The sequence below is a fragment of the Gymnoscopelus braueri genome (assembly GCF_963280865.1).
Source record: "Gymnoscopelus braueri genome assembly, chromosome: 11".
Lineage (NCBI taxonomy): Eukaryota > Metazoa > Chordata > Actinopteri > Myctophiformes > Myctophidae > Gymnoscopelus > Gymnoscopelus braueri.
In genome coordinates this window covers 48,078,405-48,150,493 of record NC_137613.1, presented here as the reverse complement: position 1 = coordinate 48,150,493, position 72,089 = coordinate 48,078,405, and the positions used below count along the sequence as shown (strand labels likewise).

The window sequence follows — 72,089 nt, the reverse complement described above, 5'->3', positions numbered from 1 at the left end:
AAAGTACAACAACCCATAAAAAAACAACACTGAACAATGACGTCAATATCTAATGTGTGTCTAAGGACATTGAGGGACCAATCAAAGATGAGTTAAACATGTTGGTGCAGTTTGGTCGAGGCCGGTGACGGTCGCTTCAGCCTGGGACAAGATCCAAGGGACACTTCCAAAAAAAAGAAACTTCTTGTGGTGAACTAGAATGAAAGATGAGAAACAAACTGATCAGGGCCTGTATTTATCAAACATATCAGAATCATGCTTAAAGTTACGCTAGGACTGAACATACAATATGGGGCTATATTTATATATAATATATGCAGGGCCAAAAACTATACTGACACACTGACAATAGCATGTGTGTATAGAACCAAGTAGCCTAGACCAGTGGTTTCAAACACTTTGTGTCCAAGTCACACCAAAGGACTGAGTCAAAATAGGCAAACATTCAGCTAAAAGACATTCTGCAAGTGCACAGCGCATTGTAATGCAATGTGTTGTGAGCTTTTATATACATAGGCTATTTGCAGTGAAGAGATGTGGTGTAGACATACAAAAGGAGGGGCCCATTATAGACCCCTGGGGAACCCTGGTCAACAAAGTATACAAGTAGGGTTTATGTGGCCAATATATCATTTAGATGTGATTTTTTATAAGCCAATTTGATCATTCCAGCATTGTGTGGTAGAGAAAAAATTTATTGATCCAATGTAGTTATTATGTAGCCCTTGTTAATACTTTTCATTGGTTAAACATTCATAAAATCCACACACTCAAGCTGGCCCCCCTATTTTGGGTCATTATAGCCGAAGAATTTCAAGAAATGTCAAATAGCAGATCTACAAGCTCACATCACATTATGCACTTGTAGATCTTCCTACAAATTATAATATAAGGCATCAATTTACAAAAGTGAAAAAGATGAAAAATGTAGAAGGTTTCTGCCCAACCATGACCATATAAAATTATAAATGAGGCTTGGCATTCCTACCTTAAAGTCATGTGTGTGTGTTTCACTCCTGGGTCTCCATGCTCTCGTCTTCTCCATCACCTCCTTCCTCCTGCACCTCCTCATCCTCCTCCTTCCTCTCCGGGGGCTTCTCGTACGCCTTCTCTGACGGCGTGACGATCACTCCGTCCCACGTGGACATCTCGGATGCCAGGTCTGACACACACAGGCCAAAAAATCATCCATTAATAAACACATACAATACATTTTCAGATTGTAAATGTTGCAAATAAATAGGGGAGGATTTGCCCACAAATGACTCATTACTGTTATTTTTTTCTATTTTTATTTGCTCGTTATCAAGCTGAGAGAAGACGTGTATTGTTCATTGTGTATTGTGTAGTAGTGCTGGGCGATGAGACTTCTAATCAAGATGATTTATAGCCGACCTACAAGCTCACAAGGCGTTGCAATGCCATGAATTGTGAGCTTGTAGGTAGTCAATTCTTGCACCCTCTGTTTTTACTTTTTTGAATTTGATTCTGGGGTGAGCTCTCAATACAATGAGGGTACAGGAAATAGGCCCGTTTGGTCTGCCCTCAGCCCTCCTCTTCCCGTGGGGGCGCATATGTTTTCATTCCCACTAACAACATTTCTCCACGGAAAACTAACAACATTTCTCCCATGGAACATGGATCGTTTTGGTTATAAGACCACTGGTTTCTGTAATGGAATAACAAGTAAAAATGTTACTAACTTTCCGTGGTTTTGTCGGCTACGAGGACGCTATTGTTAAATGAGTTTGGGTTTATTTCCAGTGGGAAGCGAACACACAGATGTAAATCCTGCCCACTACATTTGATTGGGTAAAGTGCGGCCTGCTTCCTGGTCTACTAGGCACGCACACCTGTAGGCAAATGTTGACACGTTCTGAACTACCCTGCCGACAGATGCAGTTAGCGCAGCTCTGAATCTGTTCTTGAGATTAATTCTCGCATGACAATGCGTTTAGTAGAGAGGAAAGCAACTTACAGCTGGCGTCTCCCTCCAGGCCCAGGATCTTCCTGTAGCCTCCATGAGATAGAACCCTCACCAGAGTCTGGGCTGTGAAACACACCATGTCCTGGATAAAAATTAATTATGGTAAGTCAGTGGAGGACATCTTATAAAAGAACAAAATGCTAACAGTATTTGCGGGGGGACAAACACAAACAAGACCTGTTCTAGAAAAACCCATGACAGTTTGAGATCCTAAGAACTAGTGTGAAAAGCAGACGTACCTGCTGTTCCAGAGTCATGACAGTGTGCACCCTGAAGTTTCCACTCTCACAGGGGTCTGTGATGCCCACTGAGCCGGGCAGGAAGAGTCCAGCAGCGAGCATCTGGAGGCAACGTCTAGAAAAGCAACCAAACAGGACACCAACGTCAAGAAGACTGCTTTACACCGTGACCGTCAAGGAAAATATCTCATTTTCATCGAGCGACATGAACTGTTATTTTAACTTAGCTTGACCCAAAGTTAAATTAACTGTCTAACGACCCAAAAATCTAGATGATAAGGTGTGTTGGTCATCTCTCGCAGTAAGCAGAGAGCAACATTGTGTGGCAAGCTTCCTCTATACCTATCTTCGCTCTTAGAACCAAAGGTTTCTGGACACTCAACACGTTCACAAAAACACATTAGATATACCAGTCCACGTAAGAAAAGTGAACAAGGAAAGACTGCCTTCATGTGTCATGTATTATGCTCCACACAAATGGAACAAACTTCAGGACTCTCTGAAACTGGAGCGATTGGTCTCAATAGAGACATTTAGGGTACTTCTCGAGGACACATTTCATAGTAACTGCACCTGTTTCATGTAACACTGCTTATTTGCTTCTGTGATGATTGTAATATGACTCAAATGTTTGTTATTGTTTTTCATTATGTATGTATTTTATATGTGTTATATGCTGTTATCAGGGCTTGCTCTCAGTGGGCTCCCCTGAATAAATAAAGGAAAGAAAGAAAGAAAAGATCCAGAATGTAAAAAGTGTTAATTAGGGCTGTCATGATTAAACATTTTAAGTTGATGATTAATTGTCACTAACTAATAATTGCGGTTAACTTTTTTGTTTTAGGCATTGAAGATTGGAACATATTCGTGCCACATTTATGTTTGCATTTTAGGCTTCGTAATAAAAAGTTGCACAGAGCAGATATGACAATTAATTGAAATATGCAAATGCATGACTGACATATTTAAACATAATAGCGGAAAAAGCTTACAAGCTTACAACACGTGACGCTTTGTAAGCTTATAGATCTGCTATTTCTGCTACTTTCATATTTGAAAATGTATGTATACATTTTTCAACATGGAAACGATTATGACGATCATGCAAAATATTTGCAATCAAACGATTATGTAATAACTGTCAAGGCCTAGTACTAACTGTACAAGGACATAGAAATACTGGCGGTTACTAACCTGTAAGCCACGTTTAGGGACAGCGGCTGCCTGGAAGGGTTGTTCATCACTGCTGAATGACCCTGCGAGAGAGGAGAGGAAGCATGATTACAGGGATGTACCTTTTTAGTTCTGGTACCTGCTGGCCCGCTGCCAGGAGAACTCAATGAGATCAATGCATGCAAGTCATGTTTCCATCCCTATGGAACAATGATTTTCATCTCCAAAAGTCAGAACGATACAGGCATGGTTTGCTTAAGCACTGAATATTAACTTAATACTTATAAGCTGGCAAACCAGAGCACACGGAAACAATTTTGTTCACGTTATATTATTTATGTAGACATATTCGGTTTGCTTGACTTGAGGTACTAAGAATGTTTAGATAGCATGTTGTTTAGACAGATTAGTTTGATTACCTGGTATCCTATCTACTTTTTTGTAGCACTCAGCGACTGATAAATTGTACATTTCGTATTGAATTTGACACATTGTCTATAATTTATGTCCAATTTCATACATATTTTATTAATTGCATAATAACCTTTCTCCCATGCCCGCTGTACCTAAATTACATATTAAAAACCCAACTTCATGGGGAATAACCACTTCGAACCACTAAATCTATTTGCCAAAAATAGCTGATCTTCAAGTTTGTGATGCGTGGAGATGGTCTTCTTTCGGCCAGATGTTAGCCCCAGAATAGGGACGCTACGTCTTCAATATTTAATAGCCTCATGTTGTTATCATTTGCAAGGTGTTTGTGGTCTCACCAGCAGGTCCAAGATCCAGGGGGTCATGGGTTCAAACCCAGGGAAACGCTGTCTGAGGTCCTTTAGCAGGCGGATCAGCACTTTGACCCTGAAGGAAAAGAAAAGTAGTTCAGTACAAATCTGATGGGCATTTCTCTGCCAGTCTCTTCCCAATGAAGAGCTTCCCCCTGCCACCGCCTACACCACACAGGCATTTCTGTCATTGTCACTATTTTCAAAGCTTTTGTCATTTTTTGAAAATGTCTGCCTTTAATGTAGCCTGGTAAACCCTCCCTCCAGAAATCTCATTTGTATTTTATTTCAGGAGTGAGTCTGGCCTGCAGACCTATATGGGCAATTTGGCTGTGCGCTGGAGCTGGGCGGGAGTAATGTAGCTTTGATGTCCAAGTGGCCCTTTGATGTCCAATTAAGCCACTTTAGGCTGCAGTGATTATCACCAGGAGTAATTGGTTTGTCTCTGATGTTAATGAGCAGCTTGTATGAAAGGTGTATTGATTAATGACGTGTGAACCACTCTGGTTCCACCTGATTGGCCTACCCCCGCTGTCAATCACAAAACAATGAGCGAGGACGCTGATTGACTCGGTTATTTGGTAATGCACTAGAAACGCCCATACAAGCCTTCATGCCAGACTCACTCCTGGAATCAAATGGAAATGAGATTTCCGGAGGGAGGGTTTACCAGGCTACCTTTAATGTCCCAATACAGTGATAACAAGTAAGAGTTGAATGAAGTTTCTTACGTGGATTGAGAGGCGTTCTCCTCAAACCAACGGGCGTGACGGATGGCAGCCAGGGCACTCTGCAGCACCTTGATATCCACTGTAGACACAAACATCCAGAGTCAAAGTACTGAATTGAGTTAACCGGCTCTAACCAGATTATTTTGGTCATCATGTCATGCCTTTCATGAAGAAAAGGTGCTACATAGAATGCTTTTTCTACTGAAAATTGAAGAGAAAAGAAAGAAAGGCCGGGATCGTGTGACCTGCATTTTGTTTACATAACATCGGCTCGAACTTGCGGCTCTGCATTCAACAGTATTTTAGGCTTGTATTTTGCCTAACATTCATGTTGAATAACAATAAGAAACATTACACTCCCGTTGGCTTTATTTTAGGCAGAAGAGGGACACTAGAGTTAGCCGGGTGTGGCTGCCTCCGTAGCAGACAGCCAGGCACAGAGAGAACATCAGCGCTGCATTCATCTACAGTCCTGATTGTGTAAGTGATAACAGCAGTCCACGTCTTTATGTGCATTTCTCAAAAAGACCAATCTATTCTCAACTTGTGAAAGCGCTCTGACCAGCACTGTATAAAAGCGATAGCCTTTTGGTCATTGCTCATAGAATTTCATTGTAAAAGGTAGATAGTGTGAACACACCCTTATTCAGTTCTATGCGGTATTATGTGTGAATGAGTTCATGTGTGTCGGTACATACGATGGAGCTCAGGGTCCAGCTTCCGTAGATTTGGGGGTACAGTGGTGATGAGGATCTTGACCGTGGCATCGGCTGAGCTGATCTCAAAGCCCGTCTCATTGGTCAACATGGACAGCACTGACATGGACACAAGGACAGGAAGGAAAGGGATTAATGTCAAAAACTTCCTGGTGTCATTGTTCTAAACCAGAGTAAAGCAGAGTAAAGACAGACTATGTGCAATGCATTCATCAATATGCTATTAGAAACCGGGAAAGCATCCATGTCATTTTAGATTTTAGCGGTTACTATTTAAAAACATATCACAGCGTGGCAAAAAGGTACATCTGCTATTTTCAAAAAATCTTGAAAGTGTGAGAACTACAGATCTAGAAGGCATTTGTGGAATCAGCCTCAGGTCTTATTGGGTTAAAGACATGGCAATATGGTTAAAAAACTTTAACTTGTTGTGTAACATGTTTCTGGTTAATTCTGAGTTCTGAACACATGGGCTTAAATAACACAAAAAAATAACTCACCTTCAGCGGGGTCCTGTGTGCGAAGGGTCTCCACAACCTTATTGCCAAGCGCAGCGACTGCCTCCACTGTCACAAGACAAAATACATCAGAGATGTGACATTCAAAAGACATCTGCAACTTTCATGTGCCACCCAGGATTCACACACCCATATGTCTAGTGTTGAGCAAAATACAGAAAGCCTGTTTGAGAAGAACATAAATTATGCTCTGACCTTCATGCAATACCTCTGGTCACCCAGTAGGTGTCCTACTTGACCACATAACTAAAAATGTCTCAATGGAAGAGTAGGATGACCACCTCTAGTTATATTGTGCTAACATACACCAACATACAGATTAGTTAGGGATTGCAGCTTTATCTAAAAAGGACAGTGGACAATGCTTAAAATATGGCTGTAGATAGACAATCATTTTAGATAGTATCTGTGTCTTCAGAATGAAAACATCACCCTCTGTGTTGACTTACGGGTGGGAAGGATCTTGAGGATGACCACCAGGTCAGCAACATTGTGTCCCGTTGTCATGGTGCCTTTCTTATAAGATCCCACCTGACGCACCTCTTCAATTTGCTATGGGGGAAAACGCAGAGTATTGTGAACTATGTGACAAGTAACGGTATTAGCCGTATGGTAACTGACCATATTCATACATTTTGCTCTCAACCACTGAAACCTAGAATCCCTATTCGGGGGGGCGAACATTCAGCGAAGATACACCAGATCTACTAGTGAGCTTGCAGATCGGCTATTTTCTGCAAACATTTCATTCATTAGGTGTAGAGCAAAAACAGGATGTGGACTCCAGGTCAAGAAGGTATATGTATAGGGTTTAAGTGGTTATGCCATATATTCTTCGCCATAGGGCAAATAGCAGCTCTACAAACTTGTAGATCTGCTATTTTAGCTGTTTTTAAAGATGTACAATTTCTTTTTCCATTTGTTGAAAGTTTTCACCTATAACATGCCTAAAATAGGGACACCAGGTTTAATGTGGTTAAGCCACCCCGAGTGTGACGCAGGAGCTAAACCCCTGTGAATATGGTCATGTATTTACCAACACCCACTGATATACTCGCTAGTCTCTCAGACAGTCATATGCATTTTAAGTCATTTTGGAATATGCAATGCATCGGATATCTCAATATTCCCTATCTTAGAAGATATTTTTATCCATGTTTAAAATGACAAATAACACTTAGTCTAACTTAGCAAAAAACATTACAATCAGCATAGAAGGCAGTATTCTGCATCCTATACTCAATGTAGTCATTGCTTCCATTAATATTTGGCATTAATATCCATTTGAAATCGAAGACTCACCACTTCAAAGGTGCCAGGAGCAACAATAAGGTTGTCAATGACGTTGTTGATCTTTGTGACCAGGGACAAAATGGAAGACTAAACAAAGAGAAGACAAGAGAGACAGAGTTAAAGCAGCCGTGCTTGGACATACTTTTAAAAATGACTGATCAAGCAGTTCAGGTCAAGTTCCTGATGCAAAGGAACATCGGCAACAAACACAAGTGTTTTGCGTTCTATTTAACCAGCCAGGTGTTATTTTATGCTTAAATATTGAAGATAGTCGATCAACAAGCTCACGACACGTGAGCTTGTTGATTAGGCATTTAATATTTTTGACACATTTTGAAACTTTCACTTTTAATGACTTGCCCAAAGTGCAGATCAATTATTAGGTTGATAGGTGTGTGTAGGTCACCTGCTCAGTTGGCGAGGGGCTCAGGTCTTGGTTTCTCTTCAGTAGACATTCACTGAACGCTGTCTCGTCAGGTGCAGGCTTCACTCTGGGAAAGGCCATCTCACACTGGACACAACATGCACATACTTTAGCACAACGCAGCTCTAAATTATATCAAACATTTCGTAGTACGAAAGAAACGTAAGTATGTATTCTACCGTCATCTTGCTACCGGCATATTTATTTGTTAACCAATCCTGTCCTAAAACATAACATTGGCGAATAGATTAAAAGCGTATTAATATTATTTATAAGCTTTTAATCTATTTGCCAATCATCATCATCCATCTAACCACATGAACCCTGTACCAATTCTGGGGCAAACATTCAGTGAAAATGGTGCCATTTGAATTCTAATTCTCTGGCATATATTGTAGCACAGAGCACAATATCCCTGAAAACACCACAAGCCGCTAAGAGGCTTCAGAAAAGAAAAAGGTCTTGACTTCAGAGACAAGTGTTTTTTTTTAATCATTTATATTTAAGATCCCAGCTCTTTTCATCGGGGTGAATTTTGACTCGCTGCAAGAGACATGAGCACAGATGTTCACTCAAAGCATACTCCTTTACTCACCACGTAAAAATCAAACGGGATGTGTGGCACAAAGGGACGGTACCTAAAAAAAAGGAAAAGAATAAAGATGTGTAAGCTCCATGTCTTATAAATGACATACATTAGTTAACAATGGATGATACGGCGCAACAGAGGAGCAACATTTTACCCCTGTACCAGTCCTCCACGAGAGCCGAAACGCCCTCCCCTCCCCCGGCCCCGATCTCCTCTGTAAAGACAAAAAAAAGAAACAATTTAGCCACTTGAAAGATGCAAACACTTAAAATGTATCAACACAACAACACAGACTAGAGGGGCCTTCATGAAATGCTTCAGTGGTTAATGAAATTAAGCGATTTAATTGATTATGAAGGGGAAAAATAAAATATAATATCTATACAAAAACATGCTTAGGTTATTCAATTAATTGACAGAATAATAAGCTAAGAAAATAATCAATTGTTGCAACTCTAATGAACATGAATGTAATACATTTGGTGTGCGATTACTGGATCTTGTGAACAAATCCAAGAATTTCACCTGTTTTATACATATTCTAACCCACTGCACATTAGTGATATTCAAGATTCTGCGTTTTAATAGTTATTATCTTACATATATGCAAGATCTATCGTACATGTATGTAAGGAGTATACAAGAGTCACATTAGTTAGTTTCCTTCCTCAACATTGTAGCAGCAAATAATAAAGTGTGGCCACAATACCAAGAAAAATCATCAACAACCTAGTATGTGCATTAAAGAATAGCACCCTCTGCTGTGCTTGTAGGTGCTCTGAGCATTGGATCCTACTTGTAAAAACGAAATATTAGACACCAAGTGTAGGGAGTGGGAATTTAGGGCTGATCGATACGGAAAATATATCGTTTTTGACCACCAAATACACCGATATATCGATATAACATAACATCGCCGGTCTGTCCACTAACGCTAGCTCAGCTGCTTTGTTACCACACACACACACACACAGCCCCCCCCCCCCCCCCCCCCATTTGAATCCATTCATTCTCGTGCTAAAGATAGCTAGCCATCTTCGCTAGAGAGAAAATAGCCGAGCAACAAGCTCACTAAGACGCGTTGAGAGCTTTGCTATGACCGAAGATATTTTAAGTTGGTTTTATTATTGCATAACAAATCCATTCATTCATTCGTCCATTCGGCCGAGCTAGCAGCGTTAGCACGTTAGCCAAAGCTGGCTAACCTGTGTTAGCCAGGCCTCCACTTCCGTTCCATCTCCTGCTGCACGCGCGGTTTAGCCAAACAGCTAAGGTGGTTATTATTACATTATAAACCACGTCGTGTCCATATTATTGATGTTAATGCGAATATGCATGTAAAGTATCGTAGTCACCTCATTGCGTAAGACGTGTTGGTGACTGGAAACACAGAAACGACGGAGAAAGTGTTCAGCGCTCAACGCCGGTGTGATGTCTGGTGGTCTGACTGACTGGATGCGTCAGCGATGATGATATGAACAACAAGTCTCCTTCCGCCACGGGACTTCAAAATAAAGTGGAATGTGTTTTTACGACACAATTATTCTGCCTACACATACGTCATGTCCTAGTGTGAGCGAATAGGGGAAGGGGATCAACGTCACGTGATTCCCTTGTTTGACTCGGCAAAAACAACAGCAACATTGGACTGTCAGAATCCAGGAGATTCTTTTTTTTGGGGGGGGGGACACTTTAAAAAAAAAGATGTATTTATATATATTAATTATTATTATTATTATCATTATTATTATTATTATTATTACTATTATTATTATTATTATTAGTAGTAGTAGTAGTAGTAGTATTAGTATTATTTACGTTTTAGATTATCCTTGTTCTGTAATCTCTTCTGTGCGTCAGAGTCAACAGTTTAGACATAATATCTACTTCCGGTAGTGGATTTCAAAATAAGGTCCGAGCCAAAGGCTTCCTCGCTTCCCATAGACACACACGGGAACTACAAATTCCACGCCCACTTTTGAGACAGCGCCCCTACTCGAGGTCCATGAGAACTATGAACTGCAGCTGCCAATGCATTCCCTATATGAGAGGATATGAGCGTTATAGCCTACTTTTAAAATTATCCTACATTAACTGGAGACGATATTGATTTAAATAAAAAATATGTTTCCGAATGTATGGAGTGTCTTCTTGTTTTCTTAATAGTTGATGTGTTTCACATTAATTTGGCAATTTAATGGGTTACCCATAATGTTAACACAGCAGAGGGTTATGCTCCAGAGATGATGACCAAAACATCTTGAAAACGGCCACTTTCGCCGATTTTCTGGGTATTGAAAACCTCAAGGGATGCGTCCGTGACGTATATACCATGCGACCACTTAAACTTTAGATTTCAGATGCTAGAACTTTTGACACACTGATGGTGTATAATATATTATAGTATATTGTGGGTAGTATATCGAGATGACAGATATGGGACATTAAAAATGATAAATCAAACAAATGGGACAGTTTATTGAATCGCTGCAGCCTCAGTAGTTAACCAGTGAAATTATGGTATTTTACAATGCCTCTCATAGAGATTGCATTGAGAGCTGCAGTTCATCGTTTTAACGGACCTCGAGTAGCGGCGCTGTCTCAAAAGTGGGCGTGAATTTGTAGGCGCCTGTGTCAGCCTTTGTGTGTTTGATTGATTGATTGATTGATTGAATACTTTTTTTAGAAAAGACATGGAAACAGTACATGGAAGTACAATTTACAATATAGGCTACAAGGTCCTCTAAACTGGATTGCTCATAAAAGCACAATGGCTTATTTAAAATGAGATCCCCACGCACTCAAATCATGATGACATTTAAGAAAACAGACAAATATACACACACTACTATGCAGAACATCATACAATCAGCTTACAGGTTAGGTTACTGGTATTAAAAACAAGAAATATGTACAATTGGGGGGGGGGGGGGGTATAGGTTAAGACTTTGACAGGGGCCTGTTTGGAATTGCAGCTTCCTGAAGGTGTTTTTTTAGGGCAGTTTTGAAAATGAGTAGTAGGCTTTACTCCTTTTGGTAGGGCTTTCCACATTTTTGTTGCATAGCATGAGAACGACTTAATTCCCTTGTTTGTGCCAAATCTGGGCATTGGGAAAGGCAGCATTGTAATTGCAATGCATACATTTGATTTAAATACATGTTATACAGGTAGCACCAAAATGCATTACAATATATTATGTATCCAAAAATGCATTGCAATGCAATGCATACATGATTATACATTACCATTTAGGCATCAAATGCATTGCAATGCATTACAATGTATATTTAGAAAAAAAAAAAGAAAAAACAGTGGTGGAAAAAGTACTCAAATATTTGACTTGAGTAAAAATACAAAAGTATTGGTATCAAAATGTACTTAAAGTACCAAAAGTAGAAAGTACTCCTTATTATGCAGAATGTCCCATTTTTACAAGTTTTAAAATGCATAAAAATCTTTTGAAAATAGCCAAAATGTATAGGGCTGATTCGTGGTTAAAGGTAGGGTAAGTGATTTTTAGGTAGACCTAACGTCCCTTTGTGGTATTTTTTGGTTAAAAAGATTAAAGTACTATTCTGATAGTTCAGTCAGACAACTCTTGGATTGGATTAGAATATATATTTATTGAGCAAGCTTGAGCATGGATATAGAAAGCATAAGGAAGCATAGTTTGGCGTCAGGACTCTGAATCCATTCACTCCCTGTAAGAATAACATTTTAATAAATGTTACATGCCAAATAGCATTTACAGGGAATGAATAAAGACCCCCACGGGGATCTAGAAACAGAACCTACAGGTGGATGCCGGGGAGGCGGTGGGATGAGACTATTCATGGTCAGCAGCATACGTAGGCAAGGCAAGCAAGGGCAGCAGATCCGGCAGGATCTCGGCAGCAGCAGCAGCAGCGTCGCACGTCAGAGCAGCAGAAGAGCGCAACCAGACTGAGCAGGTAGGCAGAGCATTACTTATAACCCACCGACCAGGAGAAGAGTGCATGTGACTTAGTCACCTGGTCGGTTAGCCCAATCCCTTGAGTTGCCTGGCCTGAACTAGCTCCGTAAACTGCGCCTCATTTCAGTCAGACAACTCTTGGATTGGATTAGAATATATATTTATTGAGCAAGCTTGAGCATGGATATAGAAAGCATAAGGAAGCATAGTTTGGCGTCAGGACTCTGAATCCATTCACTCCCTGTAAGAATAACATTTTAATAAATGTTACATGCCAAATAGCATTTACAGGGAATGAATAAAGACCCCCAAAACAGCAAGAACCCCCAAAACCGCTTGGGAACACAGAGCCTGACGCCGGACCAACCATCTGTGAGAATGGTGGAGCTCCATAATTAACATGATATAATGACTGAGTTCCTCATCATTTAATTTTTAGATTTAACTAAACAAATGCAGCATGCATCCATGTGTTCAACAAGCCTGATGAATCCAGGTACCTGCTGATCCCTGAATTCAGGAGTCCTAGACGGTATCCTAATATGGCGTCCACGCTGTGCCGCACCAACTCGGATTCGAAGAGGACATTCTATATTTATTTCTTTTTCAAAGAAATCTGCTATATATATATATACACACATATATATATATAATGAGACATCCTATGATGAATGATAACTATTGTTTATCATCCATAATAAATAAAGTGTACTGACTATGTGTGTAAAGACGCGCTATCTTTACTCTTTACATCTGAATCAGTACCCAACGATCCCTGAAGCAGCATTTACTAATAGACTGAGCTTGATATGATTAGCCTGACTGCATAGCCATAGAAAAACCCAACATTTTTTAACGCTGCCATAGAAAACCCAATATTTTTTAACGCTGCCATAGAAAACCCAAATCTTTTTTAACGCTGCCATAGAAACCCAACATTTTTTAACGCTGCCATAGAAAACCCAACATTTTTTAACGCTGCCATAGAAAAACCCAACATTTTTTAACGCCGCCATAGAAAACCCAACATTTTTTTTTTTTTTAACGCTGCCATAGAAACCCAACATTTTTTAACGCTGCCATAGAAACCCAAATTTTTTTAGCGCTACCAAGGAAAGCCCAACATTTTTTAGCGCTATAGAATAAACCAACATTTTTTAGCACCATGACATCACCACTAAACTAAATCCCCAGCAATCCACCCGAGTTGTAATTAAAGCGTCAATAATGCTCAAGCAGCATTTATTGAATTAGCGATAGAACAGCGAGAGCACTCATACTCATGAGCTTTTTGCCTGCAGAATGTCATCCTTATTAACCAATATCTACGTAAGCTCCTGAGGACCATCGCCCCATAGATTTAGAGAAGCAGAAGACAAGCAGCGCTGCAGGTGTAGCTACACCAATACGGAGGATGGAGAAAGCCCGCAGCTTGAGCAGATCTCTCGCAGCTTTGCAGTGAACCAGTTCAAGTTTAGGCCTACAGATGGAGAGACAAACACAATGTTATTGCAATTCTGGATTAGCCCGGCCATCCTATGACCACTTTAACCCATTTTGGGTTCATGTTGCCATTTATTTTTTAAATCGGCCTTGGTCTAAATGGGTTAAGCGCCATGTGGCAGCATGTTAGCAATTAGCATCATAGCGGTTGATGCAGAAAGAATATGGTATACATTATAGCTTGCAGAGCTTGACGCAGATTATTAGACATGTGACATGTGAATAATATTAACTAACGCCGATATCCCTCTCCATCCATAGCCTAATAGATTTAGCACGAAATGCCATCTGTTGCAAGTCTGAATCGGCCCAACAGAGCCAGACGCCAGAGGGTTGGCAGAATTGATTTAGCAGAGTTTAGCAGCGAGGCTAGGCAGCTCAGTAGATGATGCAGCATAGGTGCCGAGAAGACATGAGAAGCCCACATCTCAAGCAGCTCTCTCAACGCTGCCTTGAGAGCCTTGAGCTGGCCCGCACAGTAGATGATACAGCATAGTGCTGAGAACACTGAGAAGCCCACATCTCGAGCAGCTCTCTCCGCTGCCTTGAGAGCTCACAGCCGCCAAGAGCGTAGGTAGTTCAACCTGGAATCTAGAACCAGAAGCAGAATTATTCTTGCAATTACCATGGTAAGCCACCCTGGACGAGATGACGCCGTTATAGACCGCTGGGACAGGAATTTACTTCCTGAAGCCACTCACACATCCACAGTGAAAAGCATGCTGCACGCCAATGCGCGAGTGTGGCCTCAATCCTGACACAGTCAGTTGCACACCGCAAGCTGCTGGTTGCGCTGCAACACTCGTCACCAGTGATGAACACACCGTGATGTGGTGCCAAATATGCCGTGAGCATCCCAATCTGGCGGATAAAGCAGCGCCTTTTATACGGGGACAAAGACTTCCAGTCACCCAGCTTTTGATAAGCATGAGAAAAGCAAAGAGCCCATCAACATAGTGTAACTATTGATAACAGGAGCAGCCAGGATCGGAGTCCCTCTTTATCCGTCCTGCGAGATATTTTGCGGATTGGTGCGCACCAGCCAACATTGACAAATGACTGATCTTGACTCTACTAAAGCCCCACCATCTATCCTGTTGCAATAACTTAACTTCTGTAAGCTTGTTGCTCATAACATGACAACATCACTTGGCAACCAACTTTTCTATATACTGTACCATATACCTTCCACATGGAAGCAAGCATGCCATGATAGCTTGTGCTACCACAATCCAGAGCTATCCCCATAAGCAAGCCATGCTGAGTTAGCTTGTGCTACGATCAATTTGATAGCTTTACGCATGGGAAGTAAAACATGCTGTGTTTAGCTTGTGCTACCGACCATCCAAGCTTCCACATAAGCAAAACAACTGAATTAGCTTGTGCTACGAACAATCCGAGCTCCCACGTGGGAAGCAAAACATGCTGTGCTAGCCTATGCTACAAACAATCCAGAGCTATCCATATAAGAAGCAACACATGCTGTGATAGCTTGTGCTAAACAATTCGCCTCCACATAGGCAAAACATGCTGTGCTAGCCTGTGCTACAACAATCTAATCTTCCACATAGAAGCAAACATGCTGAGCTAGCCTGTGCTACAAACAATCTAAAGCTTCCACATAAGCAAACATGCTGTGCTACGACAATCTAAAGCTTCTACAAAGAAGCAAACGTACTGTGTTAGCCTGTGCTACAACGTCTCTACCATCTCTTATCCAAGTGTATGCAGCAAAATGAGAATCCCTTTAGCTCATCCTGATCCTTAACAAGTGTAATTTAGCAATACAAGAGCATGCAACGGTAGAATGCAACCAATAACGTCTAATCTGCGCTGCAAGTTCATTTGATTATTTAATCGTAATATGAAACGGCCTACTTTACCTCCACCACATATTAGAGCAATTGAACTGCTACATGATTTGACACTGACACTGTCACTGTTGAAGACACGAGGCCTGCAAACCTGACTTCCCCAGTATCCAAGGTGAACAGCACTCATCCCCATCGGCATTAGGCATCCCATCACCATGCATTAAGCCGGACATGGAAAAAGAAGCACAAAGCAGAATATCAATGAATGCTGATAAATGACTTTGCGTGATATTGCTTTCAATTGCTAAATGTGAGGTAGATGAATGCAGTATTAATGAGGTAGTGGCCATAGCACTAGTAGTAACTTAGCATGTTCATGATCGGCACGTTTGCAGCAATTTTAGTACTAGCAGCATTAGTCGATTATAGCAGTGGTAGCAATGTAGTCCACATCATTAGCATAATCATGATTAGCAGACATTTTGCCAGCAATTGCAGAATGAGTAGCATTAATGCAGTAGCCTAGGAATGCAGTCAACATAATTAGCATGATCACCATGATGGCACTAGTATGAGTAGCATGCATTGACTGCAGAAACAATGTCAGCAGTTTTTGCCTAATCATGATCAGCAGTCAGTTAGTAGCAGTTGAAGAACGACTAGCATTATCTGAACAGTAGAAGCATGCCGTGAGGAGCTTTAGCATAATGGAGACCATCGTGTTAATGGCAGCAATCTAGTACAATTTAGTACAGCAACTTCAGCACTAACATGAACATGGAGATGATGGCAGCAATTTAGTGCTGCAACTTTAGCATCAACATGAACAGTGAGTTTTCCTACTCTGCAAATAGATGCCAGACATAGCTACACGAGAGATAACTCATTTCAATGATTCTAGCAGCATTAACATTTAAACTGCAGTGCAACTACTTCTTGAACACTACTCACAAGTTAGCTTCCCCTCTCTCCTTTGCATGGTAGAGAAGTGTTCAGTCATCAACTATAAGCCTCAAACAACATCTGGTGGATGAGCTCTTCAGAATAAGAGTACCGTCTAAAGCCACTGAACTATCCATGAATACAATAACTATAAATTAGCAAGATGCAGCCAACTGAGCATATCCGTGTTTTAACCAGTAGCCTACATAAAGATATTAATCTGAACATTAGAGCCAGAACAAGCAAAGCGACTCACAAAGTGACGCCATGCCCTCTCTCTCTATCTACCATGGCAGTAGCACTTACCAGCCATGTCAGCGCGCATCCGTTCCTCTGTGAACGATAGATCGGTGATGTCATCTTTTGAGAGAGAAGCAAGCAACTAGGTCTAGAAACCCAATCTTGAGATAAGTGAACTACTTTGAACAAATGCACGCTAAACCGGGGACCATAACAGAACCCCAAGCCCATCGTTGCTTACGATAAGGAAACAGAAACTTAAGCAACACTGTTGGTGAACTACCGTTAACCCAGTGCCATAAAGAGAGTTCTGACACTAGCGTCGACTCCCATTGTAAGAATGGAATGCGGAAGTGCTCCGTCTATCTCAATGAGGCAGGCAGTCCCAATGTTTGGAACTATACCCAAGGAGCCCGTTTGCGGCGGGATCAAGCGTGTCGTTACTCTATTTCTACACTCTCTAATTGACCATACTGAGATCGATCAATGACGAACGCTACTGCTTTTGAGCTGAGCGTTTAGCAAGCGATTTTTAACTTAAGTAAAGAAAGTAATACCACGTTTAGAACCAGTAGCACACAGCTGAGTAGCTATGATTAGCGCAGCATGGACAATGCAGCACGCAAATAACCATCAACCAAGGAACAATATGAGACTATTCATGGTCAGCAGCATACGTAGGCAAGGCAAGCAAGGGCAGCAGATCCGGCAGGATCTCGGCAGCAGCAGCAGCAGCGTCGCACGTCAGAGCAGCAGAAGAGCGCAACCAGACTGAGCAGGTAGGCAGAGCATTACTTATAACCCACCGACCAGGAGAAGAGTGCATGTGACTTAGTCACCTGGTCGGTTAGCCCAATCCCTTGAGTTGCCTGGCCTGAACTAGCTCCGTAAACTGCGCCTCATTAATCATTGCTACAGAGCGTTTGTCCGGTCACAGGGGTCTCTCCAGCTCTTTAGTAAACAGAATAATAAAATAGGCTACATTTTCAGGTAGCTGACAAAATTAAGCCAATCAGGAGAGAGCACTGAAAATGCATTTTCTGTTTAATAAAGAGCTGGAGAGACATGGGAGACTCATTTTACTGAACACACACTCTACAGCAATGAGTACTATCAGAATATAGAGCTATTTAACACTTATTTTAACAAAAGTAAATCACTTTGTAATAATAATCAAAATCTCCAGAGTAACTAACTAAAGTTGTCAAATAATTGTAATGGAGTAAAAGTATAATATATAATTGCCTCTGAGATGTAGTGGAGTAGAAGTAAAAGTACTGAAAATAGGAAGTACTCCAGTAAAGTAAAAAATACCTCAAAATAGTAGCCTACTTAAGTACAGTAGGCCTACGTGAGTAAATGTACTTAGTTACTGAAAAAAACATAATGTGATGTATTATCCTCAATTGAGGAGATATCTATGGAAACGTGTGAGAAATAACATAAACTGCAATAATAATATTCGGTCCAAATAAAACTTAATTGGAATGAAATAATATATTAATAATGAAATAATATATTAATAATAATATAATTGTAGTATTAACAAGACAAGCACCTCACTTGTAATATTCAAATTGTCCACATGAGGGCGAAAAGGACCGCAGAACAGTTGTGTGCAGTACGTTTTGTCATTTGTTTTTATATTTCTTTATTGACAAAACACAGAAAAAAGTGCATTTATCATTTTATACAAAAGGACCATGGAAGACAGTACAACTATAGCCATTAATAACAAATAAGAACATAACCAACCAAACCAACCCAGGAATAGCACAAAGATCTTCATACATCATAACACTAAATAATGGAAACATCATTTGATAATGGAATGGGCTATATGGGGATGAATGTCCCATAATAACTTCAGACATTAGTCACTTCCGTCTAGTTCTCCTTGCCAGGTCAATTAAGATAATGTTAGCAAAACATCCATAAAACAGCCTCAAATGCTGTCATATGGCACTAGTTTCATACTGGTCAGAATTTGGAACACGATAGAATCATTTTCTGATTTCCAGGTTTGAAGATGTTATGTTATGTTATGTCTTCAAACCTTTTATATATACTGTTTATAAGGGGTTAGTAATTGTTTCATGGTTTAGAGGTGGGTTGTATTAAAAGAGCATGTCACCCATTTTCAATCTTATCTTCATATAATTGGTCCTCACTGATGCTCTTTATAAGATGGCACCATTCAGAGTCACTCTGTGTCTCATTGGTGGGCTATGGACAGTTCAGAAACCTGCCTACCAAGGACATCATTGGTCTTCTGTACACTGATCTCACTCCTGACATTGAGACTATCCACGTTGTTTCAGGTAGGTAGCCTACTGTAAGTAAATTAAGTATGTTGGAGTGGCCTATGTGTTGGTATGAGTCAAGCAATGAGGGCCTATATGCCCCTACAATGGGTTAGTTGTTGTATTGTAATTTATTTGATATTTATTATTAAATCCTTTTTTTTTTTTTTTTTTTTTTAGCTTAATCATTTCCACTTACACAGAATGCACGACACAATGACAAAAACATATTGAGGGAGCGCAAAGGGCGTAAGTGAAATTCTTGGCGAAAATGACTTTTTTATATAATTTATATGAATATGAATATAAGGTCTCCATGAGCTCTATCAGATGGTAAATAATATCTTTATTATAATTTTAACTTTTTGAATTAAAGCCTGAAAACCAAAAAGACGTAAGTGAAAACCTTCAGTTGAACTTGGAGCGCAAAAGGCGTAAGTGCAAGTTAAGTAAATTAAGTAGGTTGAAGTGGCTTACAGTATGTGTTGACCAATCAGTCAAGCAATGAGGGCCTATATGCCCCTACAATGGGTTAGTTGTATTGTATTTTATTTGATGTTTATAATCATATTATTTTTTCTTTCTTTTTTTTAGCTTAATCATTTCCACTTGCACAGAATACACAGCACAATGACGCAACATTATCTAATACATTACATTAGTATGTCATTAAATTATATTGCATTAGATTAAATGAAAATGCATAGTACATAACGTGTACTACTATATACTTCCAAGAATAAACTATTGTATATACTATTCTAGTAAATAGGACAAATAGACCTTTTCAGTGACAAAGAAAATCCTATTTTAAAATTGGCTAATGGGAGGGCGGCCGGCGGACCACGTCACTCTGACATAACCATAAACAAACCTGATACGCCCGTATATAGGCATGGCACTCTGACTCAGACATAACCATATATGGTCATGTGCATATATGGGTCCGACCGACTTCAAACTCAGCGTGCGCACCGGCAAGGAGTCGAGGGAGTGCGGTGCCGGCTGCTGAGTCGCTCGAATATCCGTTTGTCCAGAACCGCCAATCTGACCATAATGCCCATAGATGGGCATGCCAACATACAGAGTATGGGCATATACTTATGACATCAGGGATCTTCATATATGGGCATAAAAGGGACACAGACAGATGGGTACAGCGGGTACTCTGACAAAGCCCCCAACACTATGACTCAGTCATATATGTCGGATCGGTGGTGCGACGTAGATGTGAGGGCCGTGCAGGGGCCCGAACTCTAGATGTGTGGCCCAAACCTCTAGTAGTTCACAATCTCCACAAATCATGTGGATAATTGCTTCTGCTACATATTCCACCTCATAGTCACTAAAAAAAGTGTATATATACAACTGAATTTCTTCAGTGTTGCACTAAAATATTCTCTACCATGGACAACCTCCCAAATAATATTTATAATATAATATTTTCAGTAAGTAGTGAAGTTTCTGCCTCAGTTGCATTAGTTATATCACCTAAATATGTTGTTTTGGCATACACGCTGGCATACACAGTACAAGTTAGTTTGGTGTAAAAATGTAAAAATGGATCATTATCGGCCAATGTTTACACTTTGACTGCGTAGGCTTGTCCGGACGTACTTTTATTACAGATCAGGTGATAATGCATTGACGTTGTTTTCTCACAAACTCTTTTAATAACCAGAGTAAATACAGTAAGCTGCACATTAATCAAACACGCCTTTCTAATCAGTAATCAGTGAATCACAAGTTAATAAAACAGAGGTGTGTTTATTATAGGACCTGCCCATGATGCCCATGGATAAAACCCTTGAGATGGAACGCTATGCATCTCCTCTAGGATAAACTAGTCAAATAACATCACATATACATCTGCCAAGGGGCTGTATTTAGCCTTTAGCCAAGTGTGATTCTGCACACCTCTCATCAACATGGCACCATCACTGCTCACATGCTTATTGATTTCAGTTTTTTCAGGTAAGATAATTGTGCATATTCTTCTTTGTTTTGTAACAGGGTTTCTGGCATTGGATGGTTTGCTTGAACAGATGAAGTAAGCTAACAAATACATATAGACAGCCAGGCCTGGAATCTTGTCATTTTAGGGGCAAGGCCAATTGGCCTTTGGTGTTGTCCATTTTTTGATGGCACAAAGGCCACATGCCAGGGCAGGAAGGCCATCAAATAAAAGACTTTAGTCTATTGAAATAATCAATTGAATTTTAAGGGTTAAGGATGATTTAAAATGTAGACTATCTGCAGTGAAATAAAATTATAAAAAATATGGTATTTACAATCTGATCCATGCTCAGCCCTGCACCAATCAAAGTTACTGGATTGGTTTAAAGATGGGGACTCATGGGAGTTAAGAATTCAGAATCTCAACAAAAGACACTGGTGTCTACATGACAAGAAAGAGACACTGGGGTCTACATATTGACAAGAAAGAGACAGAGGAGAAAGTGGTACAGTCAGCTGGGGCATTAAGGCCACTGTGGCCTCAGGGCATGTCATTTTTTAAGGGGCACTCGACCAAATTGAGGGGCCATGGCCGTCGTGGCCTCCCTGAAATTCCTACCCTGTAGACAGAAATTGGATATTCACATACTTACACATAGTAGGTTCAAAGCAATAATGATACATTGTAATGGCTTTGACTTTGACTTTATTTGGATCTCGTTTAGCCAATGGCAACTCTTCCAAGAGTCCTGAATTAAAACATGAACATAAAAATATCAATCAAAACAAACTTAACGCAGTGGAATATAGTAGACACAAATACAATGTGCCAATAACATTTTAAGCAAAACAAATATTTAAAATGTAAAAGCCAAAGATTAAAATAGAAATAAAATAAAAATAAAATATCACACAATTAAGCCCAATACCCATTTAAAATAATTGTAACCTTTTTCTTAAAATCACTTTTGGATAAAATGTGTAGAGTTGCAGGTAACTTATGTTAAGTTGTTGTTAATTTAAGTTTTATAAGTTATACGTTTAAAATGTGGAATAACATAATCAGATTTCTGTGCAGTTCTGTAAGGAATGTCTCCTCACCAAGTGAAACCTCGAATTGATCAATTTTGGCCTCTTCATCATTTCAATTTAGTAAAATAAATTAAGTGTAGACCTATGAATTGTATGTGGACACTACGTCCCCATGCAGATTATCAACAGGGTCTACTGCAGCTCCCTGTTGGACCCCACATCAACAGACTTTGAGAAACTGTACGGGGAAGTCAGTGAACTGGTAAGGTACAGTAACGATACCGTCAGTGGTGGGAAAGGTACTCACATATTTTACTTAAGTAAAAGTATCAATACTGCAATGAAGTATTACTCTGTTACAAGTAAAAGTCAGAAATTAAAAATGTACTTCAGTAAAAGTACAAAAGTATTAGTATCAAAATGTACTTAAAGCACCAAAAGTAGAAAGTAATCATTATGCAGAACGTCCCATTTCACAAGTTTTCAAATATAAAATACATAAAAACTTTTGAAAATAGCAGATCTACAAGCTCACAATGTTGTGAGCTTGTAGATCGGCTATTTTCAAATGACCGAAATAGGGCTGAAGTGGTTACTGTATGTTTTGTAATTATAATCAAAATCTAAAGTCTAAGTAACTAGTAACTAAAGTTGTCAAATAATTGAAGTGGAGTAAAAAGTAAATATTATATTATATACAAATATTAGCCTCTGAGATGTAGTGGAGTAGAAGTAAAAGTACAGAAAATTGGAAATACTCCAGTTAAGTAAAAATACCTCAAACTTTTTTCATTTAACCGCTTACAACCTGGTGTCGCTGTTTTGGGAACCAAAATTAGGGATATGGGTAAACATTTGCCAAAAGTTTTCAAACACTTCCTGAAATGTTCCACCACAAAAACACAGTAAGTAAAAATAGCATATCAGTAGCAAAAATAACAGATAAATGCAGACACGTTGTGAGATGGGCTATTTTCGAATTTCTTGTTGTACAAAAAGGTATAAAACAGGATTTAAGTGGTTAACTCCATTGGGAACTCTTTACTGAGAAAGGCAGTGGTTCTCAAAGTGGGGTCTGGGGACCCCCAGGGGTCTTTGAAGGGGTTCCACGGGGTCCCCAGTAAAATGAATGAACCACTTTAACCCTATATACACTTGAAAATAGCATTTAGAAAATAGCATTTTAACAACACACGTCAACACACATCCTTGGAACAAAATATTTTCAGATGGAGGTCTGCGGCCAAATGTATATACATTTGGGGGTCCTCGAGATGAAAAGGCTTGAGAACCACTGGTGTAAGGGACCATGTCCACATTAAGTGTTTTTCTATAATTTTGTTTATATTGTGCTGTGGATATTCTGTCCAGAGCGCTATACATGCACTTCCCAAATGCATCTTCACAAAGAATCTTCGGCTTGATATAGACTACAGAGCAAAATTTATGTATTCCAACAACAGATAAATATTGGTTACTGCCATCGGTCAATGGTGACTTTTTTGCCGATATGCCGATGGCAGTCAACAAGGCAAATATCAGTCGATACCGATGTGTGGCCGATGTATCTAATTATTATCTAATATAATGATATCCTATTTGCTACTTTCCTCGTGGAGTTGTATGTTCGATAAACGCCGACCTACTGTTTATTAACATAACCTGTCTGGAGAGCTGACAGGCGGGGAGGGGAAATAGACACTCTCGACCTGTCTTGTCTGTGAACAATCTATACATGCATTTTAGGTGAGAAATAGGTCATGCACTTGCTCAATCTTGATTAATTTCATATCTACAGCTGCTAGTTTAAGACTTTGTTAACAATATTCAGTAGTTTCCTACAGCTATGTTGAAGTCCGTTTCTGCTAAAATATACGTCATATTACACACATCTGTTGGATTCTGATTAAGACTAATACTGTATGTTTTCAATGCAGTTATACAATGTGAAAGTGAATAACATTTTGTTCTATTTTGCAGCTCGACAAAGTGTACGATTGTCAGACGATGGAGGATGGCATGCCGGTATGCCCAACGCATGACCTCTATGGTGGAGTTGCATACATGACCTTCAGGTACTGTACTTCTTCAACACACCATAGCAATACTTTTAAGAATAATCAAGAAACTGGTACATGTTGGAAATCTATTTTACAGTTCAGTAACCCACCCTGTTTGCTTCGCCCTTGTTGTAACATTCCCATTATTCACAGATACGCATCAGTTGGTGTCATAGCGAATGCCACCATTAGGTTTGACGCAGTGCTAATCAACAAGTACATCGTCAAAGCTATATTCCTCGGCAATGTCGCCAGAGACCCCCAGCTGAAGGTTAATCTAACTTTTACTGAAAGTAAGTAAAAATGTTGTTTATGTATGTATGTATGCAATGCGAGAGTGTATGTATGTACCGTAAATACTGTACTGTATATATGTATGTACTGTCAACGTAAATCGGCGTAAATCTCGATATCTCGTAAACCTCGTAAATCCAGTAAATTTAACAAGCATCAGGTGAGATGTTTGATTTTAAGGGTGGGGTGTTACGTGTGTGAGTGTGTCTGTGGAAGAGTGTCAGAGTGTGACAGAGTGTGTGTGTGTCAGAGAGTGGGTCTGTGAGTGGATGTGGTTAATTCCAGGTGCTGCCTATCTGCTGAGTGATGGGTGCCAATCATCAGCCCTTCCAGTGATTGGTTGGGCTTGCTATAAAGGCCACCAAACACCTATAAGCGTCCCCCAATTAGTTTTCCCCAAGGGCCAAATTATGTCTAGGGTACCAAGCCGAGGGCCACACAACCTGCGAACAGACTGGGCCTTGGGGAGCGGCATTCCCGTTTAATATACGTTTCAAGGACCATGATAAAGACTTTCATGTTTTGTAAAACCAGCATGTCATGAAACATTTAAATCCTGTGTTAAAAGTTGAAACTAAAGAAGTTGAGAACCAACCATTTATTTGGTTGTTACAGTGTGCTTGAAAAGTATGCATTTGCAGCAGCTAGTGACGGCCAACCGTTAACCGCTAATTGTTAAGAAATACTAACGGTTAATGGTTAACCGTAAAAAAACGAACGGATGCAAAACAAAAGCTTTGACGCTATCTTCGAATAGATGTAGACCTATTTGACAGTTGCAGAAACATAATTGCCTTCCTTGATGCATTAAGGAGCATCAACGAGCATCAGCTGAACGCACGCACGCACGCACGCGCACGCACGCACGCACGCACGCACGCACGCACGCACGCACGCACGCACGCACGCACGCACGCACGCACGCACGCACACACACACACACACACACACACACACACACACCTCCCCTCTGCAGTGCTCTAAAAGTAACTGGATCCTGTCTCATTACTCTCCAAAAGCCCTTGAATATGATGGAATATCCCACTGAGCCATAGTCGTCTATTAGACCTCCGTCTAAAACTGGGTTATAATTGGTCTAAAAGTGAAAGTTTTTTCAACGTCTTTTCTTAGCCTAGACGTTGATTAGCTGTTTTTTAAGCGTCTATATATAGACCGTCTATATTATAGACGTCATTTCAACGGCTATGATATAGACGGTCTATATATAGACGCTTAAAAAACAGCTAATCAACGTCTAGGCTAAGAATAGACGTTGAAAAAACTTTCACTTTTAGACCAATTATAACCCGGTTTTAGCCTAGACCTTAGACGTATTTTAGACGTCTAATAGCCCGAAAAATGCTCAGTGGGATGATTAAGGATGACTGTGATTATGGTAAGCTCACATTTCATATCACACACACCATACCTGTAATTTTCACTAGCAAAAAAACAAACAAAAACAAAACAAAACAACAAAAAAACTTTTTTTCCTTTTTCTTTTTTGACAGGGTTTGTTGTGGGCCGGACAGTTGCCCCTCGTGGACCGCAAATGTGCCACGGGCCGCCTATTGGGGAACCCTGAAGGACTTCGGCAGTAGGACTACTTAACACATCGGGTGCCAAACACGGTCTGAACCGTGTTTGCGCAGAGTAGCGGTCCGGTGCCGAACACGGTCCAGACCGTGAAATATGTCTTTTTGTTTTTTTCGTTTTTCTCCACACGGGCGGGGCTAGAGCAGCTCTGGGAGTACCCATTGTGATCTTGAGAAGGATAGGCCAGATAGATCACCGGAAAAAAAAAACATGGCTGCCATCCACTTCCTGTCTATTTCCTTCTTTAAAACACCTATATCTCCGAATCTGTTTCCGGTGGGGAAAACCGGTCATGCGCGATGCGCGATCCCCCCCCATTGTAACTCGCGAGTGAAATGTTATCGTTCCAGGCTGTAGCCAGGGTCATCGCGCAACATGAATGGATGTTTTTTTTTACATGGATTTGCTCCTCGTGGAGTCTAGAGCTTTAAACAGCAAAGCGCAGTCAATGGGGAGAATGCTGGCACCCAACGTAAGTTGTTATGAAAAAATGCTGGCACCTGATGTGTTAATACAGTAGTGCTGTACCCTCTCCCCTGCTCGCTTGCCATGCTATTGTTTTGTACTGTTTATATCATTTGCCAACCTTACTTATGTGTGTTCAAACCTTCATTAGGCTGGCTGGTGCAAGTATTTCTGAAGGCACATAGTTAATGGTTGATAAGATTGTAACTAGTTTTTGATGAGCTTGATTCTTTTGCTATATGATGTATGGGCGCCAGCTTTTTGTAACCGTAAACTTTTGGACATATTAGGTTAGTGCAGTTAGCATAGAACTCATTCTGTTATCTTTCTTTTTGTTTGTTCGTTAGACAGTTTCTAAAACTCCAGAGTAGGTTCAGATAGATTTTGAATATTTTTTGAGTTGCGTCGCCATATATCATGTTCTTCTGTTTAAGGTTGAAAATCATTTTGAAAATCAATTGTCGAAAATCATGTCTTCAAAATCATGTTTTGAAAAGAATCATTCAGTAAAATCATGCAAAACTAACAAGTAAAGAAACAGTCAATAAAAACCAGACTTCACTTTCCAATCTGTATGTGTGTGTGTGTGTGTGTGTGTGTGTGTGTGTGTGTGTGTGTGTGTGTGTGTGTGTGTGTGTGTGTGTGTGTGTGTGTGTGCGTGTGTTTGCTTTGGATACACTGATTCTTCTAATGATATTTGGTTACACCTTGTATTGTGCACAGGCCCTTCAAAAGCTCTTAATTTGTCCACTCCATTCTTTGACCCTTTCTGTCATGTCTTCTGTTTGTAGAGGAACGATTAATAACTGTTAACAGTTCAAATAACACACTGGACAGTAGCCTGGAGTTATTGAATGCTATTGTAGTATAACACACCTCAGCACTGGCTCATTCATGATTTATCTTTGTCATTTACATAATAGATTTAGATTTAGATAAAGCGGTGGATTTGTTATATCAAGCCACAATACAGTGTTCATTGAAAGACTTGCGTGTGCAGTTCTGAACAGGGCTGCTTGCTCAGTATTGTCGCACCATAATGGGGCTTGGACAATAGTGGCTTGGACTTGGTTAAATGCCACTGTAATAATAGGTATTAAGTAAAGGTGACTAGTTTTCATTTTCCATTATACTCATGAAGTGAAACGTTTTGATGTCACTCCTCCCTGGTTCCGCGGTCCATTGTTTCCACAAACACTAAGAGTAGCTTTACTCTAAAGCTTGGCTATGAAGCACTGTGGCTTTGTGGTGTATAATACTCAAATACTAAATCTACATCACGACACCCTCCCTATATAAAACCAGTGGCAGAAAATAACGAACTACATTTGGTCATGTACTGTATAAGTGCAATTGTGAGGTATGTTTTCTTATACTTGAGTATTTCAATTTTCCACTTAACAATGTAAAACTAGGAACCCCTTCTTCAAATATAGAAAATGTCTGAGTTTTAGTCTGGCAGAATAAGGTTAATGACAAAACTAATGCCTTCATTTGTGACTGGTAAATTAATGTAAAAACAGCTCAGTCAGTAATCTTTATTATAGGCTAAACCTAAGGGAAATGTGTTCTGCAGTGATGCCCCCTAGTGTCCAGGTTTGTTCATCTTCTTACACACTCTGTTGTACATGTGTAGTGGGTTGAGCTCAGCTTAGTCATGCAACGCCCCCTAATCACATATTCAGGACAGCTGAGACACCTGGCTGAATAAAATAGAGCCCACCCAGCCATCAGAGTAGCTTGCTTATGTTTGACTGGTGGTGTGTTGGGTCGAAGGTGCAAGAGTGTCATTGACGGTATGCAGTATGTATGGTCTTCACCTGTGTTATTGTGAATGTAAATTTGTCTAGGCAAAATCTGAGTGTTCCTTAATCTCGCAGGCATCTGACGGTGGGATAGGCTGCTTTTTCCCTCCCACCTGTCTTAGGCCTGTAGCCTCGTATGCGGACTCTCATGCGGAGCTGCTGTTACTTTAGCTCCTGATGGTTCAGTGGTGTGCTGCCTCGTGGACCAGCCAGGGGGAGCTGACTGCGTGGCCTCTTTCACGTCAAAGCCTCGCATGCGGACTCGCAAGTGGTGCTGTTCAGCTCCGGTTGGTTCGGTGGCGTGCTGCTTCATGGACCAGAGGAGCGCTGATGACGGCATGGCCTCATTGCCTTGTGTGGCTCTCTTAATCTGAGTAGGAGTTCTGTGCCCCTGCTGTTTTTGTCTTATTATTCTCATGATTAGGTTATTTTGTTTATATTCATTTTGCAAACCAAGGTCATTGTGTGTTCAAGAGGGCTCAGTTAAATCAAATTACTTCCTTGCCAGTTATAGTCCAGGTGGGCCATAGTCTTACAGGTGGTTGGTCTCACGTGGGGGTGTAGGCTTGTCTCTGGGGTTTGGCAATGTAACCGTTTGCTGTGCCTGCATGCTTTAAGGCTGTTTGAGTGAATAATATGGTCTTGTGTGCATTTTAACCATGTGTTGTGTCTTGCAGTGTTGTGCTAGAGTGAGTGTGCTCTTTTGGTGGTGGTGAAACCCTTTTCAGATTTCCCCTCATATCCCTCACTCACTGCCTTCCTACTGTGTGTGACAGTGGACTACACTGGCAACCCCTGGCTTTAGGGCACTGGTAATATTGGACTATAGTGACTAAAGCAATTTGAACTGTGTTGCTGATATTTTGTAGTCCTTTTGATTAAAAAAATCTAATCTGATAAACTCAGGAACCTAACATGCCTTCCCTTAACAATTTTAAATGATTAAAGTACTGAAATGTCTGCCCTGAGCCTAAATGAAAGAACTATATTTTTGTACTGGAAACGCACGTCTCTGCTCCTCTCCTTTAATAAACCTGTTGTTGGGTATTGAATGTATATTGTGCGTTATATGGTATTCTCTGGGTGACACGCCCAGGGTGGCGTAGTCTGGTATTGTGTTTCCGGGCCTATAGTGCCAATTTGATATTTTTTTGTGAAAATGTTAAAGCTCTATATTCTGATAATCATTACCATAGAGTGTTTAACCCTTATTTTAACAGCAACACAACTACAGAACATACAATAATGATGTATTTTGAAATCAGTTTATTGTGTTATCTCAAATCTCTCCAGTACAGTACATTCAGTGGTGGAAACATAAGTACATTTACTCAAGTACTGTACTTCAGTACACTTTTCGGGAATTTTTACTTGGGTGTGTTTATTTTTCAATACTTGTAATTCTACTCCACATCTCGGAGGCAAATATTGCACTTTTAGTTCTCTACAATTATTTGAAAACTTTAAAGAATTACTTAAATTTTGATTATTACAAAACATACATTAGCCACTTCAGCCCTATGTACTGACTTTGAGCCATTTGAAATGAGCCGATCTACAAGCTCAGAATAGACACTCCATCTGGCAGTGCATTGTAATTGCAATGCATACATTTGATTTAAACACGTTGTACATACAGGTATCACAAATGTATTACAATGTATCCAACATTGCATTGCAATGTGTTACCATTTAGGCATCAAATCAAATGCATTGCAATGCATTACAATTTATATATTTTGATGGTGGAAAAAGTACTGGTATCAAAATGTACTTAAAGTACTAAAAGTAGAAAGTACTCATTATGTACTCATTTCACAAGTTTTCAAATGTATAAAATGCATAAATCTTTTGAAAATAGCAGATCTTGAAGATCTGCTCTTTTCAAATGGCCAAAATGTATACTGAGTAAGGGCGCGCTCCCACCAAGAGTTGGCTGGCCGCTGTTTGCAGAATGTGCCAATGCATTGTCAATGCAAATGCGTTGATTCACGCGAGAGCAGATTTATTCGCCTCTCGCGCAGACCTTGCGTTTATCTGCTCTCCGCGACTAAGCATAAAACTGCTGGAGGCAGGCGCTGATTTTCTCCCTCTGTCCAATCGGGTGAGTCGAAGGCGGACCGTCTCAAGACTCAGGAAGCAACATGGTGCTCAAGGCAGCAGGCAGTGGGCAGTGCGGGCTACGGGGAGGGTCCTGAAAGTGAGTGACAGGCGCGACACTCCCGTTTTTTAGAATCCGCTGGCTGCAAAAAACTGTGGCCGCGCACAACCTGCGTTTAACAGCGGCCAGCCAACTCTTGGTGGGCGCGCTCCCACCTAAAAAACGGGAGTGACGTGCCTGTCACTCACTTTCAGGACCGTCCCTGTAGCCCGCACAGCCTGCTGCCTTGAGCACCATGTTGCTTCCTGAGTCTTGAGACGGTCCGCCTTCGACTCACCCGATTGGACAGAGGGAGAAAATCAGCACCTGCCTCCAGCAGTTTTATGCTTAGTCGCGGAGAGCAGATAAACGCAAGGTCTGCACGACTAGCGGAAAAATCTGCTCTTGCGTGAATCAACGCATTTGCATTGACAATGCATTGGCAGATTCTGCAAACAGCGGCCAGCCAACTCTTGGTGGGAGCGCGCCCTAACTAGTAACTAAAGTTGCCTGTCTTGTAATGGAGTAAAAGTATAATATTTAATTGCCTCTGAGATGTAGGGGAGTAGAAGTAAAAGTACTGAAAATTGGAAATACTCCAGTAAAGTTAAAAATACCTCAAAATTGTACTTAAGTACAGTACGTGAGTAAATGTACTTAGTTACTGAAAAAAACATAATTTGATGTATTATCCTCAATTGAGGAGATATCTATGGAAACGTGTGAGAAATAACACAAACTGTAATAATATTCGGTCAAAAAAAAACGTAATTGGAATGAAATTGTATAATTGTAGTAAAGCCAAGCACCTCACGTGTAATATTCGAATTGTCCACATGAGGGCGACAAGGACCGCATAATAAAGTCAGTTTTGTGCAGTGAACTGGACGTTTTGTCTTTTGTTCTTATATTTCTTTATTGACAAAACACAGAAAAAAGTGCATTTGTCGTTTTATACAGTAGGACCATGGAAGACAGTAAAACTATAAGCATTAAAGGAACAAATTAGAACAGAACCAACCAAACCAACCCAGGAATAGCACAAATATCTTCATAAATCATAACACTAAATAATGGAAACATCATTTAATGATGGCACACCAAATGGAATGGGCTATGGGGATGAATGTCCCATATCGTGGCCCTCACATCTAGATGTTTAATGTTTCCCCTCCCCTCCCCATCCCCTCCCATCCTCTCCTCCTCTCCCCTCCCACTCCCCTCCCCTCCCCTCCTCCTCACCCCTCCTCTCACTCCCCTCCTCCTCTCCTCTCCTCTCCTCTCCTCTCCTCTCCTCTCCCAGCTCATAGCTCTGCACACACGTCATGCGAAGTCCGGCATAAACGTTATGCGAAGCCCATGCTAGGGCTCCCCCCTCCCTCCCCTGGCATGTTTCCCTGTATTTTATTTGATATTAATAATTATATATATATATATATATATATATATATATATATATATATATATATATATATATATATATATATATATATATATATATATATATTGTTTTAGCTTAATCATTTCCACTTACACAGAATACATGACACATTGACATAACATTATCTAATACTTTACATTAGTATGTTATTAAATGATATTGCATTAAATTAAATGAAAATGCATAGCGCATAATAGCCTATGTACTACTATACTTCCAAGAATAAACTATTCTATATACTATTCTATTAAATAGGACAGAATAGACCTTTTCAGTGACAACCACATCCTATATTAAAAATGGCTAATGGGATATTTTATATTTAATTATATGATATACTATATTTAATAAATACCCTTTGTTTTGCCGTTTTCAAAAAAAAATAATCACAGAATCAAACGTTTTATGGTCATGATTCACCAGGACCCTGGATGGCTTGATTCTAGGCTTAAATTAATTGATATAAATATTTTTGGAAATGTCAATGGGAAAAATGCATTGAGTATTTTGCGGTGGAACCCGGAAGGGGCGGGGAACTGCGATGCTCTATATGGGCATATTATGCCCAGATAGGCATAAATGGGAGATCCGGTCTGTAACTCTATGTGCGGCCCAAACCTCTACTAGGCCTACAATAAATACACATTCAATCGCCACAAATTATGTGGATATGGTAATTGCTTCTGCTACATATTCCAGTAGTCACTGAAAAAAGTGTGATCCCTGTGTGTTAAAATATGAATGAATGTCTTCAGTGTTAAAATATTCTCCACAATAGACAACCTCCCAATAATATTTATAATATAATATTTTCAGTAAGTAGAGAAGTTTTTGCCTCAGTTGCATTAGTTATCACCTAAATATGTTGTTTTGACACACTGGCATATACAGTACAAGTCAATTGTTTGGTGTAAAAATTGATCATTATAGGCCAATGTTTACACTTTGACTGCACTGCGTAGGCTTGTCCGGACGTACTTTTATTATAGATCAGGTGATAATGCATTGACGTTGTTTACTCACAAACTCTGTTAATAACCAAAGTAAATACAGTAGGCTGCACATTAATCAAACATGCCTTTCTAATCAGTAATCAGTGAATCACAAGTTAATAAAACAGAGGTGTGTTTATTGTAGGACCTGCCCATGATGCCCATGGATAAAACCCTTGAGATGGAACGCTATGCGATCTCCTCTAGGATAAACTAGTCAAATAACATCACATATACATCTGCCAAGGGGCTGTATTTAGCCTTTAGCCAAGTGTGATTCTGCACACCTCTCATCAACATGGCACCATCACTGCTCACATGCTTGTTGATTTCAGTTTTTTCAGGTAAGATAATTGTGCATATTCTTCTTTGTTTTGTAACAGGGTTTCTGGCATTGGATGGTTTGCTTGAACAGATGAAGTAAGCTAACAAATACATATGGACAGCCAGGCCTGGAATCTTGTCATTTTAAGGGCAAGGCCACTTGGCCTTTGGTGTTGTCCATTTTTTGAGGGCACAAAGGCCACATGCCAGGGCAGGAAGGCCATCAAATAAAACAAGACTTTAGTCCATTGAAATAATTAATTGAATTTTAAGGGTTAAGGATGATTTAAAATGTAATATGTAGACTATCTGCAGTGAAATAAAATTATAAAAAATATGGTATTTACAATCTGATCCATGCTCAGCCCTGCACCAATCAAAGTTACTGGATTGGTTTAATGATGGGGACTCATGGGAGTTAAGAATTCAGAATCTCAACAAAAGACACTGGCGTCTACACATGACAAGAAAGAGACACTGGTGTCTACATATTGACAAGAAAGAGACAGAGGAGAAAGTGGTACAGTCAGCTGGGGCATTAAGGCCACTGTGGCCTCAGGGCATGTCATTTTTTAAGGGGCACTCGACCAAATTGAGGGGCAACGACGGCCATGGCCTTCGTGGCCTCCCTGAAATTCCTACCCTGTAGACAGCAATTGGATAGGCATACTTACACATAGTAGGTTCAAAGCAATAATGATACATTGTAATGGCTTTGACTTTGACTTTATTTGGATCTCGTTTAGCCAATGGCAACTCTCCCAAGAGTCCTGAATGAAAACATGAACATAAAAATATCAATCAAAACAAACTTATCGCAGTGGAATATAGTAGACACAAATACAATGTGCCAATAACATTTTAAGTAAAACAAATATTTAAAATGTAAAAGACAAAATAGAAAAAAAAAATAGAAATAAAATAAAAATAAAATGTCACACAATTCGGCCCAATGCCCATTTAAAATAATTATAACCTTTTTCTTAAGAAATTTGGATAAAATGTGTATAGTTGCAGGTAACTTATGTTAAGTTGTTGCTCGATGTTACAAGTTTAAAATGTGGAATAACATAATCAGATTTCTGTGCAGTTCTGGTGTTTAAGGAATGTCTTCTCCTCACCAAGTGAAACCTCGAATTGATCAATTTTGGCCTCTTCATCGTTTGAATTTAGTAAAATAAATTAAGTGTAGACCTATGAATTGTATATGTGGGCACTTTAAAGGTAGGGTTTTGTCAAAAAGGTTGAAGTACTATATTCTGATAGTAATCATTGCTACAGAGAGTTTGTTTGGTCACAGGAGTCTCTCCAGCTCTTTAGTAAACAGAATATAGTACATTTTCAGGTAGGTGACAAAGTTTAAGCCAATCAGGAGAGAGCACTGGAGATTGCATTTTCTGTTTAATAAAGAGCTGGAGAGACATGGGAGACTCCTTTTACTGAACAAACACTCTATAGTAATGAGTACAATCAGAATATAGAACACTTATTTCAACGAAAGTAAATAACTTACCCTACCTTTAATACAATTCTAGCTGCTTTATTCTATCATTTATGTGGTAGCCTATCTGCAGCCTCTTTATTTCACCTTCCCCTGCATTTCCCCTACGCAGTAAGACATCTGACTTTGTAAAAGTGCTTGGGCTACTTGATTTATAATACTTCTTTGGAAAAATGTTAAACTCTACGTAACATACATGAAGATCCAATAGTTTTCTTGCTCAAGTGAGAAACATGCAATGTCCAACACAAACACTGTTTTCCTCACATTGAGCACACGCTTGTTAAAACGTACCCACTCTGTAAATGTGTCGAGAAGGCTTGAATAAGATTGTCTTTTAAAAGGCTTTAATTTTCCTGATTTCCTTTAACCTGCGTGTCAAAATGATGCATTTGACATATTACTGAATGATACTTTGTTTGGAATACGTTTTTATTGTGATTTTATGAGAAAAAAGGGTGTTACGGTTGTAGGCTACAACACATTTGGTATGAGAGGTGGAAAAAAAACATCATTTTTTTGATAGAGGGAATAAAAGAGCCGACCAAGTATAGAGTCCAGGGGGACCCCTGTCAAAGGTTTAAGTTGTTACTCAGACTTTTTAGTCGATCTAAATCTATTCAGAAATGTTCATATTGATTCATATATATATATATATATATATATATATATATATATATATATATATATATATATATATATATATATATATATATATATATATATATATATATATTTATATATATTTATATATATTTATATATATACACACTGTATATAAGGAACAGGTGCGCTTCCTCTGGATGCTCTCCTAAGCAGTGGGTGCTCAGCCACAGTAATGACTAAGAAAGGAACCACACCGAGGTGGAAAAAATGTCTGAATTCCAAAATATATGATGCAAGACACTGGCTCAGTTATGCATTCTCTTTTATTTTAGGCTTAAAATAGAAGAGAATGCATGACTAAGCCACTGTCTTGCATCATTTATTTTGGACTGCAGCCAATTTCTTTACACCGTGGTGTGGTTCCTTTCTTTAACATATAAAATATACAGTATAATGTCATATTGATTAATCGAGAAAGAAATCGGTAGATTAACCAGTAGTTGCAGCACTATACAGGAATAGGTTCTGTTTGAGGTGTCATACAACACTGGAACAAGCTTACAACACATCTCGGATTCAAAGAATCCTGGGTGCTTTGTAAATAAAGAGGTTGACAGTTATTACAGGTATTTTTGTTTGAGCTGATGGTAGCTGATTTGCATCACAGTTGTACACCGTAAGGAAACCCTATGATTGATTATATCAATAAATCAATTAAATCAATTAAATCAATAAATCAATCAATCGATCAATCGATTGGTCAGTCAGTCAGTCAGTCAGTCAGTCAGTCAGTCAGTCAGTCAGTCAGTCAGTCAGAGAATTGACGCCTCTGCCCTGCACAGTCAAACAGAAATCACAAACCTTTAAAACAGAAATAGTCTATGTAAGTTTAATTACACAGTCAGTGGGGCAAACACAGTCCCCACCAATATTATTTACGATTCTGTGCTTATCGGTACATAACTCGGACGGCGCTGAGTCGACTAGCAGACCATCGGCCGGTCGTCGCGGGCACTCGCGCCTTGAGGCGCTCGGGCGCGACTCCTCGGCCTCAAGGTCTGCTGAGTCGGCGCGCCTCTGTCATGGTCAAACTTTATTTTAAATGGAACTCACAAAGCCTTAATAACATAAATAGTTTATGTAAGTTCAATTAATTGCAAAACATGACACCTCTTATTCAAAACAGATGGCGAATGCACCTTCTCTTTATAGGGCCTACACAGATAGTACCACAAACTACCTGTGAGGCCTCTTTGAATTGAATCTCATAGTCAGCAGTCAGTCAGTCAGTCAGTCGATCGATCGATCGATCAATCATCTCTCTCTTTCTTTCTCTCTCTCTCTCTCTCTCTCTCTCTCTCTCTCTCTATCTATCTATCTATCTACCCCCCTCCCTCCACAGGGTTGGTGTGTTACAGTTTTCCAGCAGTGCCAGTGCGTCACATGGCAGACTTGAGAAACTACTATATCCCCATGCAGATTACCAACAGGCACTACAACAGCTCCCTGTTGGACCCCACATCAACAGACTTTGAGAAACTGTACAGGGAAGTCAGTGAAATGGTAAGGTACAGTAACCATACCATCAGTGGTGGAAAAAGTACTCACATATTTTACTTAAGTAAAAATATCAATACTGCAATGTAGAAATACTCTGTTACAAGTAAAAGTCCAAAATTCTAAATGTACTTGAGTAAAAGTACAAAAGTATTGGTATCAAAATGTACTCAAAGCACCAAAAGTAGAAAGTACTCCTTATGCAGAATGTCCCATTTCACAAGTTTTCAAATGAAATCAAAATCTACAAAGTAACTAGTTGTCAAATAATTGTAGTGGAGTAAAAGTATAATATTAGCCTCTGAGATGTAGTGGAGTAGAAGTAGAAGTACAGAAAATTGGAAATACTAAAGTAAAAATACCTCAAAAAGTGTTAATTTAACCGTTTACCCTGTTTTGGGAACCAAAATTAGGGATATGGGTAAACATTTGTCAAAAGTTTTCAAAAATGTCCTGAAATGTTCCACCACAAAAACACAGTAGTAGAAATAGCATATCAATAGCAAAAATAGCAGATCAATGCAGACACGTTGTGAGATGGGCTATTTTCGCAATTCTTTCTGAGATAGCGTTGTACGAAAAGGTATAAAACAGGACTTAAGTGGTTAACTCCATTGGTAACTCTTTACTGTGTAAGGCAGTGGTTCTCAGAGTGGGGTCCAGGGACCCCCAGGGGTCTTTGAAGGGGTTCCAGGGGGTCCCCAGTAAAATGAATGAACCACTTTAACCCTATACGGTTATATCGGTTACTTGAAAATAGCATTTAGAAAATAACATTTTAACAACACACATCTTGTTTGGGGGTCTGTGGCCAAATGCAAATGCATGTGAATTTGGGGGTCCTCGACATGAAAAGGCTCGAGAACCACTGGTGTAAGGGACCATGTCCACATTAAGTGTTTTTCTATATTTTGTGTATATTGTGTTGTGGATATTCTGTCCAGAGCACTGAGCGAGATGCTTCCCCTAAACGTTTCACGTATACCCTCACCTTGTCTTTTTTCAGTTCAACAAGAACATTATAATAAACCTATTATTATTAGGGATGCACCGATATGTGGGCCGATTCCGATGTTTAAAATAACAGTTATCACCAATAGGGTAAGTGATATTTTTTGGTTAAAACAAAAAGTTTTGTATTAAAAGGTTAAAGCACTATATTCTGATAGTAATCCTTGCTATAGAGTGTTTGTTCAGTCACAGGAGTCTGCCTGTCTCTCCAACTCTTTAATAAACAGAAAATACATTGTCTGGTAAGTGACAACATTTCAGCCAATCAGGAGAGAGTATCCATTTATCAGATTTGTCACTTGTTTAATCTGTATCCTGACTGAGTTCTCTATCCTGATTGGATAAAATTGGTATCCTGACCTGAAAATGCATTTTCTGTTTATTGAAGAGCTGGAGAGACATGGAGACTCCTGTTACTGAACAAACACTCTATAGCAATGAGTACTATCAGAATATAGAGCTATTTAACACTTATTTTGACAAAAGAAAATCACTTACCCTACCTTTAAGCCGATAGTCGATACCGATTCAGATATTTGTTTATTTTGTTCTCGTCAGTTTGTTGTTTCCCTTTGTACCACGGAAACAAATGCATCTTCATTACAAATAATCTTCACCTTTGTAGACTACAGCGCAATATTGATATATCCCAACAACAGATAAATATCGGCTACTGCCATCGGCCAATGTCGACTTTTTTGCCGATATGCCGATGGCAGTCAACAAGGCAAATATCAGACGATACCGATATGCGGCCAATAAATCTAATTATTATCTAATATAATGATATCCTATTGGCTACATTCATCGTGGAGTTGTATGTTCGATAAAGGCAGACCTAGGCCTACTGTATATAGTAACCTGTCCGGAGAGCTGACAGGCGGGGACTCCGGGAGGGGAAATAGACACTCTCGACCCGTCTTGTCTGTGAACAATCTATACATGCATTTTAGGTGAGAAATAGGCCATGCAGTTGCTCAATCTTGATTCATTTCATGTCTACAGCAGCTAGTTTAAGACTTTGTTAACAATATTCAGTATTTTCATACAGTTATGTTGAAGTCTGTTTCAGTCGATTGTTTTATCTTCCGCATAGGGAAAAGGGGACGGGGGTTCGAGTTTTTCTCTCCTCTCCAAAACTTGAATTATTTCCTACTCGAGGTGCCCAGGGTGCTCTGTCTAAAAAAACACTGGATGCCAAGAGCACTGAAACACGAGGCGCGGTGCTGGGAAAAGGAACGCTACTAGCCCATCTTTACCATAGAAATGCATGGCAGAAAATCACCAGCAGACAGAGCTGCAACAACTGGAAGATTTTGCTAAAATATATGTCATATTACACACATCTGTTGGATTCTGATTAAGACTTATACTGTATATGTTTTCAATGCAGTTATACAATGTGAAAGTGAATAACATTTTGTTCTATTTTGCAGCTCGACAAAGTGTACGATTGTCAGACGATGGAGGATGGCATGCCGGTATGCCCAACGCATGACTTCTATGGTGGAGTTGCATACATGACCTTCAGGTACTGTACTTCTTCAACACACCATAGCAATACTTTTAAGAATAATCAAGAAACTGGTACATGTTGGAAATCTATTTTACAGTTCAGTAACCCACCCTGTTTGCTTTGCCCTTGTTGTAACATTCCCATTATTCACAGATACGCATCAGTTGGTGTCATAGCAAATGCCACCATTAGGTTTGACACAGTGCAAATCAACAAGTACATCGTCAAAGCTATATTCCTCGGCAATGTCGCCAGAGACCCCCAGCTGAAGGTTAATCTAACTTTTACTGAAAGTAAGTAAAAAATATTGTGTATGTATGTATGTATGCGATGCGAGAGTGTATGTACAGTATGTACCGTAAATACTGTATATACTGTATATATGTATGTACTGTCAACGTAAATCGGCGTAAATCTCGATATCTCGTAAACCTCGTAAATCCAGTAAATTTAACAAGCATCAGGTGAGATGTTTGATTTTAAGGGTGGGGGTGTTACGTGTGTGAGTGTGTCTGTGGAAGAGTGTCAGAGTGTGACAGAGTGTGTGTGTCAGAGAGTGGGTCTTTGAGTGGATGTGGTTAATTCCAGGTGCTGCCTATCTGCTGAGTGCTGGGTGCCAATCATCAGCCCTTCCAGTGATTGGTTGGGGTTTCCTACTTAAGGCCACCAAACACAAAAGGGTTCCCCAATTAGTTTTCCCCAAGGGCCAAATTATGTTTAGGGTACCAAGCCGAGGGCCACACAACCTGCGAACAGATTGGGGCTTGGGGGGTGGCATTCCCGTTTAATACACGTTTGAAGGACCATGATAAAGACTTTAATGTTTTGTAAAACCAGCATGTCATGAAACCTTTAAATCCTGTGTTGAGGGTCACTCAAGGAAATAATGCACTCTTGAAAGTTGAAACTAAATAAGTTGAGAACCAACCATTTATTTGGTTGTTACAGTGTGCTTGAAAAGTATGCATTTGCAGCAGCTAGTGACGGCCAACCGTTAACCGGTAATCGTTAAGAAATTGGTAACCGGTTAATACTAACAAAAATAAAGCTTCGGCTTTGACTCTATCTTAGAATACATGTAGACCTATTTGACAGTTGTAGAAACATAATTGCCTTCCTTGATGCAATACCAGTGGTTAGAGTGTTCGCCCTGAGACTGGGAGGTCGGGCTTTGATCCCCGGTCGGGGCATACCAAAGACTCTAAAAAGGGTACTCATTGCCTCCTGCTTAGCACTCAGCATCAGGGGTTGGATTGGTATGTCCCTGCGACATACTAGCGTCATGTCCAAGGTGTGTACTTGTACATCAAGCTGCCTCGCGCACGCTTAGGAAACAGGAGATAGGCTCCTGCCCTATGGGCCTCAGGCCTCGGCAAGGCTTACTTGATGCATTAACGGGCGTCAATGCACAAACACACATGTGTACACAAACACACAGGGGGAAAAAAAGGGTCTTTTTGACAGGGGTTGGTGTGGGCCAGACATACATACATACATCTCCGCCACCGTTGACCCGGTCGCTGTGAAAACTGCAGAACCTCTGCCCCACATTTTTCAGATCAGCCTGTCATAGCGATATTTTTTTATATTACTCCTACAGATTTTGTCCAAAAAACACGCACATTGGTACACAGTATCTCCATAGCCATGTGATCAACACGGATCTGTCTGATTTTCCATATTCCATCCTGATTGGCTAAAATTGGCTTCCAAAGTCTGCAGGATTGGTTCATTTCGAAACAAAATGCCTCAAATCATGAACGCAGCATGCGATTTTCGTGAATTTTTCCACGTAGATTCCCACTTGGCCCAGGAAGAAATGCCACTTGAAAACGTTCAAATCAGCCTCATGGTGGCGCTATAACAGGCCGATTCACGTTTTTAGCTATAACTGCACCGATCTGCGTGAAACTTTGCACACACACTCCCTAGAGGCCAAGGAAAAACATTTTTCCTGCATTTTTCACATATGCCTTTTAGAGCGCCACCAGGAGGCTGAGTTTTGTAAAACATGTTTTGCTCTTACTGCTTCAGATTCTGTCCAAAAATCACGCAAATCGGTACACAGTATCTCTATAGTCATGTGATCAAGATGGATGTGTCCGATATTTCATATTCCATCCTACTTGGCTAACATTGGCTTCCAAAGTTTGCAGGATAGGTCCGTTTTGAACAAAATTCCTCAGATCGTGAGCGCAGTGTGCGATTTACGTGCAATTTTGCACGCACATGGAGGAGGAAGAAATGCCACCCTTTTCACATTGGCCTGTTATAGCGCCACCAGCAGGTCTAATTTAGCATTTGTCCGATTGCCGTGCAAGGCCTAAGAAGAAATGGCACCCTTTTCACATTGGCCTATTATAGCACCATGCACCAGGAGGCCACAATAATCTACCTGACCTGGCGGAGACTTGTACTCCGAGGAGCACTTTTTCTAGTTCTGTTATCTTTCTTTTTGTTTGTTAGGTTAGACAGTTTCTAAAACTCCAGACTAGGTTCAGATGGATTTTGATTATTTTTTGAGTTGCGCCATATATCATGTTCTTCTGTTTAAGGTTTAAAATCATGTTGAAAATCAAGTGTTGAAAATCATGTCTTACAATATCATGTTTTGAAAAGAATCATTCATTGTAAAATCATGCAAAACTAACAAGAAAATAAAAAATAAATAAAAAACAGACTTCACTTTTCAACCCGTATGTGACAATCCTTTAGGTATGTATGTATGTATGTATGTATGTATGTATGTATGTATGTATGTATGTATGTATGTATGTATGTATGTATGTATGTATGTATGTATGTATGTATGTATGTATGTATGTATGTATGTATGTATGTATGTATGTATGTATGTATGTATGTATGTACAGACAGACAGGCGCACACACGCACGCACAAGTATATGTGTGTGTTTAAATATATTGAGTTTGTACATATATAATCTTATCTATCTTTTTTTTCTTCAAAGCGTCACCACCAAAAGTTGCGCATCCGACTACAACAGTTCCTCCAACTACCACCATAACCACAACCCCTACAACTACAACCTCAACTACTACAACCACGACCCCTACAACTACAACCACAACCCCTACAACTACAACCACAGAAGCTATAACTACAACCTCTACAACTACAACCACAACCCCTACAACTACAACCACAACCCCTACAACTACAACCACACCCCCTACAACTACAACCACAGAAGCTATAACTACAACCCCTACAACTACAATTACAACCACAGACCCTACAACTACAACCACAACCCCTACAACTACAACCACAACCCCTACAACTACAACCACAGACCCTACAACTACAACCACAACCCCTGCAACTACAACCACAGACCCTACAACTACAACCACAACCCCTACAACTACAACCACAGAGCCTACAACTACAACCATGGAAACTACAACCACAACCCCTACACCTACAACCCCTACACCTACAACTATAACTACAACCACGGAAATTACAACTCCAACTACAGACCCTACAACTCCAAGCACAACCCCAGACATAACAACTACAACCCCAGTGTCAGTATCTTCCTCCAACCCAAGAAACATCTCCCTAGACCCTACAACTCTAACCCCAGACCCGCCAACTACAACCATGCTCTGGGAAACTACAACCACAGACCCCAAAACTACAACCACAACCCAGGAAACTACAATTATAACAACAGAACCTACAAATCGAACCACAACCCTGGACATTGCAACCACAACCCCAGTGCCAGTATCTTCCTCCAACCCAAGAAACGGCTCCCTAGACCCTACAACTCTAACCCCAGATCCTCCAACTACAAACACGCTCTGGGAAACTACAACCACAGACCCTACAACTACAACCACAGACCCTAAAACTACAACCATAACCCAGGAAACTACAACTATAACAACGGAACCTAAAAATCCAACCACAACCCCGAACATTGCAACCACAACCCTGGACATTGCAACCACAACCCCAGTGCCAGTTTCTTCCTCCAACCCAAGAAATGGCTCCCTAGACCCTACAACTCTAATCCCAGACCCTCCAACTACAAACACGCTCTGGGAAACTAGAACCACAGACCCTAAAGCTACAACCACAACCCAGGAAACAACAACTATTACAACAGACCCTAAAAATCCAACCACAACCCCGGACATAACAACTACAACCTCAGTGCCAATATCTTCCTCCAACCCGAGAAACGTCTCCCTAGACCCCACAACTCCAACCACAGACCCTACAACTACAACTACAACCCGGGAAACTGCAGCAACAACCAGAGACCCTACAACTACGACCACAACCCCGGAAACTACAACCACAACCCCAGAGTCTACATCCAAACATGCAAACCATGCCTCTACAGTGCCAATATCTTCGTCCAACCCAAGAAACGGCTCGTTTGGTGACGTGACATTGGTTTCAACCACCAAGCCAAGTTCAAAGAGAAATGGCAGTAACATTCACACGACCAGCGGAGGAGGAAGCCCCACGGCGAACCAGCCCATTGGACGCCCAACAGATGCTCACCACGACATTTTAACGGAAACCACCGCCGTCGCTCCAGACGGTGGAAGCAGTGAGCATTCAGACAGGGTACCTGGATGGGGCATTGCTCTGCTAGTGCTTGCTTCTGCCATCCTGTTGCTGCTCATCATTATATTCATCATGATGGTAAGTTATCAAACACACCCACTTTGATTATTTGACATAAATATAACAAAATAAATGAAAACTTGACGTGACAAACAAAAGCAGTTCTTTGGGGCAGTTGAGGTGCCATTTAGCACAGCTGGCATACAAAGAACCTGTATAAGCCATTTGACAAATGTGCGTGTACAGAGGTTGAGTGGTCAAAAGACGGTGTGTGTGTGTGTGTGTGTGTGTGTGTGTGTGTGCGTGCGTGCGTGCGTGCGTGCGTGCGTGCGTGCGTGCGTGCGTGTGTGTGTGGGTGTGTGAGACCTAAAGCACATTTTGTGCCCTAGCCTAGGCAGCTTGCTCTGGTATTACAAGAATGTCTGTGCTAACGTTGTTGTGTGTTTCGTGGAGGATCATATTATGTATGCACTTGCATTGTTGTGTGTTTTACCTGTCCCTGTACCTGTCCCTGGTGTACTGAACTTTGCGTTCAGTTTCATGACGAGGAACCTTTATAATAATTGATTGTATTGTTTGATGTTCCAGGTGATTCGCTGGTGCTGTGTAAGGACAAACGGTGACTACATGGATAATACTGGGGATCCGATTTATAACGAGAGAAAAGCGCCTCCTCAGGACTCTCTGCCAGAATACTCCCCCCGCTCGCCAGCGCCAAACAGACCAACGCCATCGCCAGGACAAACACCCCTCATCATTGTAAGCATGGCAAAGTTATGCCTATAATTCCCATTTTATACCAATGCAATACTGTTCAACAAAAATGTTAAAAGGCACTGTAAAGTAAAGGGTTGTGTGCAGCTATATTACTTTTTATCTATTGAACTGTATATGTTGAAAGTACTGTAAAAGACAATAGTGTAAAACCCAGTTATGGTTCTTTGTTGAATTCGTTTTGATGATGAACGGTCTCACAGTTTGAGGTGTGAATCTTCTGCCAACAGGGTGACGCTCCCAAGAGGAACAAATCGGGTTTCTATGCAGTCAACCCCTGAGATGGAGCTGCCAGCGGGGGCCACAACAATAACAGCAGCAGGTGAGATTATTATTTAGGCATTTCTGCAGTGGCTGGAGGCATAATGTTTTTTTTTTTTCATCCGTCGGTCTGTGTGTTCATCCATTCGTCCGTCTGTCTGTCTTTCCTATTCTCCTGAGTGCAATATCTCAGTAACGTCTTCGTCTTGAGGGAATTTATTTCCTTAGTGGATAGAGAGGCCGTCTGGAATTCAGAAGGTCACCGGTTCGTTGACAGACAGCGTTATTTGTATGTCAATAGTCTAGGCCTATTGTTATGAACCTTTTAGGTGAAATGTTCAAGAATATCATATTGTTTGTTTTTGTGAAGTTTTTTGTGTTTTCTGAAAAACAAAAAGAAAATAGGCCATTATTTTAGCAAGGTAACAATGTGTTTCTCTTTTCAGGTGACCAGCTTAACAACAGTAAAGAAGACGGAGCTCCGATCAAAAGTCAAAGATCTGTGGATCATGTATAGTAATAGTTTAACCTGACGAACGCTAGGGTCTCTATTCTGGAGCGAACATTTGCAAGGCGATGTGCGTTTGTAGATCGACTGTTTTCGGCCAAGAAATTTGGTGTTTAAGGAAATACTAACAACCTTGCCCTCTGGGACTCCAGTCAATGAAGTCTATAGGATTTCAGTGGTAAAATGTATGTTATTGTTCAATCCACGAATTAAGTCATTGCCATGGATGGTTTGACAGTTTATTTATTAATATGTGTTTCATGTAATGTATCATAAGAGTTGTAAAACTGCAGTCATATAGATAGATATACAGTACATATTTCAGGCATCTACAAAGTAGAAATGTAACATTACTACATTATGTATGCTAGTTGCTATGTAATTAATGTTCATATGTAAGAGGCTAGTTAATGTCATAAAATATAAAGAATGTCAAATTCTTAGTCAGCTGAGTATATAGGGTGTTAGAGGCTTAAGAGGCTCACCTTCACTTTTTAAGCTATGTGTGTATTGATGTGTATTGCTGCTGCTGCTGCTGTTCCTACTGCTGCTGTTGCTATCTGTATCTTCAACTAGTCGAGTTGTAACATGTTCCATTCACAGTATACCATTAATGTTCTTTGCTATTTTACTTGTCTAGTACATTTACATCGTTTACATGTATTTATTACTGATTGTATTTTTTTCTCTGTCTTTGCTACCCCCCTAAAAATAAATAAATTAATAAAATAAAACATTGCACGGCATTCAGTTTACACACATTTGCACTCAAATGGCAATGAAAATAAGTGCTCAAGCTTTTTGTGTTGAATCCTTTTGTCAGATATGTACACATATTTGGACTCAATCAATTAATCAATCAATCAATCAAAACCTCCCTCATGTAATGCTCCAGGCATGTTTTATCATGCATATTTCATGTTCTTATGCTTGTATTAATTTCTATTGCTGCAGCAGGAAGCATTCCCATACAGTTAAGTCCAACTTTACTGTCATCTCTATATACTGTACAATGATGGTTAACCTAAATAATGTCGTGATTCATGACAGACATACATGTTTTGACAACACGTTACCACACGGAACAGTAAATAAATAGCGTTTTAAAAAAGGCAGCTGAGTACATTTCCAAGGAAATCTGTCAAAATGTGGAACAGTACCAGTGCTCATTCGGCTCAACCTGAAGAACGTAACGTTTGATATAAAATGTTTTGATTGATTGATTGATTGAATACTTTATTAACAGTTGCAATTAGTACAGAGGTACGATTTACAATGATTGTCAAAAGGATAACACAAAAAGCCCTGGGACCTTGTTTCCATTGTGGTCCTGTGTATTCAATTAATTAAGACATTTAATACATTATACAATAATATACAAATAATAAACAAGACATAATCAGAGTAAGGAGTTACACATTTGATGTTTGTCGTAAGGGCATTCCACATTTTGGTGGCATAGCAATAGAACGAATGTTTGTGCCAAATCTGGCGTTGTGTGTTGGGTCTTTCACGTTATTGAAGTAGTCTGACAGGTAGGTACATGTTTCCTGGTGTATCTTGCCACCCTAGCATAATGAGCAGGCGTTAGTTCTGGGTGTAAGGCCTTGTAGTTAACCTGACCAGTTTGTTTTGAGGGGTCTGAGCTTTGTTTTTATGCCTTTGTGGTGCTAAAGTACCATGAGGCGCATGCATAGTCGAAATGACATTGGAGGGCTCCAGCTAGTGTCCCAGTGTGTTCTGACCACCGAGGAGATCCTGATTTTTTCCCTATCGATTAGTTACCCCATGGAGACTTGAATTCATGGATATTTTTTTGTTTTTGTCGCATTCCTAAGCCAATAATTTGATGACCAGCGGACCGGTAGGCAGTGGTTCCGGTAGGAGACACAGAGTTGACACTTTGAGTCTCCTACTGGAGTCTCCTAGCGGTTCTGGTAAGAGACACAAAGTCAAATGATTGGCTTAGGAATGCGACAAACGAAAAAATATCCATGAATTCAAGACTCCATGGGGTGACTAATCGATAGAAACAAAGTAATTTTGGGGGTGAGTGACCTATCCCTTTAATATGGATAAAGAGGGAGGGAGGGGGGGGGGGGGGGGGCATGTTAGTGTTTATTTATTTTCCCCCATGGCAACGGTGTTCCAGTGACAGGTGACAGGTCATTAGTGGTACCACCCATAACACACTGAATGAGGTGTGACTGACAGCACCTCCTCAACATCCTTCATCTGATGTGTGCATGTGGATGGATGGCTTATTAAAAGCAAACATTTACGTATTAATCATAACAGGGGCCGCACCTCTTTATCACATGGACCATAGCTGCATGGTGAAAACGTGTCACATCGTGACATGAACCTTTTTTTTTGTAATTGTCAAATTGTGATATTATTGTATTAAAGGGACAGTTCACCCAAAACATGTCTTCTTTTATATCGATTAGTCACCCCATGGAGACTTGAATTCATGGATATTTTTTTGTTTTTGTCGCATTCCTAAGCCAATAATTTGATGACCAGTTGACCGGTAGGCAGCGGTTTCGGTAGGAGACACAAAGGAGACTCCTACCGGAACCGCTGCCAGTCATCAAATTATTGGCTTAGGAATGCGACAAAAAAAATATCCATGAATTCAAGTCTCCATGGGGCGACTATCAATAGAAGAAAAGTAATTTTGAGGGTGAACTATCCATTTAACATACATATCAAAAGGAAATGCATGCATTTAATTCAGTCTGACCAGAAGAAGGGATAAAACATATCCCCACCTGCCATGCAAATGAATGACCAGATAGGGATATCAAAAGCAGAGGCATTGATTGCTCCAACCCTCTCAGAGAATCCAACCCTGAAAAATTCTGAAAGTATAATGGGTCATTGAAATTAATAGTTTAATTCAAAGCAGAGTCAATGTATTTTTCAAACTGAGACATGAAATGAAATTATCACACTCCATGTGAGCTAATTTGGGCTGTTTCACAGTGGATAAATGAACAGTAAGAATTTTACTGTGTTGTAATGTACTCTACAGTATCAGTGGCGTTCCCAGAAATTACATTTAGGGCAGGCGAGATTTTTTTCTCTACCTTACACGGGGAATAATGTCGGGGGGAAATCTCGGGGAAACAAGTTAACAACAACACTACACTGACTACAAAACTGAAAAACGTTAATAAAAACAATATGCAAGTATAGTGATTGGCAACAATATGCAAGGGTAGTGATTGGCTGCCTGCCCGCGTGAATGGACGAGTAGGTCCGACGGCCACTATTCTCTTCTCTTTTTTTTCACTGCCTATTTTTCAGTCTTTTACTTTATTTTCTAGGGGAGGCTAGATTTTAGTTGGGCAGGCGGCCGCCTGCCTTGCCTCTATGGTGGGTACGCCACTGTACAGTATACAGTAACTCACATAAAAACCTTTGATCTCTCATGACACCCACATATTGTACTGTAATGTGTATGGTATCATTGTTTTAAATAGGTCATGATGTAGAGATAGTATTTAAATATTATACTCCACAAAAGCCCACAGTGATTCACTGCCAAGCTTTGAAATAAACCTGCTAGTTTATCAGTAGTGGAAGAAATGCTCAGATCTTTATTTTACTCAAGTAAAAGTTTCAATTGAATTTTAAACTTGATTGTTTTTTTTTGCACATTAATAATGTAACAGTTTTGTTATTTAGTTCGTGAAGCGTGCCATAGAGTGAAAATGGAAAACATGCATGACTTCACATTGAAGGAACCACATCAAGAGAAAAAAGAAAGAAAGAAAAAAAGCTTATTTTTTTGGTCACACTTTAGCTCCACCTTTTTAAGTCAACAGATAGGTCATCAATAGGCCCCTAGCTGAGGGGGGGGGGGGGTAGAAGATTCATTCAAGTAAAAGTTTTAATACCACAATTTTATATCGAAATACTCTGATACAAGTAAAAGTTCTAAATTCAAAATTGTACCTTCAGTACCAAACATTTCTCATTAGGCAGAATTGTCTATTTCACAAAACATATTATATTATTGTAATTAGTCATGCATTCCTGTGTTAATCACTTTAATGTTGCAGCTGGTAAAGGCGGGGCTGAACCCTTTGAAGTATCCTTGAGCAAGACACTGAACCATAACTGCTCCCAATGAGCAGGTTGGTGCCTTCCAAAAATATAAATGTACAATTTACCATTTACTTTATGTGCTGCTGGGTAGCTTAACTATAGATACATCATTATTTGTGACTTAATGTATGTTTTGTATTAATAATCTAAATCTGCAAAATAACTAGTAACTAAAGCTGTCAAATAAGTGTGGTGGAGTAAAAATTTAAATAATTGAAATATTCAAGTATAAGAAACATACCTCACAATTGCACTTATACAGTACATGACTAAATGTAAGTAATTTTTTGGCCACTGGTTTTATAGGGAGTTTGTCGTGATATAGTATTTGAGTATTATACACCACAAAGCCACAGTGCTTCATAGCCAAGCTTTAGAATAAAGCTACTCTTAGTGTTTGTGGAAACAATGGACCGGAACCAGGGAGGAGTGACATCAAAACGAAGTTTCACTTCATGAGTATAATGGAAAATGAAAACTAGTCACGCCTTTACTTAATACCTATTATTACAGTGGCATTTAACCAAGTCCAAGCCACTATTGTCCAAGCCCCATTATGGTGCGACAATACTGAACAAGCAGCCCTGTTCAGAACTGCACACGCAAGTCTTTCAATGAACACTTTATTGTGGCTTGATATAACAAATTCACCGCTTTATCAGAATGTAAATGACAAAGATAAATCCTGAATGAGCCAGTGCTGAGGTGTGTTATACTACAATAGCATTCAAGGCTATTGTCCAGCATGTTATTTGAACTGTTAACAGTTATTAATCGTTCCTCCACAAACAGAAGACATGACAGAAAGGGACAAAGAATGGAGTGGACAAACTAAGAGCTTTTGAAAGGCCTGTGCACAATACAAGGTGTAACCAAATATCATTAGAAGAATCAGTGTATCCAAAGTAAACACACGCACACACACGTGCGCGAGCACACCCCACACACACCCCCACACACACCCCCACACACGCACGCACGCACGCACGCACGCACGCACGCACGCACGCACGCACGCACGCACGCACGCACGCACACACACACACACACACACACACACACACACACACACACACACACACACACACACACACACACAGACACACACAGATTCGCAGCTACGCACCACTATGCTGTCATTTTGTGCGATGATATTTCTTCTTTTTTATGTGAAGTATGTTCACACCAGAAAACTCATTGTCCACTCATTATTTCTCCATTCCTCCATTACAGTCTACACCCAGTTATGTTATTATGTATTCCTTCAATCATTCTCAATTATCAAACAAACATACTGTACATACAAAACACAAACACAACGGCCAGTGGTGAATGGTCAGCCAGTGTTTGTTGTCATTAAATCCTGAATTCAAATGTTTATTTTTTATTTTAAAAGTTTCTATTAATGTTTTATACTGTAATTGTTCATCATATTATTGTCCTTGTCAGGATCAAATAGCCTAAATATATCTCCTCTGCTATGCCCTGAAATACAGATTTTAATTATATAATGCTAGATCTTCAGGCAGAGCATGTTACGTTTGTGAGGCCTATAACATCATATAACATCGCACGTTGCATAATAACATCTTGAATCATTTTAGATAACTCTGAAGGGATATCCAATATCCACAAAATGTTTTTTTTTTTAACTGATTTTGGTTCATGCTGAATCTTCTTATTTTCCTTACTTAATTGTACGGTGGACTTTATCGTTCATTGTGAAGTCATTGTTCGTCCTTTGTATATTTCTGAAACAGGTACAATCATTGAACGTTGATTGATGAGTGTGGGAGATTAAACGTTAACTTTATTCCAATAATAGATTGAAGAGGTTTCAATCAAGACTTAATAGAATCAAGAAGGGTTTAATTTGTCATTTAATTACGAGCAGCAAAATGTTGGTGGAACATGTTCCACAGAACTGTGCTAACACAACAATACAACACAATATAATAGTAATCAAACAATAATAAAAATGAAGGTAATAATTCTGGAGGAGATAGAAAAAAGGTAGATACAGATGACAGCCGCAGGGGAAAAACTTGAGCCCCTGTGAGAGACCTCCAGTGCTTCCCATTTCATATCATCACAAACAGTCCAGGTCTAGAAAGATGTTTGTCCTTCATAATTCTCTTTGCCCTACTCAAGCACCTGCTGTCATACTGTATAACCTCCTACTGTATATATGTCCTGCAGATACGGGAGAGCTAGAGCTCCCTGGTGTGCACTCCGCCTATGTCACCACCTTCCACAGCACTTGTAGGTTCTAATGACGTGTCCTCCCCTCGCCTCCGCTCCCTCCCGTATGAGTCATGACGTGCGTCATAAACAGAAGGTGGAGTAAACACTTCCTTTATTGATGTCTTATCAGCTTTTATCAACACCGTGAACAACTAAAAGCAAATTTAGCTGATAAGCTACACATAAATAGCGAGGGATTTGCACAGGCCATGTGGATTTTGGCACCACATGCATGCTCATACAAGTTTGTTTTTGCGATGAAACAATACGTGGTCTAACAAAATGATGCTCACATGTGGAACGCAGGCTTCATGTAGCCAGCCTGTGACGTCAGCCTGCGACGTCAGCCTGCGTACGTACAATTATAAAATAATTTATAAAACGCAAACATTTTAATGGATGGAGGCAGCATGCCAGTTTGCGCTAATCGGTCAAGTGGTTTGCAAGATTAGCCCACACACGGACAGACAGACTGCGAACACAGAGACAGGCAAAACAAACAGACAGACCTATTTATAGACATATCGGCTCATACAGAGCCATGCCGGGGAACAAAATGAAGACATGAACTCAGAGAGTCATGCTAAAAAGTATTTATTCACTACAAGTGCCGGGGTTGAGGGGGTACGCTTGAAGGTGGCATGGAAGCATGTGTGGATCAGCGGAGAGGAGGCGAGCAGGCATACACGCACGGCAGTTAGTTAGTGAGTTATTATGGTTCTATGGCAGGGGGAGAGCAGGTAATGAGTCAGAGGCAAGGAGCACTGAGAATAACTTGAAAGGATAAGTGAAGTCACAGAGGTAATACTGAGATACGCTGTGAGCAGTCAAAGTACTGGTTGTGAAACAGCCAAGCTGTACAACGATGTGGTGATGAGTGGAGAGGAGACCAGAGTTTAAATAGTTGTGTCGTGTTTCTTGTATTATCTTTCTTCTGTGTGTATGTATGTCCTGTATTTTAACATTGAAAAAAAAGAAAAGGCTTGATGAATTGATGACAGACGGGTGTTTTAACTGATGGAACTGTAAACAGGTGTATACCGGAAAACAATACAATGCAATACAATACAATATACAATACATGAACCATATCCAGGATATATATTTGATGTATAGAACCTTTTATTGAAACACAGTAGTACCTTTAGCAATCATTAAATGAATGGGGAGAAAATGGAGGAGATAGATAGGCTACAGTAGACAGATAGATCGATAAATAATGACTGATGTCTTTGATATTTAAAAGTTAAAAATGTGTGTGACGACGACGACAACGGGGGGAGGGGGGATAGATATATAAGAATTATAGGGTTTAAGTGGTGAATAACTATTATTACTAATGGGTCTTGACCCTGTGGTCAATAAGTGCAACATTTTGGGGCCTGGACATTTTTTTTATAATAATAATAATAATAATACATTCTTGTGAAAAATAACAAACAAACAAACAGATATTCTGAGACACAACAGAGGAAGCGATTGAGCTAAATAGTTTGACCAGCTTTTAAAGAGAAGATCAAAGCACCATAGGGTCTGGAGAAAAGCCCAGTTCTCACGAGAAAGGCCTAAATACCTGAATACAGATATGACAGCACTGATATTGATACTGTAATTCATTAATTAAATAATTAATTACTTTGAACCCAAACGATCTCTTACACCAAACCTGCAAGATGTCACCACACAATATCCTTAGGGTAATATCCTATTGTTTGAAAAACACTGCTGTAGCCTACACATGACATGGTAGACTAAGAAACATTACAGCAGCTGTAGATACAGTATATTGCATTATGTCTATATTTTCGTGGTATTTTTGTAAATGATTATGGACATTCTGTGTTCACTACATGCAGCAGTGTCTGTGCTCAACATCAATTACCCTCCTTCGCTAACAAGACATCGCTAACGCAATAAGACATGTATATGCATAAAAAACTACAACGCTTCAACGCTTCAGTTATATATATATATATAGTTTTTTTACATTCATATAACTTTGAATACCATAACTTCTTAAACTTTCTAAATATCCTCAAATTAACATACATGTATCATCGAACATTTTAGCAGTAGTAAGTGAGGGAGCATGTTTTAGGACCATGAATAGGGAAAAGGTGTCATCTCACACTTTGGGTTTTTGGCTGCAACAAATAAAAGTAGTCTCTCACGTACAGTACAGCCACACGATTAATAATACATCAGCCTGCTGATACGTCTGGTGACATCTAAACTGGAGTAAAATTGGGTGGAAACAATTCGGAGAACCAATGCAAAGACTTTAGGGCGGTCCTTCATATTGGGACTGTGATATGATATGTTTTCACAGTAGATATGTTAGTGGTCATTTTCGCCACTGTTGTAGCCCATACATTGTTTTTTGTTACCGGACTACTGGTAGGCATAGATCTCTGATTCTTTGGCTAAGTGAGGTTGACAAAGAAACAAAGCCAACTTTCTGTGCCAAACCTAGTACAATGATTCTGCACTACATTTTGGCCTCTTTGGAAAATATTTAAAGCCTCACTATGTAACTTGTTTTTAATGAATTAAGATGTTGTCCAATCTGTATGGTAGAGTATGTTAATGTAATAACTTATACAATTGGGGTGGTTGTATTTTGTCTCCCTGTTCTTCTATTGAGACATTTAGATCGTGTCAAAGGTCAGGTCTCACCTAGACACAGGATCTGACACATTTTTACCTGATGGTCAAGATTCAATTTATCTCCTGAGCAAGCAGGCAGGCTCTATTAGCTCAATGGTAAAAATGTCAGCACTTGTACAGGAAACTGGGGTAGAAGACGAAAGTTACATAGTGCAGCTTTAATATAAGCCTATAGAATTTGACATTTTGTTCTATGTCATAATTCACACACGTAAATATCTCAACTGTGAATTGTGGAGCCATAGTGAGCTTAAACATTATTAACCCTCTATTAATCGGGTGGGTTGTTCAAAAATCGTTAAATGTTGATGTGTGGATATATCTTCCTCTATTTGCTACAGAGCAAGCTACTGATTTTCTTAATTTATTGTAAATCTGTGGTAGGAGCACATGTCAGAGGTAAACTTGTGGTTGGTCTAGAACACGATGACACCATTCCTGTAGCACTAGCGATATGGACCCTTTCCCCAACATCCATTCTGACAGGTAAACACACCTCAAGTTTACTTACTGTTAAAGGAGCATGTCACCCATTTTCAACCTTATATTCATATACTGTAGTTGGTCCTCATTAATGCTCATTATAAGATGGCACCATTTCTGTCGGCTCACTCTGTGTCTCAGAGGAGGGCATGTGGACAGTTCAGAAACCTGCCTACCAATGACATCATCGGTGGGGATTCCAAGCTAATAGAAACAACAGTCTTTCCTCTTCCTGGTAAGTTTGCGTGATGAAATAGAAGCCAGTGTTCTTGCATCAATAAACAATGAATACATAAAATAAGTTTTAAATCTTGTTTGAAATGACCATGATGACATTTGTAGGCACATCTTGGAACCATCCAGACACAGAGCACACAGAGACACAGAGCAATGAGAGTATGTAGACAGAAATACCACTGTCACATAGTGAGCATTTGTGAGGACCTGTGTGTGTGTGTGTGTGTGTGTGTGTGTGTGTGTGTGTGTGTGTGTGTCGTTGAGGTGTTCCTGTGCCTGTATGTTATGAAGTGGAACCTTACAGGAGCTGTCCATGCTGCGACATTGCTGTTCCTTCTCACCACCACTATAAAATAAACAGGATTTTAAATACACAGTTGGGGCGGAGGGGCGGGGGTTCAGGGTTCTGTAGCGATGATCTCAATTTCAATGGGCTCCACCTGCGGTTCAGTAGGTGGGGTGGTGGCTTCTTCCTCCACCTCCATCTGCTCCAAGTCTGGCTCTGTCACAACTACTGCCACCTGCTGGGGAGGCAGAGAGAGACAACTTACAAAGTGTGTCGATCATCACTTTTAGTATTGACTCGGTTCCACAGATAAACATTGTGAAAATAGCCGAACTACTGCGAGGCGTTGTGAGCTTGAAGATAGGCTATTTTCACAATGTTTGCCTCTTTCTTACGTAATATTTGACAATTTAGCCAATTTGGTATTACAAAGGTCTTAAAAGTCATTGAATTGTAACTTTAGAAATGTGCAGATACCCACACTTATACTGTAACTGTATGTTGCTTTTTTTAGTGAGAAAACAATGTTGCACATTAAGCTAATCATCTGGGGACCCCCCCAAAACAATTTGGGACCCCCCTGGAGATCCCGATCCCCCCAGTTTGGGAACCACTGGTGTATAGTAACAGGGTGTCCTCTATGGACCATCAGGGTTACCTGTGGTCCTGCAGGCTGCACCACAGGGGACTGAACCACAGGAGATGCAGCCGGCATGGCTGCAGCAGCTGTAGCAGCCTGCACTGCAGGGACGGCTGGAGGGCGAGTCTGAGGATAGGCCGGCCGCTGGCTGGAAGCCTGCAAGGATGAATGAAACAGTGTGTAACATCACTTGCTAATGAAGAGCCATGGTAGCAGAACTTAGACACAGATATGTTTTTGATTTGTGGCTAAACTTAGAAAAAAACTGAAATAAAAACCACCAAAACAACCTAGACTTATTAATTAACTTGAATAGCAAAAGCTAGCGTCATGGGGTGAACGTTTGCCGATCTACAAGATCACTACATGTTGCGATGCGTCGTCAGATTGTAAAACTGCTATATTTGGCAAAGACATTTGGTGTAGACAGAGCGGAATACTATAGTGGAATAGTGCAGAATAGTGTAGAGTGGAATACCCTGGGGGACCCATCAACAAAGTATTCGATTTTTAAGTCTGACGTCATTTTGTATTCCGACGTCACTTCCGGGTCCAAGAGGCATCAAGCGCCGTCCACTCTTCATTGTAAACAAACATGTTGGAACCCGTAAAACTTTTTACAATAACCTCCTTTTTCAGAAATGAACCATTGAGGGTTAAAAAGGGTCTTAAAGGACAACTTTGTTTTTTTACAACCAAGGTTTATATTTTAGCTTGTAATTAAAGTAAATAAAAGATGAGTGTTCTTTTTTTTTCATTTACTGCTTTCTATAGTTTTAGCAATTTTCGCGATATTTTTTACAGTGGGCGGGGGCATTCTGTCTGGTGGCTAAATATGCCTTTTTTACACAATAAAAAAGGTCCTGTGGTCTTTGATGGCCAGATGTGAGTTATTGGGGGCTAGAAGAGCTACTGTAAATAATAATAAAGAAAACGCCAGGTTATTGCGTAAAAAAAAGACATATTTAGCCACCGGACAGAATGCCCCCGCCCACTGTAAAAAAGATTGCGAAAATTGCTAAAACTATAGAAAGCAGTACATTTAAAAATTTTAACACTCATCTTTTATTTACTTTAATTACAATCTAAAACATAAACCTTGGTTGTAAAAAAACAAAGTTGTCCTTTAATGCTAATATCCTAGACAGTGAAAAGTAGACTAATATATGTATGTATATACATATTTATTATATGATTATTATTATTATATTATTCATTTTTTATATTTATGTACAGATCCTTTTTTATAGATATATATCAAATAACCATTTCCTCTTCTCTTTGTCATTGCCAGGAAAGCGGTAGAATGACACTTAAGTCGTTATTTTAGTCTCAGATCTGTTAACAAAGCGAGAGACACAGCACTGCACATATTGGGAAAACACACACCTGGAAGTTGTTCTGACGGGCGCATACGTCACGGCTTAACAACAGAATAGGGTTTAAGTGGTTAAAACAGAAAACAATTAAATGAAAAAATACGTTTTTGTGGGGTGCATGTGGACTCACCTGGGTTCCACCAGCAGCCATGACGCTGAGTCCAAACATCATGGCGGTGATACAGAGCAGAAGCTCCAGGACCAAGAAGATCACCAGGGTTCCCAGGATGCCGTCGATCAACAGCTAACCACAACCATCCACAAGAAGAGACACATATCAATCATTGTGGACATACGGTGTAGCTCTGTGCATAACTGTAGTTTGGGGTTTCCAGGAGGTGGAATACCCATTTCCTTTTCTGGTTGATTTTCCCATAGCTGCGTATGATAGTAGCAGTTTTGAGTCAGCAACACATTGGTGACTGTTTGAAGGTGTTATGTGTTTATGTGTTTCTTGTTCAAATCTCCTGCCGAGTCAATTCATCAAAGCTATGAGAAAATGAACCAGGGCAGTAAATGGGTATGCCATCCTCTGGAAACCCTGGACTACAGAACCTACTGTATTGTTGCTTGTGAGAATGTGCACATTTGTCAATATCAGCATTCAAAAAGAAACATTTAATGTGACTGAAGTTCAGTGACAATAATAAACATTTGTTTTTCCTTGTTTATAGCTACATAATTATCATGTAGGTATAAAAACAAAATACAAACATGTTGTTTATTTTTACACAGCCAACACCAGTCATGATGTATAGGTTCAGGGCATGTCTTTCTCTTACAATACATTTCACAAGACTACTCAAGAGTCCTGAATAATGCAATTAATTTGGATTAAAACATGAAGTATTGCTTGATAAGAGCATCACTTACTTTACACTTTTGCTCGATCAGCTCAGTGCATTTCCTGAAACAATGTTGCTGTAGACAAAGAGATATGGGATCTGTTTTTTTTTATTTTTAAATCATGTTCTAATGTACATTATTATGGATTTGATTCAACTAAATTTAAAGTGTATTCATTCAGTAAATGTTCTTCAAAAGAGTACAATTCCTAAAACAACAAAAATAAACAACTATGTATGTTTTATGTTCCGTTCTTCAATCAAATATTAGGGAGATGTCTTTCCTTAAAGCTTTCTACCACATATATGAAGATGGTTTCTGATTTCAAAATAGCTCCCACTTAACAATGATTTAGTGACTGTGGTCAAAGATCTACCATGGATCTACTGTATCAGGCCAACCTTTATCTCATTTATTAAGTGTCTCATCAATGATACATGCCATTTGCTGTTGATTATAGTGATTGATAATTGTATTTATGTAACCCTTTGCTGTAAGTTAAAGGGTCAATTTGGTGATTTAACTACTTAAGTTAATTGTGACAAATAGAAAGAATAGCCAATGTACGTACAAGGTCACAACTTACAACTCACAACTCCCTGACAATTAATTAATTAATTAATGGGCATGCCATTAATTAATGATATGCCCAAAATAGTGACGCCAGCTAATGTTCCATGCAGGTCCAAGCACTACAGATATGCAAGACACAAATAATATATAGGCATGAAGTCACCAAACTAACCATTTAACAAGAATAAACACTTTACGGAGCAGGAAGCTTTTGTACATAATACAAATTATAAAGAGGGAGCTAAGATGAAATGTTGAAACTGAAAGCCCTGTATGCACAGTATGCTGCAATGTACTGTATTGTGCAATGAGTGTAATTGTATTTTAAGTCATTCTCAAATCCATGAATTTATTGATACCTATTTTTAGATTACACACATGATTGTCAGAATTTGATACAAATTGTTTTATATTGAACAGAATAGCATGTGTGAATTGTCCTACATGGAAACATTGTTTCATTCTTGCACCAGGCAAATGTGTGTAGTTGGACTTTGAACAGTAAATTATTATCATTTTTTACTATAATTCTTCAAAAGGGTATACTGATGAGACCTTAAATTTCATCACATCAATTGTTTTAATCAATCTGAATGCAGATGTGCACAAAATACTATCGCTTGACTTGGAGGCAGAGATTTGAATTCTGCATCTTTGACCACAGTAATAGATTAAGTGGGACTATATTAAAAACAACAGTGGTTGATTCAAGTCTAACATGCCTGCATCTGCTAAATTAGCCCACAGCAGGCTGTCCCACTTCCCTTAAAATACTCAATATGTTTTGACCTTGTAAAATAATTCATTCAATCCTCACACAATTATGGTCTTTTGCTTTCATTGCATATCAGATTGACCAATTGGACCAATGCAATGAATGTTGATCCTATACTATAGTCATCATCAAACTGTGTGAGGTTCAGCCCATTGTGTTGACATGCTGTGGAATTAGTTGTATTTGTGCACCCAATTTCACGTGGGTGCACTTAAAGTATTTAGCTGTACCCCATCCTTACGCTAAATGCTCCCTGACTGCTGTCTTAGTTTTCAACTCTTATTATCACCATGGCTTAAATGTGTGAAGTGTGATCATAACATATTTGGATCCAGAGATTACCGTAGTAGACATTAGTCTGTTTTTTTAAATTATTTTTTTATGATCTTCTAATCCGGTCTAGAAAGAATCAGTCAATATAGGCATGATCTGTGCTCCCTAACTCCTCTCAGAGTGGTACAACCTGTGAAATCTTATGAATCCAGCACGTTTCTTCAATTACTTCACTGAATGATTTGTTTGGTATGTCCATGTTTTATTCTAAGAAGAATATGGAGTATGGACACTGGAAACGCTGAAAAAAACTCCTATTTTATTGCTGTCAGCAATAAGGTACAGTGGAGCTTTTTTCAGCATCCAGTGTGCAGGACCCAGACCTCCATGCCCATAAGGCTTATGAAGTGTTTACCACAGCGTGTAGCTCCAGCCTGCGGCAGTGTTCACAGTGGTAGGAGTCCTGGCGGTACGGCAGGTGTTTGGACATCAGGCCCAGGGCGGCCGTCGCAAACGCAGCACTGATCAGATGCAGCACCAGCACAACTTTCACCTACACAAGTCACACAAAAAGCTCATATACATTACAGTACATTACAGTGAGTATCAAATGTCTTCTATTGTCAGTCTAACTATCAATCAATCAATCAATCAATCAATCAATCAATCAATCAATCAATCAATCAATCAATCAATCAATCAATTAACACTAATTAATCATTGCCGACACAGCAATTATATAAAGTGTGGCATAGCATTACTTATTAGTAAACTATAATTGTTTACTAACGTATTATTATTCTGTCATACATAGGCATACTCAATCAATCAATCAATCAAATTATTTGAATAATTAACGACTTATTCAACTACTTATTAAGCCCTGTTTTATACCTTGGCTACTCAAAAACACAATTGTACAAGCTGACAATGGTATACATTTATTTTAGGACAACATGGTAAATGTAAATATCATTGTTCTGTCATTAAAACTCACCCAGAAGAGAGATGGAAACCTCCCACTGTGGACCAGCACTGAACCAGACAACGTCACCTGTACATCACAATGAAACGTTTTACAACAACAACAACAACAACAACAACAACAACAACAACAACAACAACAACAACAACAACAACAACCACCACCACAACCACAACCACAGCAACAATAATAATAATAATAATAATAATAATAATAATAATAAACTGAGCTTATAGCGGTTATGACACAAATCTTGACAAATAAGAGACTACACTAAAATCTGTAATAAAATAATAATTACAAATAATTCTAAAAACAAGGGGGTGGACCACCACAAAAAAGGTTTAAAAGAAGGCTTCCCTGTAAAAACTGAGAAGGTTTTAAGGTGAATAAGCTGAAATTAAACAAAATGGAGGAAAAAAAGAATGTGGATCACTAGGCCTATACTGTATACGGATTGCTGCTGTATGACAGTGGTTCTCTTTTTAATTTCAAGGACCTCCAGTTTGGTATGCATTAGACCACTGACCCCCATAACTCTGAGAGTGTACAAAGTACAAAGTGTGTGTGTGTGTGTGTGTGTGTGTGTGTGTGTGTGTGTGTGTGTGTGTGTGTGTGTGTGTGTGTGTGTGTGTGTGTGTGTGTGTGTGTGTGTGTGTTGTCACTGACCTGGACCACAACGATGAGGAACAGAGCCACGTCTCCGGTGAAGTGGACCTCATGGATCTGCAGGACTGAGGCACTCAGACACAGGATGAGAGCTCCGATGATGATCTGGATGGCCTGGGAGGAGATATAATGATGTATGAACTAGGTGTATGTATAGGGACCTCTGACATAGACCTGCTGCACATATAAACAGAGCTGCCAACACATTTTAAATATGAGTTTTTTTTTGTATAGGCCTGCTATTTAAATCGTTTTAGGAAAAATGCTGCTAATTGTCCCAAAAGTGACTGCAAAAGATTGCTGCTATTTGTTTAAAAAAGATGTATACCCTGTATAACATTTATATATAACATTTACTGTATATCTCCAGCTAACTCCAAAATGTGCATTTTTCAGGAAATGACAAGAACAAAACAAAAAGTGGAGTTTTTGTTCATCATTGATAAGAACAGCTGAATGGACCTCCAAGCTCACAATGAGGTTGGCGGTCAAAAGGGGGTGGAGCCTGGAGTCAGCAAAACCAGCTAACTCCACCCCACTTTGGTGGACTTAGCTGGTTTAGCAGAAAGTTTGAGGATCCAATGGAGTTAGCTGGTTTTGTCAGAAGTGCTTTTTAATGCTTTTAATTTTTTCAATATTTTTTTTACCAACACACAGACGTAAAGGGTGTTCAATGGCCCTGATTTATGGGAAAAAATGCAAAAGCGTCAAAATGGAGTTACAGTAGCTGGTTTCTGCCGGACATCAACGATGTATAACATCCAATGAGACCTAGCTCTGTTTAACACGATGCTGTACCCCCTCCAACTGTACGCACTTTCCCCATGTTTTTCTTAAATTGTTTTATAATGGTTTGACACTTGCTTTGGCAATGTGAACGTACAGTATGTTTTCTCATGCCAATAAAGCTCATTTGAATTTAATTGGCGTGCGTGCGTGCGTGCGTGCGTGCGTGTGTGCGTTACATCTTCCATACAAGTACACAGGAGTGCAATTCTTTGGTTTTGGTTCCTCAACATTGTAGCAGCAACAACAACAATAACACAGAAATAATTACGCATATAGCAACAACAGTAAGAAAGAGAATAAGCGTGTTCATAGCACGCTTGGAGAAGATGCTGTGTGCATGGTTCCTATGATGTGCTACTTACATTATGTGTACTTTTACACAGCGTGCACACACATCAGTGCAGTCTTGACTCTTGTGCGGTGCAGTGTATGTGGCGTGTTTAAGGAGTGCAGTGGAAGCCATGAATGAGGTTAGCTCACCCCGAGTGTTTTGGGTTCCATCCGGTGGTAAGAATCCACCTGTCCCGGGGACAGAGTGGACACCGGGGGCGCCATGTCCTTCGCCATCATCTTGGAGTCGCTCGTCTAGCGGAAGGAAATGTGACTTGACTTCCTGTTTAACACACAATGAACAACAGAACAGAGAAAATCTAAAATATAACTTATATATGGAGCATTACATTTTACAAAATCACAGTAAAAAAGAAATGACAACATCACAGTTATCAAGGCAGCAAAACAGTACAGTCATACTGTATTAAGTTGAATATCAACACAATCAGTTTGTGTCATCTTTAATAGATTTTTTCCAGAGTATGTTTCGTTTTTCCAGAATTTGATATCTTTGAACCAACACACTCCAAAGTAATTGGGTGATTTGTAGGCACAGCGTTAGCCTTGTTGGTTATTCATGACATTTGTAAAGATCTTGTACACAAGACATGTGCTCACACCAGTGGTTCTCAAAGCAGGTTCTGGGGACCCTCAGGGGTCCTTGAGGGGGTTTCAGGGGGTCCCCAGCAAAATTAGTTGATATAACACCAAAATTTGTTTCACCACTATAACCCTATTGTATGCTTCAGCTATAGATTCCCTAGAACAAAATAGTTTCAGATGGGGGTCCACGGCCATCAATTTGGGGGCCCTGGACATGGAAATGTTTGAGAACCACTGGCCTAGGCAGCACAGAGATAATATGGTGAAGCACGGCATTCTTTCATTCTTTCAACATCCACTCTTTTTTCTTAGAATGGGTTCAATTCACAATAGTCAGGGAAATATGTGAAAAAGTTGTTCGCTTCTGGCAGAAAGTGTGAAATTTTGTTCGGACCAAGGGCGGACCAAAGGGTTTGCCGCCATCTTGAATTCCAACATGGCCGCTATGACAAAACTTAAGATGTTTGTTAGTTCTGAATCCCATAGAAAACAACAATAATATTTGGTGTTTTTTTACTTTACATAGCATGCTGCTTTGTTGTTGGTAAGTGATATTCAACCCACTGTTCTTTAAACCCCCAAACACTACACAACAACGAGGTCAAAAGTACATTTAACAGAGTTTCAAAGTACAATATAAGAGTGTATTTGCCAAAATAGAAGTACTGTTATCATTTTATTGTGTACTGTTTAGCTATGGGATTTTTTTCTCCCCTCTATTTTTGTCTCCGCCAGGCCGAACGGCATGGCGAGAGAGTATGTTTTCGCCCCTGTCCGTCCGTCCGTCCGTCCGTGTGTGTGTGTGTGTGTGTGTGTCCGTCCTTTCTGTGTGTTAGCAGCTAATCTCCGGCACCGTTGGCCCGGTCGCTCCGAAACTGTGCACACACACTCCCTGGATTTTTCCACATGGGCCTGTTATAGCGCCACCAGGAGGCCAATTTGTGCAAAACCCATTTTATTACATTACTCCTACAGATTTTATCCAAACGTCATGCAAATCGGTACACAGTATCTCTATAGTCATGTGATCAACACGAATCTGTCCGATTTCCCATTTTCCATCCTCATTGCCTATGGTTGGCTTCCAAAGTTTGCAGGATTGGTCCGTTTTGAACAAAAAGCCTCAAACTATGCACGCAGCTTGCGATTTCCGTGAATTTTCACACGCACATTCCCACTAGGCCGAGCAAGAAATGCCACCCTTTTCACATTGGCCTGTTATAGCGCCACCAGCAGGTCTAATTTAGCAAAACACATTTTTGGAACAAAATGCCTCAAATCATGAATGCAGTGTCTGATTGCCGTGAAAGACCTAAGAATAAATGGCACCCTTTTCACATTGGCCTATTATAGCGCCACCAGGAGGCCAGAATAACGTACCTGACCTGGTGGAGACCTGTGCTCCGAGGAGCACTTTTTCTAGTTTAACAGTAGGTTACTATTTATCTCCATTTCCCCCTCATTTTATAGTGTACTGTTCTATTTGTTTTAACAGTAGGCTACTATATTTTCTTCCATCATTTATAGTGTACTGTTTAGCTATGTTTTCTCTATCTTAACATTGATCATTTGACAATTCTTTGGTATCCTTAATTCATTTTGGTATTTAAAATTTTTCCCATTTATTCCCCTATTTTTAACAGTATTTCTATTTTGGCAAATACACACTTCTATTGTACTTTGAAACTATGTTATTATGTACTTTTGACCTCAGTACTATTTTGGCAAATAAACTCTTCTATTGTACTTTTGACCTCGTTGCTGTGTCATGTTTGGGAGTTTAAAGAACAGTGGGTTAAATATACACTTACCAACAACAAAGCAGCATGCTAACACAAATCCTAATTCAGGTGCGCACTCGTCCAGGTGCCCACTCATCTGACCTGACCAGTTACCGCTTGAAAGACTGCTCTCTTCACATGTTGACGAAGTGCCTCCTTTGTCGGTGGAATATTTTCCACTTTGCGATTTCTATGAGCAAATAGCTGCTTGGGTGCCTCGTTCACTTTCTTCAGAGGAGTTCTTCTGTACAGGACAACAAAGAACCTCTCTATTTCATCCATACAGTATCATCATTTGTTACTTCTGCCGCTGCGTGTGAGAGATGAAGAAGACTTTCTCCAAACTTTTTCCCATGTCCAAATGCCAACCACAGTTCACAACCATTCATGACACTTGCCATTGCAATAGCCAACACAACCACATCTGTGCCCGTTGCATGAATGTCGACACTTCTGTAACCCTGCTGGTAGCGTGCCAGGCATGTAGCAACATTCGTGAATCAGCCTCTTCATGTGTAGCCTACATGGTTGAAGTTGAAAAACATCTTCTTCATGGGTTGTGAGAAGTGTTTTCCCATCTGGAACAAGTACAACCATTATTTCCAGAGCAGCTGCGAGGAAGCCGAATAATGTCTTCTTGTTGGAATCTACACGAAGGAAGCTGCTCCAGTTTCGTGGCACAGATGTCTGTTCAGTCACATGGAGTGGTATGCCGGTGCCACAACCAAGCCTGGTTCCTTCCTTGAGACTGTCGGTTCTATACGTGTCCCACACCACATCAACACGCATCACAGTCTCCTCGTTCAACTTTCGTGCAATGTACGAAAGGAACTGTTGCTGTACATAGTCACTAAATGTACTGACCACACTGTTACATTTCTTAGGCTCTAACTGATGGACTAAGGCAGCGCTATCAAAAATACAAACTACTCTTTTGGGGGTATCACCAGGACGTGGTGCTAAAGTTTCCAAACAGGGCAAGAGATCAGCTTTACTGATTGGTGGGCACATTGTATTGATACCTTCAGCCAAAGCACTCGTGTTCAAAGAATATGTCAAGATCACCATCTCTAGCTTGGCAAGCAATGTAGCTTGGAAAACAGCTGCACGTCACTTTTCATACTTGTTATCTTCACCTGAGACTTTGATGATGTTTTCCTCAGCTTTGATTTGAACAGAGGTAGATTGTTCTTTGCAATGTTATCATAGAAATTGACAGAAGGATCCTTGATTCGCTTCTCCACAAAGCCATCAAATTGTGTTTTGCCAATGTCCTCCACAGATCGCACTGTGGCTACCACGTCATGATCGGTTAGTTTACCCGGATTTTCAACACAGAATAGAGACACTATAGGGTTCAAGTAGTTCAATTGTTCTTTGTCAAGGGAATGAATTGGGAGGGGAATTGACGTGCATTGTATTGTGTTGTGTTATATAATTGATATGTGTTAAACAGTGGAGGATATAGGGTTAATTGATAGGAGCATGAGTTGGTTGGAGACACGTACCTGACCTGTGTGGTGTTAAATAAAAAAAAAGAGTATTCCTAACAAAGGTTGTTGTCATGACTTAGATCAGAAGGTCATTACAATACATAATCTATCTTTCTCCAAAGCATCTGCAGCCAATGATGAATCCCTTATTCCCTTAGTTTAAAAAGGGCAATGCATTAGCATAAATGTACTCCATAACATAGTACAAGCTTTAAGAAGGCAAATGATTGAAATGTGAGTGGAAAATACCTATATTTTACCATTATATGGTGTCATGCAACAATATGTTTGTAATTAAATAATGATTTGAGTGTATGCTTCTGTATAGGCCTATGTTTCAGTATAGAAGAGGGGAGGGGGACCTCCAGTGGTTACTTTGACTGGTTACATTGTTTTTATTTACACTGACTGAATGGAGCTCTCATTTTATAGAAATCAAGAGGTAAACATTAATTTCAAATAGCAAACATAATGATGTAGGCCTACCAGTATAGCCTATATACTTAAATCAGTTAAATCATAGGCCTACACGGGGAAAAAAAGGAATTTAAGGAAACTGGATTAAAAAAAAAAAGCCTTTTTCTACCTGTATTCTGTATTCTTGAAAACAATTTAAAAGGCAAAGATTTAAAGGAACCAGTCCAATTTGACTTCTGATTTAATCATCCTACTTTATCCCATAGGCCTATAGGCTACATATTGGAATCATCTACTTTTCAACAATAATCTAATAATCTTTAAACAAAGCACTATAAATCAAGCAGTATGTGGAAGTTAAATATAGGTACAATTGATCAGAAACATTACATTAACATGCAACCAATCATCTGTTCTTAGAGACATATTGCTGCTTCATGGCAGTAGGCCTACATTCACCTTAAGAGGATAAATCAGCTTCAGGACCACGCAGTCCGTTTTTGGCAAGTCTCCAGGCACACTGCGCCACCATACAGCATGAACCTGACTCCATGTCTGACTTCATCTCACAACTTAACCAATAATTCAACAATAGCCTAACTAAACTGAACAGAAATAGCAGAGCCTATAGATGCCAAGAACTCTCATTTATTTGATATTATTTGTACCCATGATTAAATGTTGTAAAGGAATTCACGATATGCAGCCTATACCTTCATCATCAACATCGTCATCATCATCATCGGCATCATCACGTCCCATAGTTTTAACATAAACACAAATATCTCTGTCTTACCTCTGGATCAGATAAGCAGGTATGTCTTTAATCCTGTCACATAAATCGGTGTATTCTAGTCCTTTAGATGACAGTGGCAGCTATTTGGGTGACAAATAACAGGCTAAACACAGCAGTCAGTGGGTGTGTGTGCGGGTCGCCAACGGGACGTTATTTCACTGCAGTAGAAAGATGCGCTGCAGCGGAGCGGCTCGTTTATTCTCCGTCGTACGCGGGTGTCGCTCGCCCCTAGCTCTGGTCCATAGCGTTTAGTGAGTTATCTCTCTAACGCTCTGCCAGGCGCAATGCTATTCTCGTAGACTGAAAATTACACTAGTGTGCAAGGTCTCCGTCTTTAGTCATAAATAAACAAAACTATTTTGCCACTCACCGAAACAAAGGCTGTTTTGTGTTGTTGAAAGTCTATTCTCCACGGTGGAAAGCCTCCCAGCACCCCACCTTCTCTGTATAATACTCTTTTTGGGGCAGAAAATTAAGTATGTCCACCAGATGGAAATTATTCTATTTACTCCACTGCGCCCTCTACAGATCTGGTCAATGGTAATTTATATTGACCAGATCTGTAGAGGGCGCAGTGGAGCAAATAAAATAATATTTTGTAGTGCAGACAGAGGAATGTTCAGTCATGAGCAGAGCTAGCTCGACCCAATATAACTGCAAACTGACATCGCGACGCGTTGTCAGCTTGTAGATCTTTTTTTGTTTTTGTTTTGTTTTTTAAGCTCCAGCCCCCCCCCTCCTCTTCTTCATTAGAATCGCGTATGCATAGCAACACAGTCAGTGCATCCTAACAGTGCAAGACAAATGTTTTTGTCTTACCAGCTAATAATATGCAAGTTGAGCCTTTACAATATTTTGCAAAGTCATGGTTGAAAAGACTAAACTTGTTCCCTTTACCGATGCTGATCTTTCAGCACAGCACCACAGCGTTGCATAGAAAAGGACATTAGGCCTATTCACATCATGTAACTATTACACATGACATGAATCACTTAATGTAGAACTGTTATGCCGCACTCTAAACATTAACTGTACTGTAGTAAATGATGGATGTTTACGCTCAAGGGCATGCAGCAGAGTTCTGTTCTGTGCAGCAAGGAAACCGCGCAAGGGCGAGCAGCGTCACTGGTGTCTGGTCTAATTAAAGGAACATACCACTCATTTCAGGAACCCATAGTTAAGCTACCGCTATGTCATAAGATAGTCTAGTGGTTAAGATTCATGTGTGTTCTCTATGGCAGTGGTTCTCAAACTTTGTTCATGTCAGGGAGTCAGGACCCCCAAATTGATGTAGGCTATTTGGCTGCAGAACCCCATCTGAAAATATGTATTGCCATCTATAGGAACCCCCATAACCTACAAGAGTTGTGTTGTGAAAATGTAGAATTTTTGTTCAAGAATCTTTGAAAATAGCTGATCTACAAAGCTTACAACAAAATTGCGACAAGTTGTGAACTTGTTGATCGGAGGGTTAAAGTGGTTAAATTGACTTTGATGTCTTGATGAACCCGTGGAACCCCTTCAAGGACCCCTGGGGTTCCCTGCCTGCCAGGCTGCCACTGGACCCCAGTTTGAGAACCACTGCTCTGTGGAGCAGGGTCCAGGTTTTAGACACAGCAGGACCCCATGTATTTACCATCAGCAAGAACATTGGATAGTGTAGAAATTGTAGGAAATTAAATACAGATCATTTCTCTCATTGACTAAATGAACATGTGCCTTTTATTTCCTTTAGCACACCAACAACTCAATATGGCGTTGCACACAATAATAATCATAGTTCAGTTACCCAGAAAGCACCACTTATTAAAGGGACCGTGTCTCCCAAACACTAAATAGCCTCGGGTACCCATGCATTGTTTTTGTTAATTTTTTTCCAAAAAAGGTAGGCCTACACACTGTGTACCTTTTTGGAAAAAAACTAGTATAAAACACAGTATAAATCACTAAACTATGGTGAATTATATCCATAAAGCCCACTATATATACCCCCAGAATTCATCATTATAGAAAAGGTCAACGTGGAGGGGCGGATGGCCCAGTCGCAACGGCTCTGATGAACAGGTGTGGGGGCCTAAGAAGTAACCTGCAGCATAGACGAATCCACAGACCGCTGCTGTGTCATACTCCTGCTGCGGTGTGCATTCTGACACCGCAGTTATGATTGCGCCAGGGGAGCGCTCTGTGGATTCGTCTATACCTGCGGCAGTGTGGAGGTGTAGGGCGCGAGGGGACCGTAGGGGCCTTGTTGGGGGTGGGGGCAGGGTAGGAGGGTGTCCCAGGCGGTGCAAGTCCAGGAGGTGATCGACGTGCTCCAGGACGTCGGAAATTGGAATTAGGCCTACTCTTAAAGTAAAAATACTTCAGAATTGCACTTAAGGACAGTACTTGAGTAACTACCTTGCACCACTGCTTTAAGGGGTGTGAGTGGGCCGGATCTAGGCATGGGCAAGGGGGGGCAATGCCCCCCCAAATGCCCTGACTGCCCCCCCAAAAAAAATTGTTAAAAAAAAATAAATAAAAAAATAAAAGTTACATTTATGTCATGATATGAAATGTGAGCTTACCATAATCAAAATAATCCTTAATCATATTCCATCATGTATCATTGCAAAATTCAAATAATCCTCTGCCCTGATTTTCCATGGGCAGTGTTGCCAGATATTGCGAGAGAAAGAAGCCTAGGAAAACAAGCCCAAAAGAACAATAGGAAGCACTAAGCAGTAATACACAAATAGCCGAGGAAGCCGCCCCCCCAGCATTTATTAATGCCCCCCCAGTTAATAATTTCTGTATCCGGCCCCAGGGAGGCTGTTTTGAAGAGGCGATTGTATTAAGACTCTATGGACATAATTCACCAATTTGGGGAGGGTGTTTTACACGAACCATGGTGGAAACATGCAGTGGATCAGGTGATAGTACAGACATCTGGGAAGTTGGAACTGAAAGGTGTGTGAGTATGGCGGCTGGATAGTGCCAATCTAAGGATTACCAGGAGAGAAGGAGCAGTCTATAACCATCCTTCAACGCCAGACTGTGTAGATTTTTGAATGGGATTGAATGGGACTGATAAAATACGACTGACAGCATGCGTATATCAAACAGACAGGCTTTGGCCAACAGCACCATCAACACTGACTGACTGCTGTACTCTAGCGGTGGAGGCTGATGATGAGTATTTCCTGGCTGGTCAACAACATTGCACGGCCACGCTGCTTCCTGCCCCACCCTTTTCACCACTGGCCAGACATGACAGTTGGCCACTGCAGCAACAGGGTTGGAGTATACGTTTTCACCTGCCATGCATGACACCCATTCCACATCCTGGAGGGCAGAGAGAAGCAATTTATCATGGACGTCAGCGGCAAGCCATGCAGTGCACGCGATATGTGGGTCACCTCAAACCAGCTCATCTGGACTTGAATCGCCCTGTTGAATTGGCCCAGGGCTAGGCCCTACGGTCGGGGACACCCTCACACAGACGGCACTGTTAGGACCAGCCTCAAAGATAGCAGCTGGGTCAGCAGGCATCTGTGGGTTATTCTGGTCCATGCAGCATAAGGTAGCTGAAGCAATTTAAGGTTTATGCTATACCTCATATCCTCACATGGTGAACTGGTTCACGGCCACCCACTGCGATTCCAAGGGGATTTTGTCCCCAACACCATGGTTCCCTGGTTGGCACCTCTTCAACAGGACACGAGTTTGTAGATAGCCTGCTGTAGGTTATATTGCATATTTGTTGAAGGATTAACATGCACATTTAGATGACAGCAAATGCTTTAAAGTTGAAAGAAGACTTATTTTTTTTAACAACATAGAGTTGAAAACACCCTCTATAATGAGTAATAGGCCATGCTCAACATTGATGAATATTTCACAAATAGCACTGTGCTCCTTCACTCCTTAAAGGGGAAATCCACCCATTTTCAATATTTAACTATGTCATTAATATAGCATAAAGGAGTTGTGTGGAAATAAGAAAAAATTAAAAAAAAATATAACATTGCAAAAAAATTTAACATTGCAAAAAAATTAACATTG

The 72,089-nt window shown here is 40.0% G+C and overlaps 4 protein-coding genes across 6 annotated transcripts in view; 2 read left to right on the top strand and 2 right to left on the bottom strand.

Moving 5' to 3' along the window:
- Nucleotides 1–9,916, bottom strand: part of ilf2 (interleukin enhancer binding factor 2) — a 9,961-nt gene extending 45 nt beyond the window's left edge. Inside the window, exons 1-15 of the mRNA XM_080442078.1 lie at nucleotides 9,811–9,916; nucleotides 8,610–8,669; nucleotides 8,462–8,504; nucleotides 7,849–7,953; nucleotides 7,452–7,529; nucleotides 6,599–6,701; nucleotides 6,132–6,197; nucleotides 5,614–5,730; nucleotides 4,916–4,994; nucleotides 4,173–4,260; nucleotides 3,421–3,482; nucleotides 2,227–2,341; nucleotides 1,979–2,069; nucleotides 989–1,162; nucleotides 1–194 (exon numbers count right to left, since the gene is read on the bottom strand). The exon at nucleotides 1–194 is cut by the window's left edge and continues 45 nt beyond it. Of these exons, the coding sequence (XP_080298204.1) occupies nucleotides 1,011–1,162; nucleotides 1,979–2,069; nucleotides 2,227–2,341; nucleotides 3,421–3,482; nucleotides 4,173–4,260; nucleotides 4,916–4,994; nucleotides 5,614–5,730; nucleotides 6,132–6,197; nucleotides 6,599–6,701; nucleotides 7,452–7,529; nucleotides 7,849–7,953; nucleotides 8,462–8,504; nucleotides 8,610–8,669; nucleotides 9,811–9,815 (1,164 nt within the window). The 5' untranslated portion in view covers nucleotides 9,816–9,916 and the 3' untranslated portion in view covers nucleotides 1–194; nucleotides 989–1,010. The remainder of the gene's footprint in view (nucleotides 195–988; nucleotides 1,163–1,978; nucleotides 2,070–2,226; nucleotides 2,342–3,420; nucleotides 3,483–4,172; nucleotides 4,261–4,915; nucleotides 4,995–5,613; nucleotides 5,731–6,131; nucleotides 6,198–6,598; nucleotides 6,702–7,451; nucleotides 7,530–7,848; nucleotides 7,954–8,461; nucleotides 8,505–8,609; nucleotides 8,670–9,810) is intronic.
- An 11,146-nt stretch (nucleotides 9,917–21,062) lies between these two features.
- On the top strand, nucleotides 21,063–46,360 carry LOC308094971 (uncharacterized protein). The gene is made up of 8 exons (XM_080441804.1): nucleotides 21,063–21,184; nucleotides 36,825–36,985; nucleotides 39,427–39,521; nucleotides 39,660–39,799; nucleotides 42,478–44,195; nucleotides 44,706–44,876; nucleotides 45,122–45,213; nucleotides 45,599–46,360. The coding sequence occupies exons 1-7, from the start codon at nucleotides 21,139–21,141 to the stop codon at nucleotides 45,170–45,172; spliced, it is 2,382 nt and encodes a 793-aa protein (XP_080297930.1). The 5' UTR covers nucleotides 21,063–21,138; the 3' UTR covers nucleotides 45,173–45,213; nucleotides 45,599–46,360.
- Nucleotides 22,366–26,137, top strand: LOC308094858 (uncharacterized protein; the record flags this gene model as incomplete). Its single annotated transcript, XM_080441683.1, has 4 exons — nucleotides 22,366–22,460; nucleotides 24,179–24,273; nucleotides 24,412–24,551; nucleotides 26,064–26,137. Exons 1-4 carry the CDS (start codon nucleotides 22,371–22,373, stop codon nucleotides 26,135–26,137), a joined length of 399 nt encoding a protein of 132 aa, XP_080297809.1. The 5' UTR covers nucleotides 22,366–22,370.
- Nucleotides 46,361–53,204: 6,844 nt separating the features above from the next.
- Nucleotides 53,205–68,181, bottom strand: LOC308095062 (uncharacterized protein). Of its 3 annotated transcripts, none has more exons than XM_080441978.1 (9): nucleotides 68,046–68,181; nucleotides 63,103–63,235; nucleotides 61,834–61,947; nucleotides 61,177–61,233; nucleotides 60,595–60,732; nucleotides 58,586–58,633; nucleotides 57,843–57,956; nucleotides 56,352–56,489; nucleotides 53,205–55,931 (listed from the first exon to the last, which is right to left on the bottom strand). In XM_080441978.1, exons 2-9 carry the CDS (start codon nucleotides 63,190–63,192, stop codon nucleotides 55,806–55,808), a joined length of 825 nt encoding a protein of 274 aa, XP_080298104.1. In that variant the 5' UTR covers nucleotides 63,193–63,235; nucleotides 68,046–68,181; the 3' UTR covers nucleotides 53,205–55,805. The 3 variants fall into 3 exon arrangements, with proteins under 3 accessions (XP_080298104.1, XP_080298105.1, XP_080298106.1); XM_080441979.1 differs by lacking the exon at nucleotides 68,046–68,181 and adding an exon at nucleotides 65,370–65,503; XM_080441980.1 differs by lacking the exon at nucleotides 58,586–58,633.
- Nucleotides 68,182–72,089: the final 3,908 nt, after the last annotated feature.

What these genes read in the sequence shown, in the direction of transcription:
- LOC308094971 (XM_080441804.1), top strand. Translation starts at nt 21,139, where the DNA reads ATGGCACCATCACTGCTCACATGCTTATTGATTTCAGTTTTTTCAG. An exon ending in GTTGCATACATGACCTTCAG is followed by an intron (nt 39,522 to 39,659) that starts GTACTGTACTTC and finishes CATTATTCACAG; the next exon opens with ATACGCATCAGTTGGTGTCA. An exon ending in TAATCTAACTTTTACTGAAA is followed by an intron (nt 39,800 to 42,477) that starts GTAAGTAAAAAA and finishes TTTTCTTCAAAG; the next exon opens with CGTCACCACCAAAAGTTGCG.
- LOC308095062 (XM_080441978.1), bottom strand. Translation starts at nt 63,192, where the DNA reads ATGATGGCGAAGGACATGGCGCCCCCGGTGTCCACTCTGTCCCCGGGA. An exon ending in TCCTCATCGTTGTGGTCCAG is followed by an intron (nt 61,234 to 61,833) that starts GTCAGTGACAAC and finishes TGTGATGTACAG; the next exon opens with GTGACGTTGTCTGGTTCAGT. An exon ending in GGTTTCCATCTCTCTTCTGG is followed by an intron (nt 60,733 to 61,176) that starts GTGAGTTTTAAT and finishes TGACTTGTGTAG; the next exon opens with GTGAAAGTTGTGCTGGTGCT.